At 46.0% G+C, this 72,089-nt stretch overlaps 1 pseudogene; it reads left to right on the top strand.

The window, feature by feature from the left end:
• The first annotated feature begins 49,467 nt into the window (after positions 1–49,467).
• LOC123057390 (uncharacterized) lies at positions 49,468–50,772 on the top strand (annotated as a pseudogene).
• Positions 50,773–72,089: the final 21,317 nt, after the last annotated feature.

The following is a 72,089-nucleotide window of genomic DNA, read 5'->3' as shown; positions in this document are numbered from 1 at the left end:
TTAGCGAGTTAAGAAAAGCGCGCGGCTGCTAAAGTTGTTGTAGCAGCTTATTGCTACTGCTAATGAAAATAAAATAAAATGAAAAACATATAGAGAAGTAAATGAAAATGGAAGGAATAAAAAAAGGAAAGAAAAAAAGAAAATGTGAAGGAAAATAAATGAAAAAGAAAAATAAAGGAGAAAGGCGTAGCAGCAGCGTGCTTTTAGGACATGTGCTATAGCTAACTTAGCAGTAGCGCGTTTAGTCAGCCAGCGCTATAGCTAAGTTAGCTATAACTAATGTAGCAGTAGCGCTTTTCCTGAAACGCGCTACTGCTATAATTGACCTAACCACATGGTTCTTTCTTCCCCAAGGCTACTTCCCCAAATCCCACTCGTCTGCTGTCGTCGCAGTCACCGCCCTGCATCGCCGCCGGCCGCCGCGCGCTCTCCCGTCACCCTCCGCACGCCCTCGACGCCGCCCCCGACCCCGTCCTCGACGCCACCCTACATCGCCGCCCTCCGCCGCGCGCCTGAGCCCCGACCCCGATCTCGACACCGCTTGCCCCTCCCTCAGTCGCTCCCTAACTCCGCCGACGCTCGAGGTGAGCACGCGTACACCTCCTCCTCCTCCTCCTCCCCTACCTTTGCCTAGCTAGGGTTCCTAGGGTTTATCAAATTTTAGAGTTCATCAAATTAGTTAGGGTTCATAAAATTAGATGCTAATTAGGGCAGTAGTTGTAGATGCTTAATTGTAAACTAGATGTTAATTATGGCAGTAGTTGTAGATGCTTAATTAGTTTTTAGGACAAATTCGTAGGGTTCATCAATGGGTGCTTAAGTAGTTGTAGATGCTTAAGTACATATGTAGGGTTCATCTAATAGGGCAGTAGTTGTAGATGCTTAATTAGTTTTTTTACTGTTTTTAGTAAGTGTTTAATAGAATTAGTAAGAAAATTAATAAAACTAGTTGACCTAGTTTATTTTTAGTAAGAACTAGTTGAAATTATAGAACTAGTTTATTTTTATTAAGAAAATTAATAGAACTAGTTGAACTAGCTTATTTTTAGTAAGAACTAGTTCAATTAATAGAACTAGAGTATTTTTAGTAAGAAAATTAATATAACTAGTTGAACTAGTTTATTTTTAGTAAGAACTAGTTTATTTTTAGTAAGAACTAGTTTATTTTTATTTGTAGTCAGTTTATTTTTAGTAAGACTAGTTGAATTAATAGAACTATTTGAAGATGTCACATTTGTTGTTATTTTTTTAGTTAAAGCAATTATTCCCGCATCGACGTCGACGATGCCTATCCCGCATCCTCGTCATCGACTTGGCGGAGGACACCTGGCTGATCAGATGGGTCATGTCCGGGACTAGGCTCCGCCGGGCTGGTATTGGAAGGGGCTACCTACCGGGAGGCACAACTTGGTGAGGAACCAGTCTGTCGTTGACCCGGACCTTCTTTGGTGGCGGTCACATGGGCTAGTGATGGTGCAGAGGCTTGAGGACTCTGCGGAGGTGGTACGTCACCGTTTCAACAAGGAGGACGCGCATGCCCGTCACTGCATGGTTGCGTTGGAGCGCAGGTTCTCCACGGATCTCACTGGAGCTATGATCGTGTGATGGTTCCTTCTCTTTGGGTGTCCACCGCCCGCGCCGATACCCGTCGTGCGCTAGGGTTTTAGTTGTATTAGTGATGTTATATGTATGATACTATTTGAGATGTATTAGTGATAATATTCGACGATGTATGGACGCAAGAGATGATTTACTTTTGCTTATTGAATGCATGCTAATTTGCATACTTATTTATTTTACAATTTGGTTTTGCTTATTGAATGTTCAAATTGGAGAAGTACTCCTATTTTGAATGCTCAAATTGGACCCCACTATGCAAGACGTATGCATTTGATTAGTTGATAGCTTATAGGGTTTTTGTTTTTGCAGAAATCTAGGAGTCCCTCCATCATCCCTGTCGTCGTCCCCGTCACCGACCCCCCCCCCCCACCTCGAGGTGAGACCAGCCAAATCTCCATGTCAAGATGAGTCCTATACGATATTTTGAAATGTTTTTGCTCATATTTTCAAACATTGAAATGCAATGACCATCAAGTTTGAATGCTCATATGATGTAGATAAAAACATGTATATCTAGTGTTGCTCAAATAAGATATGTTTGCAGGTTACACCTCTGAGTGGCCTATGTTTTGCCGGAGTGTTGATTAATTTCCGTTGCGGCAAATTTCAGGCGCTCGATATGTCCTTTTTTAGCAAAGGTCATGCCGGTTTTTTCCGTGAATTTTGGCATGACTTGTGCTAGAATATGTAAGAAATATCGAGTGGCGTGGATTTTCTAGAAAGTTAGTTAAACGATATTTTGGGTTGAATTTAAGTCCGTTGAGGCTCCACCATATGTGAGAGGACGAAGAATCTCGACTGTTGTCGTGGGGTCGTTTCTCCTTCTTCTCCTTGTGCTATACCATTGTTATGCACTCGGGGACGAAAGGAGGAGCGATCATCACCAACAGTGGAATGTATACACCACGTGAGCTGAGAGTTTTCAAGAAAAGACTCGGTAGATCGATAATCAACCCGTGATGTATAACAATGATCTAATTTAGTTTTGTAGTACATATATTTAATTGTAGAAGTTTAATCTTTGAATTATGAATATAGAAAATGTCGTACTCAGACGACGGAAGTCTCCCGGGGCAGTGCGACTGGTGCAACGACGACCGAGGTCAGTGTGACAGGCCTCACCTGGACGAAGTTTGGCGCGTCAGGATTAAGCTCCAGGAGACCTTCGATGTTGAAACGGTAGGCAACGACGACAAGTGTTTTTTTCGTAATTATGCACGACTTCAACTATTTCAATGTGTAATTTTCATCTTTTACAATTCAACTAGCTTATCCCATGCCATGCAAGATGTTATGTCTTGGAGAGGATGGGTTTTCAAGACCATGAAAGTTTCGAAACAAAGTAAATTCACCTAAGGACCCATCATGGTATGGATTTTGAAGTAAATCGGTACAATTCTCAAAGTGTAACCCATTTTGGTTGCACAAATTGGGAAGCACTTTGCGAGATGTATGGTTTTTATAAGGATATGATTGTCACCATGGATCTTGGTGATCCTTGCTACCTCTTGAGCACTGCGTTGGTTTTCCCTTGAAGAGGAAAGCGTGATGCAGCAAAGTAGCGTAAGTATTTCCCTCAGTTTTTGAGAATCAAGGTATCAATCCAGTTGGAGGCTACGCGCGAGTCCCTCGTACCTGCACAAAACAAATAAATCCTCACAACCAACGCGATAAGGGGTTGTCAATCCCTACACGGCCACATACGAGAGTTAGATCTGATAGATATGATAAGATAATATTTTTTGGTATTTTTATGATAAAGATGCAAAGTAAAATAAAATGCAATGAAAATAACTAAGTATTGGAAGATTAATATGATGAAAATAGACCCGGGGCCATAGGTTTCACTAGTGGCTTCTCTCAAGAGCATAGGTATTTTACCGTGGATGAGCGAATTACTGTTGAGCAATTGACAGAATTGAGCATAGTTATGAGAATGTCTAGGTATGATCATGTATATAGGCATCACGTTCGAGACAAGTAGACCGATGATACGTCTCTGTCGTATCTAATTTTCCAAACACTTTTGCCCTTGTTTTGGACTCTAACTTGTATGATTTGAATGGAACTAACCCGGACTGACGGTGTTTTCAGCAAAATTGCCATGGTGTTGTTTTATGTGCAGAAAACAAATATTCTCGGAATGACCTGAAACTCCACGGAACATCTTAGAAAAAAATAATAAAAAATCCTCGCCAAAGATGAAGACCAGGGGGCCCACACCCTGTCTATGAGGGTGGGGGCGCCCCCCCCTCTAGGGCGCGCCCCCTACCTCGTGGGCCCCCTAGATGCCCTCCGACGCCAACTCCAACTCTATATATTTGCTTTGGAGAGAAAAAAAACCAGAGAGAAGAAATCATCGCGTTTTACGATACAGAGCCGCCGCCAAGCCCTAAAACCTCTCGGGAGGGCTGATCTGGAGTCCGTTCGGGGCTCCGGAGAGGGGGATTCGTCCCCGTCGTCATCATCAACCATCCTCCATCACCAATTTCATGATGCTCACCGCCGTGCATGAGTAATTCCATCGTAGGCTTGCTGGACGGTGATGGGTTGGATGAGATTTATCATGTAATCGAGTTAGTTTTGTTAGGGTTTGATCCCTAGTATCCATTATGTTCTCAGATTGATATTGCTATGACTTTGCTATGCTTAATGCTTGTCATTAGGGCCCGAGTGCCATGATCTCAGATCTGAACCTATTATATTTTCATGAATATATGTTAGTTCTTGATCCTATCTTGCAATTCTATAGTCACCTACTATGTGTTATGATCCGGCAACCCCGAAGTGACAATAATCGGGACCATTCCCGGTGATGACCATGGTTTGAGGAGTTCATGTATTCACTATGTGCTAATGCTTTGTTCCGGTTCTCTATTAAAAGGAGGCCTTAATATCCCTTAATTTCCAATAGGACCCCGCTGCCACGGGAGGGTAGGACAAAAGATGTCATGCAAGTTCTTTTCCATAAGCATGTATGACTATATACGGAATACATGCCTACATTACATTGATGAATTGGAGCTAGTTCTGTGTCACCCTATGTTATGACTGTTACATGATGAACCGCATCCGGCATAATTATCCATCACTGATCTGGTGCCTATGAGTTTTCCATATACTAGTTTACGCTTATTTACTTTCCCGCTCATACTGTTACAATCACTATAAAATACCAAAAACATTACTTTTCCTGTCTTTACTTTTGTTGCCGCTACCACCACTATCATATTACTTTGCTACTAAACACTTTGCTGCAGATACTAAGTTTCCAGGTGTGGTTGAATTGACAACTCAGCTGCTAATACTTGAGAATATTCTTTGGCTCCCCTTGTGTCGAATCAATAAATTTGGGTTGAATACTCTACCCTCGAAAGCTGTTGCGATCCCCTATACTTGTGGGTTATCAATACAAATTTCTGGCGCCGTTGTCGGGGAGCATAGCTCTATTCTTTGAGTCACTTGGGATTTATATCTGCTGGACACTATGAAGAACTAAGGAGATCCAAAACCAAGATCTATCCCTCAACTACGAGGGGAGGTAAGGAACTGCCATCTAGCTCTGCACTTGATTCACCTTCTGTTATGAATAAGTTTGCGACACCTACACCACTTCTGCTATTCGTTCTTACATGTCGCATGTTATTGATGATGCCACTTCTCCTATGCATGATACTTATGATGAAACTGCTTCTATGCCTGATACTACTGTGCCCCTTGGTGAATTTCTTGATGAATAAATTGCTAGGGCTAGAGAAAAAGAAATTATTGAATCTGAATACGATGATGATAGTGATGATGAAAATATGCCTGTTATCCCTGAGGGCTATCTTTTTGATATGGAGTCTTCTGCCGCTATTTTAGCTTGCAAAGATAAATATGAGCTTAAGAGGTTATTAGTTAAATGGAACAAAGAATCACTTAGAGATAAAATGAAACCCGACCCTGCTTTTGCTACTTCACCTATTTGTATTCCGGATAAGGATTATGAATTCTTTGTTGATCCTGATATAATTACTTTGGTTGAATCTGATCCGTTTTATGGCTATGAATCTGAAACTGTTGTGGCATATCCTACAAGTCTTGGGCATGAGCGATCAGGTCATGGACGTGAAAGTGCGACAACACAAAGACAATTATTAATCATAATTATCTGGTGTGATAGCGACATGGCCGGAATAATTTATTATTGATAAGGCAAGGAGAGCATGTGGCCAGGAGAGGTCGCCATGCAGGTTAGATAGCTGATTTAACACGTCAAGTATGATAGCCAAAGGATGACCCGATTAGATTCTAATCGGTTTAGATTTTACAGTTTTATTCGTATACGCCAAGTACTTCCTTGTATACGTCAAAGTCCAGCGTGCCTTATATATAAGGTCACGGCCGATTGAAAAAGCCAACAATTGATCTATTAATACAAACATTACTTTTTCCACGTACATTTTTTTATCTATCGTTTTTCTCCGCCGAGCCCTAGCAGCCCTAGAGTTTGGTAATCTTTGTCGTTTTGCGTTGAAAAGCGGCCGGTTCTCCTCCACAAAAGCGAGGGATCTTTGTTGCTTTGCTCGGAAAGCAATCGTTCATCGTCACGAAAGCACGACAATTATCTTGGTGTTGCGCGGCGATTTCCCGTGCTAACACAATTGGCGACTCCGCTAGGGACGGAAAGAAGAAGAAGCACACGATGAGCACCGAGTCCAGGAACGGGAGCGACATCGACCCGGAGAGCGTCATCGCCGTCACACTCGATGATCTGTCTAAAGATGATTGGTGCGAGCTTGAACAAGAGCTTAAGAAAGAGATGGCTGAGCAACTAAAATTGAAGTTGACTGGATACTGCAAGACAAGGATCAGTGTCGCCAAGAAGGTACATGTGCTGAACCCTTCAGATTCGATCAACACCGAGGTAAAAAAGTCAACCGAAGAAATTTCCCATCTAATTAATATGTGCGTAGCTACCAAGTATGATTCTGATGTGAAAACTACGACACACACAATTACTCAATCATTAGCTAATAGAATTGAAGAATTTAAGGAGTAGCTTCACAAAGATCTTGAAAATATTTGACCTAGTCATGTTCGATCGTTAGTGCTGCAAATCAACGATGATTATTCTGAGAAAATACCGATTGAGAATAGTGGCTTCATTAACTTTCCTAGTAATAATCATAAACCTGGAGCATCGGCTAATAACATTGTGCAGCCCCAGGTTCCTTCAAATAGTGATCAAGGTGGCCGTAACTATGAGAGCAGTTCGGCTAATAATTTTATGCCTAGCGTAACTGCTCCTATTGTCTCAACTTTGGTTCCACAAAATCACAACAACAATAACCGAAGTGCTAGTTCTAATTCTAGTTTGCAACAACTTTTTTATCCAACTGTAGAATACAGTACACCACCGCCATTGACTGTCAGTACTGGGATTCCGTGCGGGCCGGTACCCGATTCATATTTTAATGGGTCTCCGTTGCAAGCATCACAAGCTCAAATTTCTTTGCCGGAGTTTCCATCACGTGCTAGCGTTCCATCTGCTCCACAAACTAATTCTCTACAGCTGAATGATAGTTTTAAGGATAAGATTGCTAGTATACTAAGAGAATTTGGTTTAGAACCTAAGAGTAAATCACGTGCATATCAAAAACCATACCCTAATTACTTCGATTCTACAGCTTATCCTCGCAATTTTAGAATTCCTGACTTTGTTGGGTTTACAGGGGAAGATGGTAGATCCACTTTCGAGCATATCGGACAATTTTTAGCCCAATGTTGTGCTATCGGCACATCGGATGTTTATAGGATTAAATTATTTCCGTTGTCTTTGTCCGGTATTGCATTTACTTGGTTTACATCGCTTTCTCCTAATTCTATTTCAACATGGGCACAATTGGAGCAAAAATTTCATGAGTACTTTTATAGTGGTGAAACAGAACTTCGGCTTTCAGATTTAACTATGGTTAGGCAGGAATATAATGAGCACGTTCCTGATTATATTAGGAGGTTTAGGGATGTAAAAAACTGATGTTTCAGTTTGACCATAGCCGAAAAGGATTTAGTCGATCTTGCCTTTTCGGGTCTTCTCGCTCATATTAAGGATAAACTAGAAGGGCAAGAATTTTTAGATGTTAATCAAGTTTTGCAGAAGGCTTTGGCACAAGAAAACCGGACTAAGGGGATTAAACAATATAGCCGGTTTGAAGATAATATTGATAATGAGGAGTATAATCATGTAGGTAATGCCTTTGATTATGATAGTAATTCGGCTAGTAAAGTTAACGTTAATATATGTGTAGCCGAATGGATTCCAGCACCAAAGTCAAAACCCTTTGCATGTTCTGCTTTGAAACCCACACCTGCTAGAAGAGATGAAACTAAATACACTTTTGATGTTAGTAAGTGTGATAGAATTTTTGATATGTTACTGCAGAATAAATTACTTAGAGTGAGAGAGGGTCATTTAATTCCACCTACAGAAGAGTTGGGTAGGAGAGCTTATTGCAAGTGGCACAATTCTTTCTCTCATGTTACTAATGATTGTAACATGTTTCGTCAACAGGTGCAATCTGCCATTAATGAAGGACGATTGACGTTTACAGACAGTTCTAAGATGAAGCTCGATAGTGATGCTTTTCCTATCAATGTGGTCGAACTTGAGAGTAAGAAGATGCTTATTCGGTCGGATCAGACCGAATCCGCTAGAAAGAAAAATGTTGTTGATGATAATGCTTCTCCAAGGATGATCAAACAAAAAAAATCCAGAAGTAGGAGTTTGGGAAGTCAATGGAAGAAGGAAACAAGCTCCAAGACCAAAGCCGTCAGTTAGCATGTTGTTGGAAAAGTACACCTCACGCAAGACCAACAATGTGTTTAACCGGCTTGGAGGTAATAAATGTCTTAGATCTCCTTCTGGACTTGGCGGTCATGAGCAATGGCAAAGAGATTTATATGACCAACAACCCAATATTGCAATGGAGCCGACATGTTGGGGTTGTGCACCTCCTATGTACCCACAATTTCCTACATGGGGTTTTAATCCGTGGGCGCCATATCCTACAGGGCCAGTTTATTTTCCCTCAGAATGGGTTCCGCCGAGGCCTATGTTCAGATCAAACATGCATGAGAAAAAGGCCTGGTTCGGTGAGGCGGCTAGATCACATGATACAATTGTTGTCCAAAGGAAACGGTCATCGGTACACAATGCAGATGGCGAAGTTCATATAGGTGGTCAAAAGTTTAAGTGGGTGCCGATCAGTCGTATAGGTGATGCAAAAGCACATGATGAAACTGAGCGTGGCTGCACCAAGATTAGTGCAATAAAAGACAATAGTTTACAAGATGATTTGCAGCCTAGTGTGGAAACACGTGTAGACAAGAAATTTGTACGTACTAGTGAGTTGGTTGATGCATCCGCTAATGAATTTACTAGAGACGATGGGAAAATTGAAGCCATAGGTATAGAGGAGAATAGTGATGGTGTGAAGTTGCAGCAAACCGGCCGATGTAATCAGTTTGGAAAGGAAACTAAATTTGGACAGAGCACACATGCACGGTCAGAAGAATTCGTTATATCCTCATGTACTAATCAAAGGTCTAAATCGGCAATCTCATATGCTGATTTATTCATGGGAGGTTGTGGCCCAGGAGTGTCCAGAAATTTCAAGTCTAGCACTGATTGGGATTTAAGCACTGTACGCGGCCTGAAATTTAAAGCTAGTAATGCACATGATCAGCAGAGATGTGTTTCGGCCAGAGATAAATTATTTGCCATAAAAGCAGAAGTACGTCAGCACAGGCCGAGAGACTCGGGGGGCAACAGAATTAAGTCAGCTGCACCAGAGACTAGACCAAGACATCGGTGGTGTCCAACGGGACTCACACACACTCAGAAACGGCATGTCGAGCGACTACGAGCATTTGAAATGAAGCAAGAGATAGCCAGGAAGAAGCCATTGTTCGATCCAGAAAAATCAATGCTGCAGAAGACGACATGGAGGGAGAAGCGCATTGTGAAGGAGAAGTTGCCAAAGGCTCCCAATGGAAAATATTAAAAAAAACTACTATTCTAGCATGACCAAGCAGGCTTGAGGTAATGTGGCCGGTATATTATTCCAAGTATCGCCCTAAGCAAATTTGGCCGACATATTATTTCAAATATCGCCCAAAAGAAAAATAATTGCCCAATGTGCTCTTTGGACATTGAGCACTTATATAGCCGGTAAAGTTATCGACATCATTCTGAGGTATTATAATATTGTTTTTGGTCAATGCAATTGTACCAAAAACAGGGGCGCATGTGTTCATGATATAATTTGGCTGCTAGGTATTTTATGGGCAGATTAATTTAAATGACTATGGTTACATTATTGGCTGACACAACTATTTTGCACTTGCTATTTAGTTTAAAATGCAGGCTTGGATCATAGTACAATATATATGCTGAAGAGGCATATCAGGCTAACAAAGCTATTTACTCCGGACAAATATATGAAGTTTTGCCTGGATTAGGGGCTAGCCGGGACAAGTCTTGGGCATGAGCGATTAGGTCATGGACGTGCAACAACACAAAGAGAATTATTAATCATAATTATCTGGTGTGATAGCGACATGGCCAGAATAATTTATTATTGATAAGGCAAGGAGAGCATATGGTCAGGAGAGGTCGCCATGCAGGTTAGATGGCTGATTTAACACGTCAGGTATGGTAGCCCAAAGGATGACCTAATTAGATTCTAATCGGTTTAGATTTTACAGTTTTATTTGTATACGCCAAGTACTTCCTTGTATAAGTCAAAGTCCAGCGTGCCTTATATATAAGGTCACGCCTGATTGGAAAAGCCAACAATCAATCTATCAATACAAACATTACTTTTTCCACGTAGATCTTTTTATCTATCGTTTTTCTCCGCCGAGCCCTAGCAGCCCTAGAGTTTGGTAATCTTTGCCGTTTTGCACTGAAAAGCGGCCGGTTCTCCTCCACGAAAGCGAGGGATCTTTGTTGCTTTGCTCGGAATGCAATCGTTCATCGCCACGAAAGCACGACAATTATCTTGGTGTTGCGCGGCAATTTCCCGTGCTAACAGGACGCAGACGGCTTGCGCATTGGTAACGCTGAGAGAGCACGAGCAGGGACGCGGCCCCGCTGTACTCCAACCGCTGGCTATAGTGGCGCAGGCGTCAATCCTAAGCATCTCGCCGGCTGGCTATGGTGGCTCAGGCGTCAATCTAAAGCATCTCGCCGGCGGCCCGGCGCCACAAGATGCAGTGAGCGGGAGCAACAACAGCTGGTGGACGGTGGTGCTCGACCGACTCGGCGAGTTGGAGCCGAAATCTCGCGGGAGTGAGGGTGCCGAGATACTGATCAGTGCATGTATTCATTTTGGAGGAAGCATAGTAAGATCTTCTGTAATTTAGCTCGCTCCTGATCTGATTCCGTCTGCTGTTGCTAGCAGACATGGAACACTTGCAGCATTTTTTTAAGTCAAGTTTTGCTTAGATCCCCCGTGTTTCTTGCTAGCTAGCTCCATAAGCACTTCTTCTTTTTGAACATTAACTTGACTGAGATTTTGTTAAGAAATGCCCGTCTATGTTAATAATCAGAATTGCCTACATCAAGCAGCGTCCTTTCTGAATTCCGTGACATCAAGCAGACAATATTATTCATCATACGGGGATAGAAAATGGTATTGATTTCGAATGACATTTTCACAAGCACCGGTAGGCAATTATACCCCCCCCCCCCCCCCCCCCCCCCCCTATTTTTGTAGAGCACGGGAGGCTAAATAATGTGTCATTTTGTTGCATTAAACCATATCGTGCCAAAACTCTGGGAAACTGATGCCGCATTAGCCAATTTAATAGCTAAATGCTACATAATGTGGCTGCTTCCATTTTCTGTCACAGTTATATATGAAAAGCACAATTCATTTGTATTTTTTACATTGCAGTGTACCTAGCAAGGGAGTTGATTCTTGGGTGTTTTTATTTGCACTTTTTGCAGCCAATTCCCTCCTGTCGATGTTGATAGAAGCACGTGCTGAGTACAGGTTGTGTGATACCGAGGAAGATTCTGAGCTAATATGTAGGGATAATCGGTCAGCAAATCAGGTTCCAGCAAACAATACTCGTTTCTGAAAGTTCTTCTAGCATACTATACCCTGCTGAAATAGACAATGTTATTGGTTCTTAAGTTCGATTGCTTGTTTTGTAATAGTGTGGCTGATCTTTAGGATTGTGGTTGTGATTGCTCGTGGCGTAAATCCCATATACTAAGTTAGCTCATCCGTCCTTCGAATCACCTAATCTCTTACACTAAAGTTGCCTAAGTTAGCATCTGCTTTTCTTTAGTAGGCAACATATTTAAGGGTAGGGGGCAGGTAAGAGCATCCCTAGCGGACCCCTTAAAACGTGCCGACCCGCACAATAGCCACCCATTTAATGTTTCGGGCAAAAACAAGTGCCCCGATCAGACACCGTATCAGCCCGTGACCTGTAAAAAAAATTATGGGAGTCCGACCCGAGCTTGACCCCTATCGGAACACAGAAAATACACGAACCAAGTCGCCAAAACTAACACGGGGGACAAACTCGCCTACCCCCTCTCCCCTCGTGACCTAGGTTGCCAACCCCGACGAACCAAGTCACCCAAAACCACGAAAGCACCCAACCCGAATCGCCTAATGTTGGTGTCAAAACCGGCCGATCTCGGGTAGGGGGTCCCGAACTGTGCGTTTGAGGATCAAAGGTAATAGGAGACAAAGGGGAAGTGATGTTTACCCAGGTTGGGGCCCTACAAATGGAGGTAATACTCTACTTCTGCTTGATTGATTTTGATGAGTATAGTGGTTACAAGAGTTTGTCTACCTCGAGATCGTAATGGCTAAACCCTAAATGTCTAGCCTATATGAATTTTGATAGCCTCTATGGACTAAACCCTCCGGTTTATATAGACACCGGAGGGGCCTAGGGTTGTACAGGGTCAGTTCATAGAGAAAGGAAAGCACACATCCGGACGCCAATCGTGCCATCCACGCAAAGAAGAGTCCCATCTGAACACGGGGGAAGGCCTTCTACCTTGTATTTTCACGGCCCATCAGTCCGGCCCATGTCACATAGCCCGGACACCCGAGGACCCCATAATCCAGTACTCCGTCACCTAACACGCGGGACAAACTCGCCTACCCCCTCTCCCTTGGTGACCAAGGTTGCCGACCCCGACGATCCAAGTTTCCCGAAACCGACGAAGCATCCAACCCGAATAGCCTTACACATGAAGCAGCAGTGCATTTTTTTCCTTTCGAAACACGGAAATTGGCAGCCACAAATAATAAGAGTGAGATCAGTTAGAAGCACCTTGATACTCTTTGACCTTGGCCATCTAAATATTCCAAATAGATGTAAGACCAGCCTGCTTTTCTTGAAGCATGACACATGACAAAATCATCCTGTGTAATGAGAAATGTGACTGGCTTCATCTTAAGTAGGCAATAATATATCTGAAAGGCATGTACTTGGCACCAAAATTCAGCACATATGTTTTTAATTTTTTACTTTCTGTTTACATTGATGCGGAATTGGACGAGGAGCTTCAGTAATAAAAAAATGGTTACCGTAATTTCCACTGAAGCTTATTGCAGAAACTTCAGTTTTTTTGTTGGTGAAAGTTAACATTGAAAAACATAATTCCCTGAATTCTACCTTGTATAGCTCTATCATCACAACAAGAATTTCAGTAGAGAGATGATTACTAAGGGAAACTTCTTTTTCCACTATTTCTCATACACATATAGCTACAAAACATTGATTTTGGGGAACTTGGCACCAGGGACATACAGTTCAACAATCATAACTTTACTACTCTGCAACGTGTGATCAAAGGGGAACTCACCTAGCACAACCAGCATGTCAACGTTGTTTAATTCATCTCGTCTTGAGACCACTCAAGATTGCACATATGCTCATATCCAAGTGCGCTACTCTCTGAACCTGCATGTGAACCACCATTAAATAGGCAAGACTAATATTTCAGATAGGAGAGTGTCCAATGGAGAAAATTAAGAAACCCGATAATGTCGGGTTGTAAAGAATTCCAGTGATAATGTCGGGTTTTAAAGGATTCCAGTGACAACAACAGAGAATACGTGATGGCGTGCTTTGACTAATGCGATGAAATTGAGTTTCAGTTTGCTATGGATGTCTCATGGATGGGTTTGTCCGAGAGGGACTGAATATAGAGGAGGCGGTAAATGAAGTCGCTGCAGGCGACGATGCCGAAGCCGATGTGCAGCTCCATGTAGAATAGGACGACCAGCAGGCGGCTGCAGCGGGGCACTGGGCAGAAGTGGAGATGGTGTGATGGCACGGCGGCGCAGAGGATGCGGCAAGGCGGAGGCAAGGGCGGGGAGGAACGGAGGAAGGATGGGGTCGGACGGCGGCAGGAGCACGCTACTCCATCTCCTCTGTTGCGCCATCGGGTATTACTCAAACGGGTTTAAACCCGTGAAACATGTCGGGTTTAATAATGTACCCACAAGCCGCCCCGTGAGGGATAGAAAGTCGTCCATCCCCATCTCCTAATAAAGTAAAAACCCGCGGGGACGCAGGTTTCGGGGCCCCATTGCCATCTTGAGTCGGGCTGCCGTGCGGTGCGCGCAACTCCAGCAGCGGCCGAGGCGAGGGCGACGCGGCAAGGTGTCGAGCGAGGAGGCCGGCGGTGCAAGGTCGACGAACATACAAAGGAAAACGAGCAGTCTTGCCTGGCAACTAGCGTGACTCACGGCCCCTGACGCTTCGCGTTCGCTAATCGATCGGTGATAGCTAGCTAGCTATCTGATGGGCCTGGCCCATCTTATTTCTATTTTTTTTATTTTTTTACCTATTTTTTGCTGGACTGTATATATCTCTATTTCTAATGTTTCAATTGGTAGTTTTTATTCCGAGTTTATTGTTGTCCCACCATTTTCGTCCGGTTTTTTCGCTGGTTTGTTTCATCCTCCCCCACGCACTAAAAAAACCTACGCTCCTCTCGATCCCCTCGACAAACGATCGCTGCAGACGCACGAGATAGGCGAGGTGCAATCTCGCCGTCGCGGATCTTACAGTAGGGCGCACGAGAACTTCGCCGCCGACCTCACAGGGCGCACGAGATCACAGCCGGCGACCTCACAGGGGAGGGGCGATCTAGCCGCCGCTGACCTCACGGGGGAGGGGCAATCTCGCCGCCGCGGACCTCACAGGGAAGACGCCGCCGCCAATTCAACTGCTCTCTCAATCCAATCCCTCCTCAATCATTTTCCTACATCGTGATTGTGGGATGACGCAGCCGCCGCCGCCATCGCTCCAGCCTCTGCCGTCCTACATCTTGCCCCTCTCCAACCTCAGAGACCTCCGCCACTGCCGCCATCTCGGAACCCCAGTTTAGGGCAGGACAGGACTCAGGGAGGGTGTGGCCATGGACGATGCTGCCGCCGTCGCGGAACCCTAGGGAAGGGCGTGGTCGCGTTGCGGGCAGCGTGAGCGGCCGTGCGTGAGTGCGTCTCCCTCGTCAGGCTGTCCTTGGCAGGAACTCGGGACCTCCTCACGGGGGAGGGGCGATCTCGCTGCCGCGGACCTCACAGGGAAGACGCCGCCGCCAATTCAACTGCTCTCTCGATCCAATCCCTCCTCAATCATTTTCCTACATCGTGATTGTGGGATGACGCAGCCGCCGCCGCCATTGCTCCAGCCTCTGCCGTCCTACATCTTGCCCCTCTCCAACCTCAGAGACCTCCGCCACTGCCGCCATCTCGGAACCCCAGTTTAGGGCAGGACAGGACTCAGGGAGGGTGTGGCCATGGACGACGCTGCCGCCGTCGCGGAACCCTAGGGAAGGGCGTGGTCGCGTTGCGGGCAGCGCGAGCGGCCGTGCGTGAGTGTGTCTCCCTCGTCAGGCTGTCCTTGGCAGGAACTCGGGACCTCCTCCTGACAGAGCCAAGGCCCTCCGAGGTCCAGGTCGCTGTGCGGCGTGCACCGTGAGCCCTCAACTAGCGCATGTGGCCACTGCATCAGGTAACAACCTCCACCACAACTCCACAAGCCCCATCGCAAGTTTGTTTTTTCTGTCATGTGCTCAAGACTGAAGGAATTCTGTTGTATTTAGGGCATGTACGGTTGTGCCAGTAAAGCTATTTGATATTTGCCACTATAGAACTACTATCAGCCTTTTCATGTCCCTGCAAAAGGGGTTTGCATTATGTATGTTCTTGTTGTACATTAATGAGAATAGCAAGAACAGCAGAGGAATCGATGGCAAAAATAAGGAGCGACATTCTTCTTATTTCAAAGAAAGGCATCAAGTAGATTCATGTGAGTTTTTGGAACTAAAGCATCATACAACGTATGATGATCTAATTATATTCACAAGTAATTTCTTTATGAACAGGTAGAATGACTGTGGGAAGATTATCTTTTGAGGTAGCATGCCAACCTTATTCACATACTTTTGTGCTAAGAAGTTTGCATTAATGGTATATTTTCCATATACTTTTTAGAGCCGCTCCTCTCCCCTCCCTGGCCAGAGAAATCCCCACATCCCCAAGCTCGACAGGCTTGCCAGACGACTGATTCAGGTCCTCGCCATGGCCACTCACATAGCCCGTGCGTCTCGTAGGCTGCCGACGTCACCAACCGTCGCGCGCCGCCGGTCTGCCTAGCCCACTGCCAGCTGCGGGCGGCCGGCTGGGTCGAACTCCATGCATGTTCCATGCCGGTCAAACGAGACCGCCCTCCACGCCGGGACTCCGACACGTCGGCCTGCCCGTCCCTTGCTCCACGTCCCGGCCTGCACGTCCCCTGCTCCGGACGTTCGCACCAAACTCCACAACTTCTCGGCAATCTGACCACGGGCAGACGCATTTTCTTTAGGTTCGCACAACTTCCCTGTCGTCAATCAATGGACCTGCATTTGAATGAAAACAACTGTATTTAGTTGGCCATTGTACAATATTTGGTTTTGGTCATATTAATGCAGGGGAATTCAGATTACAGTACTGTGTAATCATAGTTGTAGCAGCACAGAGCAGAGCCTCTCCGATCGGTAAGGAAAATTCAGGAAGCACATCACACCATTTCTTACCTAGCCTACTGCATTGTTGTTGCTTCAGCAATCACGCTGGTGCATCGATCCTCCTAGCACATATATAAATTAAATTGTGTATAGATACGAACTGCTTGAGCAATCACGCTGGATTTTCATGACCACCTTCTGCCCTTCTCCAGTAATATTTGTCAGATCCTTGGCATGATCTATGTACTAGGTATTAGAACTGTAAGTATAACATTGTCTGATGATGTCCTATACATGTGAATTGCAGTTTGTAAACATTCATTTGACGAAGAAATCATGGGATTTAGTTATATCTATTTTCTCATATTGATTCTTCATGCTATAAATCCATAGAAGAAACAAAGCAGATTGATTAAATACCACTATAAGCAGTTTTTCCCAAATCCTGTTACAAGTTACAACTAAGTGAGCCTGACATTTTGCAGCAAAGAATAATCAAGAAATTTGCAGCATAATATATAGAAAAAATTAGAGAGGAGAGAAAAATGGAAAGAACTTTCTCAAAAAAAAATGTAGGTGAACCCAATAGGAGAAGTTCAATTTCAGCCAGAACATTAATTATATAACCTTTATGCATTCAGAAAAATATGGATGTGAAGAGAACACCTTAAATTAGTTAGGCGATACACGTTTACTCGAGTGCTCTGAAAGCTACACTAACCTGGCAGAATATGACCACAATTCAGGTATTGTGAAAATGTTTAAATAATTGAGTATATCTTTTTCTACACGGAACGGTGGTTCTCACTGGATTTTCTTTCACTTTTATCAGTAGTTTCGTGAGGCCTGTGGTGGCCAAGGTTTGAAGACTGAGTTTTCAAACCGAATCTGATGTCCAGTCTACATTTCACGGTGACAACAACGTTCTACTTCTACTGCAGCAGGTTATTTTATTTTTTGTTCATCGTTTGTGCATGTGTTCTAAAAGTTACTCCAATCTTGGTTTTGTATCTCTGTAATCTGTATATAAATATTGGCTTTGTTTTTGGAGGACGAGATGACTGCTCCTGCTGGGTATAACACTCTTGGTCGTATTCTGGCGCCGCTGGCCAGAGAAGCCAAAAGGAGGCACGACTAGCTCCGTCTTCTCGCAGTGATGATGGCCTTCCTCTAAAAAGTTTGATGTCTCAACCGCCACACACGCTGGGGAAAGCTAGTCTGAGCCTGAGAAACCGTATCGCTTGGTACAGGGATTTGTTGGCTAATGACTTTGAGTTGAATACTGCTTGGTTGCACACTTGCAGTATATTATGTCCATCAGTAATCTCCCCGGCCTACTCTCTCTTCACGTCAATGCTCCTGTGCTCCGACCCTCCCGACCCCTCCAGCAAGCAGTAGAGTCTCTCTGGTTCGAGCTCCACCGGGCCGCCGCCGGATGTTCGTTGGGCGGAGCACAACGCTGGGTTTGAAATCCACCATGATGCTACTGATGAGGCTCTCCTTCTCCTTTGTCCATCAGTTATCAGACAACCGTGTATGAGGCGTCCACCGTCGTACACGCATTTGATCATGCTGATGCCCCTGGCTGTGGGTTGGCTTCTGTTGGGATGCTCCGAGGTGAGGCCAACTCTTGAACTTGCCGAGACGTCTTTACCTTAAATTACAATTTCTTATTATGATCTTGAACGAATACTAAGGCTTGCATCTTTTATAAAGCTTGCCAGTTACTGTGTAGTTTCGGTTAACATGAAAGTCACGCGTGGTGAATCTCTTTTCCTGTCCACAGATTTCACGGATCCATTATGACGAAATAGCCCCCCCCCCCCCCCCCCCCCCCGCTTTATTTCACGAATCCATTACCGCCTACAGAACAACATCCTGGCCCTCCTAGATTGAGTGATTCTCTTTATTTTTCTATATCTCAACTGTTACATGCATTGTTTATATTCGCCGGTCTGCACCCCCGCGTCTCCTCACGTTAATGTGGCTACTGGCCACGGGACTGACGAGGAAGTCGTGGTGGAGGGGTGGTGCTGGCTGTAGCCTAGCAGGATATCATAAGCTCTCCCGTGTTCTTTTGTGTATGAATCAGATTTAGTGGTTCTTGATTTTATAGGCATGCATCGATCTTGCTCCTGTTCTGTATGTAGGATACAATTAAATTTTTACAGGATGTTCTGCAGATTTTTAGAACACTGATGGCATATCTTGGCTTGGAATGTTGCTGGGTCGATGAAGGTCATGCAACGTGGCAGGTGAGTGCTCCTCTCCCCTTTCCCTCTATGCTAAAAATTAGTTCCAATTTCCGTGCAAGTTCGCCAATTTAGATATAGAGGTAAAGGTTCTGTACGAGGTTAGTTAGCAGGGTCTTGTTGGTGACTACTTGTACTCAAGTTGGACAACATATGCAATGTCGAATTCAGCGAGATATCATGACTCGATTTAACTTTCATTCCAAAGTTAAGATCGTAATTTGATTGATATTTTGCATCTTTTATATATATAGATTGATAACATTTAATGATGTTATAGGATGTATAATGATTAGAAAAAGAGAGATCACTTGTTTTATGGATCGAAACTGATACTTGCTCATGATGGCATCTCAAGGAATTCTAAATTCCAAATACAGGTGTACATGTGTCCACTTCGAAGCTGTTAGAATTAATCTTGACATGTGTTGCATACATGCAAGTGTGCACGTCACGTTACTATTAGGTCGTCAGGATTTTTTTTAGAGAAGGAGGATGACCCCCGGCCTCTGCATCTGAAAGATGCATGCGGCCACTTTATTGATTATTCTCGAGGACCTTACAAAGTATTACAACAATATGCCTGAAACTGCCATCTTGGCATCATATGCCACTACTCCTATCCATATGATGAAGGGGCATTTGCTGGGCCAAATACCCAGTCCACTCACCTAAGCCTATCACCAAAAGCCAGAAGCCCCAACCGAGCCACATACCGGGTCTGGGGCATAAACTGGTCTGACGCACTCACATGTGTCGTCGCCGCCATATTCCACTGGTCCGTCTTCATAGCAGATATTGAGGCTTCTACCTTTGTCAGGCCACTCTGCCATCGACGCCACCATGACGCCAGACAGCAACCTCCTCCTGTGCCAGTCCATCACCGCGCATCGGGCGCTGAGTCTCCACTGCACCACGCCGCTGAGATCCGCCGTCATCAATGTGTAGGATGAAGCACCGCTCCACCAAAAAAGCCGCCCACTGGTTCCTCGATCCCGTGTATGCCTCCAAGAATGACGCCCCCAAGGAGGAAACGACACCAACGCGTCGCCGTCATCTGATCAACTGATCTAGGGTTTCCCCCGGAGGTAGCGGATAGAGGTCTGGAGTTTCTTCACGGCGATGCCTTCAAGAAGGTAATGACACAAAAGAGTGCCGCCAACGCCGGTCTTGGCATCAAGCCGAGAACTAGGTTTTCACCTGGATCCGCTCGAGAAACCTCCATCAAGTATCGTGTGCACGGATCGCCGCCAATCTAAGCTGCCGCACATTGAGCAGGTCGCACCGGCCAGATCAGATCTGTCCGGAGGGCAAACCACACATGGCGCCGACCCAACCACCAGGCCCTCCATGCCGCCACCGCCGAACCGAGGTCAGATGGTCCATCGCCGCCGACCCAGCCGCCGCCGCCGAACGCAGCCAAGACCGCTGCCCGAAGCAGGGTCGTCAGGATTTGTTAAGTGGCCGAGTGATTTAGCCAAGGAGTCAGCATACATGCATAAGTTGTTAGCCGGTGATCCACTCCTAGAGAGATTCTAGGAGAGAGATAGGGTCATGCGTGACTTAGTTGGGATGTCGCCAAGTGATTCGGTCAAGTAGATTAGCATGCAGCTGCATGTAGCTAGGTGAGTGCATGGATCAGTTGAGTTAGTGGCGTAGTGCAAGGGTGTGTTTGTGTACTGGACGTTGGCCGGCCGAGTTATCCACTGTGTGGAGCGATTCCAGGAGGTGGACGTGCGTAGTGGGCTGTCTAAGTCTTCGTATATATGTACTTGCTTTGATTAATGAAAATGAGGCCGAGAGGGCTGAAGGAAAAGATGTAGCACTTGTGGCTGCCAGGTAAGAGTGCCTCTGGGCAAAGCTTATGTGCTCTTCTTGGTGAAGTGTGTGTGTACTTTTAGAAATTTAGGGTTTGCGGTCTACCCCTAATTCCTCTGCGCTTATCCGTGGTGCCGCTCACAATTCGCATCTCTGAGGCTAGGGTGTAGGGACCTTCTTATACTGTCTTTCCAAAGAATCCATCTCTTATACAGATAAGATTCCTAGTCTTTTCAACTAGTTTTCCGTGATAGACTCCAGACCAAATTACCAACCACGATCAAATTTGTCTGTTAACGGATTCTACCCATTGTGTCCCCGAAGCACGCGCTTATGAGCAACGCGTCATAATAGAGTGTAAATTTCTCTAATTATGTAGATCAACATTAGGGTTGTAATCTAACTATATGATCTAGCTCCTTCCGATTATCACTGTACCCGGGTAGTCTTTCCAATATATATATCATATTGTATTCCACTGATAATCGACCAGCTTCCTTAAGCATATAACTTAAGTACGTTCCAACAAGTGATAATTCCATGATAATCATGTAAAGTAATTCCATGCATAAATACATGTATAATTCCATAATGAGGTATTCCGAATATTAGTAATTCCTAGTAATTTGAATATAGTTGCAGGACACATAATTCCAACATGTACGTCTGTGTTTTCTGCGTAGTGTGTGTTCTTGTGTGAGACAAGAGAAGGAGAGAGAGAGAGTTGTGCGAGGCAGCTCGAGGAAGAAGAAGAGCGGCACTACGAGGAGGCGGCGCCAACAATTGGCATCAGAGCCTTGTTGATCCGTAGCGGGGACGACGGTGCCGGCGGCTATGGTGACCGGCGTAGCAGTGGCGGAGGCAATAGCTGTGGCAACGGCGATGGCGGCGCGGCCGACTCCATGTGAGGTGGAGGATGGCGGCGCGAGGTGGAGGTTGTCGGTGGCGCGATGTCCCTGGTGGCTGGTTGCGGTGCGATGCCGCAAGATGATGATGGTGTGGTGGTCGGCGTCGCGGGGACGTCATCCACGACAACATGGTCTATGGTGACCTGCGCTATGACGGCGTCGTCTGTGGCGCGGCGGACTCCATGTGAGATGGAGGCCGACGGCGCCATGCGGTGCCTCTAGGTGGAGATGGTAGCACGAAGCTGCCGTAAGAAGACATCGGTGCAATGCCGTTGAGAGGAGATGATGGTGGCGCGATGCCATGATCTCAAGGAGAGTCGGTGTGATGCCGACGGCGGTGGTGCGATGTCATCGTCATCATGGCAAGTTGGTGCAAAGCCAACAAAAGTTGTGATGTGATGCGGCGACAAGACGGCGTGGTGACCGCTGCTGCGATGGTATGGTCAAGGCCATGATGGTGATGTTGAGTTCGATGCTGCGATGGCGTCATCAACGACACGGTGCGCGTGATCGGCGCTATGACGGCATCCATGAAGGCGAGATGGAGTGGATCTTGACGCCGCGAAGGTGTCATCCGTGACAACTTTGGTGAGCCACCATGTCAAGATTAGGAGGGAAAAATGTTAGAATTAATCTTGACATGTGTTGCATACATGCAAGTGTGCTCTTCATGTTACTATTAGGTCGTCAGGATTTGTTAAGTGGCCGAGTGATTTGGCCAAGGTAGTCAGCATGCATGCATAAGTTGTTAGCCGGTGATCCACTCCTAGAGAGATTCTAGGAGAGAGATAGGGTCATGCGTGACTTAGTTGGGATGTTGCCGAGTGATTCGGTCAAGTAGATTAGCATGCAGCTGCATGTAGCTAGGTGAGTGCATGGATCAGTTGAGTTAGTGGCGTGGTCCAAGGGTGTGTTTGTGTACTGGACGTTGGCCGGCCGAGTTATCCACTGTGTGGAGCGATTCCAGAAGGTGGACGTGTGTAGTGGGCCAGATTAATGAAAATGAGGCCGAGAGGGCTGAAGGAAAAGATGTAGCACTTGTGGCTGCCAAGTAAGAGTGCCTCTGGGCAAAGCTTGTGTGCTCTTCTTGGTGAAGTGTGTGTGTACGTCTGTGTTTTCTGCGTAGTGTGTGTTCTTGTGTGAGACGAGAGAAGGAGAGAGAGAGAGGTGTGCGAGACAGCTCGAGGAAGAAGAAAGAGCGGCGCTGCGAGGAGGCGGCGCCAACAGAAGCTGCTTGAGTTGTTCAAGACAAAAACCAAGTCTATATATGATGGACTGCACTGCTATTTTTTTTATGTGTGCGCCTGCTCCGTGCTCTTTTGTTCCCAGCAGGCTGTTGTGTTGATCTGTGGGGATTTGTTTTTACCTCTGCCATTGGTTTGCTCTGTAAGACGCAGGTGTTCCTGGTACTTTTCTTTTATAAGAATAAAAAAGCTGGGCTGTCATAGACTTTTTTGAGGAAGCGTTGATCGTTAAACTACTAAAATGTCTTCTGTAGGTTTTGCTTACTCGTGGCTGTATGTTGGCTTCGTGCTGGCGAGCTATAGTTCTCCTGTCACAAATCATGGAGACATTCATCCTCACAGATTTCTGCTCCTGCTATGTGAAAAGGTAAATTCCATGGAACGAACCCCCTGAATAAAGTGATGTCCATTTCGAACTATTTGGTTAAAGGATATTCCAAGAATTCCCACTCTCGCAAGAAAACAACTTGGATCACCTATGATAAGATGTTTTGGTGTTAAGTTTCTCCTCTTTTATGGACCAAGAAGATGAATTATTTTGGCAACATCAACTGCATTTGTACTGACAACAAAAATATTGTTACTTGGATGGTCTTATATTTAGAGGTACACTATTATCTCTGCACTTTATTGTTACTACTTGAAAGCTCCATAACATCCATGCGTAGATGCACTTCCAGTCGTTTTATGGTTGGCATTAAAGTTAACCTTTAAACTGAACTTGCATGTCAATACGTCATCTTAATTTTTTAGTAGAAATTCTCACTGCGCCGTTTGAACTCCACGTCAAGAATGGAACTATGAGTATTTAAAGCCCCGCTTGATGAGAAACTGTCAAATAATTGTTAATCTTAAATTGTAGACAAGATACCGAGCCAATCATTCTATAGCTTTGATAATTTATCTCCTTTAGATTGATATTCCAGAACATCTTCTGCAACATAGTATTTTTGGATGAAATCCCTTTATCATAGTTATTTAAGAGTACCGTCCACTTGTCGAGTGTGTGAGCACCCAAGGAATGTTTAGTGCTTTGTCCATTGTTCACTTGACTGCATGATCTATTACTCCCACTGATCCATATTAGTTGTCGCTGAAACGGATGTATCTTGATGTATATCAATGCTAGATACATCTGTTTGAGAAAAGTAGTATGGATCGGAGGGAGTATCAATTTTATACAATGCTCTAAGACCACTCGGCTGAATAAGTTCCATTTCATCATTTTTCTGTTTATGTACCTGTTTATTCATGTTGATGATCTGCACAGAGAAAAATGCATGACAACCTCCATCTTGATTGCGTGATCTCGTTCAATTTTATTTTCCAGACTATAGGTAGATATTTGAGCCAATTTGGTAATAAGAAAGTTAAAACCTGAGAAGTGATAAGACAGTATCGTTTGTGTCTTCATGAACTTTACTTTTATGTTTTCATGACTTTTGTTCCTGTCCAAATATTACACGGTCGCATAATTCTTTCCTAACTTGCAGATGCTATCCAAGCCACATTATCCTTCCCTGACATGCAGATGCTATCTAAGCATTTGTGTTCTAACAGAGATAAATAACTTTTTTCATTAAATCAATAAGAGCAGCACAAAGTCTAGGTCCCTGTCTCGGTGACAGACGGAAGGAGGGGAAGGAGAGCAGATGTTGTGGTCATATATTTTGATGTAACACATGGAAAGTAGTGTATGCCCATTGAAATATGTCGACGATATGTATACACGTCTCAACAAAAGCACCATTTAACCATTATGACAGATGTTTCTATGATTGTTAGCTGACAGAGCATTTGTTGTGATGTTGCTAGAAGCGTCGTGTATAGCAAAGGCAGAACCCGTTGTAGTACAGAGCAGAGTTAGTGACATTCAAGTCCATTGTTGCATGTGTGGTTATTACCAAATGATGTACTTCTCATTTTCTTATTAAAGTGTGGCTTTTATTGCAAAAAAAGCTTGTGGCAAAGCTGAGGAGATGGATTGCATGGGGGAAGAGAAGATGTATTCATAAATCAAATTTTGTAAGAAAAGTAGCCTGTATATACTCTCTGTGTGATTTAATTTTGACCAGCAAATTTAATTGATAATATACGTGTTATGTGTCATAAAATTATACCACCTCAAATTTGAATGCAGTCATGGATGTTGTCTTAATAGTAGTCATGATTTTGTCTAACAGTAATATCTAATGATATTTGTTGCAAGAAATCATAAGCTGCAAGCGACATGTTGTGAATTAAAATGATTTTTATTAACGTATTAAATTTGTTGTCCCATGACAACGCACGGGCATTCAGATGTATCTAGATGACAACGTTATTTCCGCTTGGTATTCCAACGAGTATAGACTGGTAAATTTATATATTTCATTATCATAACATTCAAAATACATGCATTTTTTATCACTATATTCAAGATGAAATTAATTTAGGAAATGGCTGGGATGTGTCCGGCTATTTTACTTTTTATTTTATGCTCTGGTGGGATGGTAAAGAATTGTTCGTCCGGTTTCTACTGTGAGTACTCTCTATTACATATTTTAAGACATTTGACGTGAAGTATTTGTGCTAACTACATATCTCTACTCCTAATAGAACAATTGGTAGTCTTGCTTCCAGGTTTTTTTTGTCCCACCTCTCATGGTTTTTTTTGGTACCTTCTCCCACCTTCGCTGGTTTTTTTCGTAGATTTTTTTCGTCCCTGTTTGACACTAGAAAAATATCTAAGACTCCGCGAGAAGGGAAGGGGAGCGTATTTCTCTCTTGCGCCGGGCAAAGAAGAAAAGAAAATTTGCGGGCGTGCCAGTGTACTGTAGTATACAAAGAAATGGATACGGGAAACGAGTATTTCATTAATCTCATTGGAGAAACAAAATTACAAGATCCCGTAAACAAAAAAGTGCACTTCGTGGCCAACTAGCGCGGCCAGCCTGATTGTGGCGACTGCGGTCTCCTGGTTCACGGGGCCTCGGAAGGCTCCCGGTTAATTACACCCGCGGGTTGCTCCGTGGGATACCTTCGATTAAGCCATGTGGTCGTCTTCGTCGTCTTCGCTTCGCGTCCTCCATGCACGATGATGGTGATGTGTGTGTGGGCAGCGGCAGAGCCCGTGTCCTCATCGGTACACACGCCGCAAGTGGCGTGGCCTTAGCGGTGGCAGCACCCGGCCTCGCCGTCGTGCCTCGTCGGTCTTGGCGGCGTTGGAGTAGTTGGTGTTGGGGTAGCATGGGTCACGCTCGGCTTAGACTTCTTGACGACCTGTTACTTCATCGGGGTGTTCAAGGGGCTACACCTTGCGGGTGTAACGGTTTGGGGAGACCGGCGTTAGTGTAAAAACTAACGCGCGCTCACATGGGCGTGGCCGGGGTGGTTGGCACCTCATCTCGGCTAGACGCCGAGTATTCGGCGGTCCGCCAAGACAAAGGGGGGCCGCCTCACGAGGCTGTGCAAAGGTAGCGTTGTAGAGGCCACGTCACGCTGGGCTGGTGCTACGCCAAGGGGTGACCTGTACGCTGGCCACGCCGTGGACCTGTACGTCGCTGCTCTGTACGCCACAGTGGGTGCACCTCTCGTAGGAGGGACCGGCCTTGGACAGCGCTGTTGCAAATTCCAGCTCGACGAAGGATCTGTACGCCATTGACCTATTCGTCGGGGACGCGTGCCTCGTAAAGGAAGAGCCGGTCTTAGACCCGTCCTCGCGGACATTGGTTCCACCAAGGACCTGTACGCCGTGAAGGGAAAGGCGAGTTTCAGGCTGCGTCGTCAGCGAGCTTCGGTTCCGCCACTTCGTCTCCTCCAAGAGCGTGATGCAAAACATGTACGCCGGTGTACCCTTTGCCATGAACCTATTCACCGTGGCCCTATTAGTCGCCTGTACACCATGAAGTGTTCACCGAGCGCCATGAAGGCCGCCATGGTAGGGCGCCGGGGCTAGCGGTTGGGCTGCGTTGTTGGAGAGCTCCGGTGCTCCCGAGTAATCTCCAGCCACGTGACACCTACAAGTGAAGGGCCTGGCGTAGACAACCCCCAACGATGTCGATTCAGTTTTCTGATACGGTGCAGTCGTCCTTGGCGGCGGCGACGACGCGATCACGTAAGCATCGTCTCCGGTGTCCGGCACATACTCTACGTGTAGTGCATGTATGCTGGATGGCAGAGAGAGATGCAAGAGAAACTGTAATTAGACCATCATCTCATCATCTGGAAAAATGAGCTTGGTGTTCATGTCGTCGAAGTCCTTGCCGCCCTTGCATGGATGGCCGCCGGTCTCCGTTGCGGCTGCGGTTCCTGCAAGATGTGTTCTGCCCCTGGTGTTTTGTGAATGGGTTTGCCATGTGTTGGATGGATGGGCGTGATGGCTAGCTGGTGCCTGGTGAATTGGATGGATGTAGCGCCGGCGACGAATGGATGTGGCGCTGGCGAGTCTTCTCTTAGGACGTGCGTGGTGAATGGATGGATCTCCTGATAGATGGATGTGTGCGTTGTGAAGGGCGGCAGCCTTGTGGCGTCCACGCCTGGGTGCCCCCTAGTGCGACGAAGTAGAGGACGGGGCTGCGTGATATTGAGCTCCGTGACGTCACCCTTCATGACGCCTACTTGATGAAGTTAATGAATGGCGTGTGATGGCGGGTTGCCATCTTGAACGGCATCCGTGTGTGACGAAGTAGACGATGGGCTGCATGATGTCGAGCTCCATGTCGTGTCGGTGTTGTTGCCGGCGCTTGCTTGACGAAGTCGTCGGCGGGCGGCGTCCAGGCAGGCTCCACTGCTTCGTCCTCTATGTCTCGATGAAGCGGGCGAAGTGCGTGACGGCGAACCATAGGTCTCCATCTCGAACGGCATCTCTTTGGTGTGACAAGGTAGACGACGGGCTGCATGATATTGAGCTCCGCGTCGCCATCTTCCATGGCGCCGGCTTGAGGACATCAATGGTGGGCGGCATTGTGGCGTGCTCCATGTCGTCGTCTTCCGCGGCACCATTTTTGATGAAGTGGATGTAAACGGCGTTGGTGACCTCGGTGCCGTCGACCTCCATGGCGCCGGCTCGACGACATCAACGGTGGGCGGCGGTGTGGCGTCGCTCCATGTCGTCTTTTACAGCGCCGCGGTAACGAAGTGGACGTGAGGGGTGATGGAGACCTTGGTGCCGTCGACCTTCATGTCATCGTCCTCCACCGCCACTGGTGGCTCCATCTCCGGCACGCCCTCCGATCTCCTCGTCGCTGCCACCAGGGGCGCGTCTCCGCCTTGTCTTCTCTGCTGATGTTTGTGCATGCCGGACTCCTCAGCCTTCCCGCTGTTCTTCTTGTGTAGCATCTGATAGATGAAAGGCATAGTAACAAATAGAGTTAGTCAGCAAGGCTTGGTCTTCTCCCGTTTGTTCATCTCCTCGGGCGCCTGCCGTGGGTAGATCGCCGCCGTGGCCGGCATCTCTTCCTCCTCAGCTTGCCATCGCTGCCACAATTTCTGGGGCGTTCCTTCTGGATCCCTCCCGGTGCCTCCTGGTGCGAGTCCTAATGGATGGATGTATGCCACCATCTTCAAGTCCGCTCGAGGGTGCCTGCTTGGGTTCCTGCCTACTACCCAGACGAGCCACGCAGGAGGAGCTGCTGCAAACCTCCATGCCCAGGTGCTGCTCCTGGACCCTTGTACGTATGTGTTTCTTCGGCTGATACACAAGTGAGATGAATATATTTATTGTTAGTTGACCTGAGAGATGGTACTCCATGTTGTATCTTGTCACACGCTCATCTGTAGGTCGGTCGCCACCAGCGTGTTCTGCTTGCTGCCCGTCCTCCTTGTCACTGGCGCAGCCACCGGCCGGACAGGCAAGGGTACGTGTGTGTGTGTGTGCGAGGGCGCCGGCGGTGGCCACGGTCTCGCATCTTGACGTGTGTTGCCACCATAGTGGCGAGCGCATCACTCCTTTGGCTTCCGTGATCTCCTTGCCGCACGTGCTGCCGCTGGAAAGGACCAGGTCGCGTGGGCTGCCCGACAAGCATGCTGCGTCGTGGTTTCCCTTCGACCCCTCAAGGCACATCGCTCATCTGCATGTCGACGCTGCCGCCATCGGGCGCGTCTTCTCTTCGTGCGTACCTCCTTCCCGCTGCTGCATCCTGCGTACGTGAGCTCCGCCCCTCCCTGAACCCTGGAAAAACAATGACAAAGAAAACACATCTACTAGGAGGAAGAGGATGATGAGGGCGTCGTGGCCACTGCCGACGCGCCGACCAAGATTGGGCAGTTTCCGAGTCGTCATTCCTGGCGCCGCCGCTTCTCCTCGTCTGATCGGCCTCGGCGCTGCCGCAGCACCTGTACATCTCCTCCGGCAAGATGCCAACTCTCATCGACGCTGCCGCAGGGGCGCGTCTCCTGGGTGTTTCTCCATCCTCCCACTCTGGCCGTCGTCCTCTCCCCGTGCGTGAACCCTTCTGCCGGTCGTGCTTTGTATCTGTATATACAGGAAGCAGGGTGGCTGGATGGATGGCGACGTGCAGCAAGGCCACGGCCGTTCGGCTGTTGCCGATTTTCTTGGACGGGATATGGACTGCAACTAATCCATCTACCTTCGCTGCTTATCCCTTCATTATTTTTCTTGGCGCATACTTCTGCAAAACCAAAACCCCACATACATACCAAATATCTTCTCCCGTGTATTGCTTACCCTTTTCTTTTTTTGGCTACGTAAATATGCGGGTATTCGGGGATGTATAAATACGCGTGGGCCAGGGTGCTGGTATAGACGTGGATTTGGCCTTCCAAAGTGTAAGCCTGCATGTATGTAAGACTACACCACCGAGTATCTAGTGCAAGTATACATTAGTTAGTAACATGAGCAAAACTCAAAGTGCATGCATGCACGTACAGCCGAATCGAGGATTGCCTATTGCGTATATGTATGTGCATGCACACCCGATCATAGATGTGTATAACTTGCACTGAAAAAGAAACTAAAATTAAACTTAGATTTTCTGAAAGCAGGAAGTGCAAAAACACGTCAAACAGTCCCCTCCCCACTTCATCGGTTTATTTTCACATCACCCTCTCACACAACAAAAGAAATCTGAACAGATCAGAACTTTCCATACTGACGTAAGTTATTTAGTAATGTAGAATCAATCACGAACAATCTCTAAAGATCAAATTTGAATTAATTAATCTTACCTTAAATCACTCAATCACACTAATTAGAAAACAAATATTTGATTTTCAGAAAAATCGCCCAATGACATTAACCTTACCTTGACTCACGGATGGTAATCAATCTCCAAACAAAGGAAACATGTGATAGCCTTGCTTATTAGGGATGATAGATTACTCATATCAATAAGGAATTCCTTCTTTGCTGGGAGCTCATTCGCACAAAACTTCAAAGTTAAGCGTGCTCAGCTTGGAGTAGTTTCAGGATGGGTGACCAACCGTAAAGTTGCTCCCCGATGCGCACGAGTGAGGACAAAGTGCGTAGAAAATACTAGTATTGATCTGTGGGGCCAGTCTAGATCTCGCCAGGAGTAACGACCACCGGCGGGTGTGTTCGGGGCGTTACAAGGTGGTATCAGAACCGACCCTCGCGGTTACACGGATGTTTGCTGATAGATGCGCGGTCATGTTGTGCATGACGTTTGTGAACCGTCGTGGCACATGGCATGGCACATTTGCCGGACTCGAAGCACAGACGTATGTGCCAAGAGGGAACGTTCCTGTGGCCCAACGAGGACGTCGATTCCTCTGAGTGGGGCTGTATGTGATAGCCTGGCTTATTAGGGATGATAGACTACTCATATCAATAAGGAATTCCTTCTTTTCTGGGAGCCCATTCGGACAAAACTTGAAAGTTAAGCGAGCTCAGCTTGGAGTAGTTTCAGGATGGTGACCGACCGGGAAGTTTCTCCCGGGTGCGCACGAGTGAGGACAAAGTGCGCAGAAAAGACTAGTATTGATCTGTGGGGCCAGTCTAGATCCCGCCAGGAGTAACGACCACTGGCGGGTGTGTCCGGGGCGTTACAAAACAATACATTGATGGAGCAGTAAATAAACTCCCTTTCTTATGACATGTATATGATCTTACCTTCCCTCTCCGTTGTCGAGCGTTCTTGATTCTCAAAGCCGATGCTTGGGCTGCATCACTGGGTCGCGACGGTGCCGGAGGACGAGGATGGCAAGGCCGGGCACCGCGGCACCGCGTTGGCCGCGGCCGGTGAAGGGGACGAAGAAGGGCGGCTTCCCTGGCCGTGGCCGTGGCCGTGGCCATGGGAGTTGGTGCGTGGAAGCGGCACTTGAAGGACCCGGACGCACTTGGAAGCGGGCCCGTGGCCCGCGCCGGACGCTGCCGACGCCGACCCTAGCCACCTCCTCCACGTATTCTAGGAGCTGTGGCTGACCGATTTACATGAAATTAATTCCCTCAGTTGTGGTGGCAAATATAATACACATAATTCATATTGTTATGCAGTAGCGCGCGTGTGTGTGAAATAGATGGATTATGGTCCCGTACCCAATAAGATGGATATGTGTGTGTGTTAGAGAGAGAGAGAGACGGAGAGGAGGAGAGAGAGTGAGGAAGAGCGAGGAAGAGTGTGTGTGTGAGGATTTGATGGTAAAAAAAATCACCAATGTCACTTGATATGTATGAGAATATTAATATTGAACTCTTAAAGTTAATATGGGCCCGTTGCAACGCACGGACGTTCTTCTAGTATATATATATATACTCCATCATGGGGCCCCCTCTCGCCTGGGCCCTAGGTTGTCGCTCCAGCGGCCATTCTCCAGGGTGATTAGCCAAAAATCTCATCGTTATTAAGCGAAAACTACTCTGTCCGTTCCAAAATAGATGTCCTAACTTTACCAAAGTTAGTACAAAGTTGGGTCATCTATTTTGAAATGGAGGGGGGAGGGGGGGGGGGTCATGCATGTTTAAACTTGTGTCCACGTATCAATGCCATATTTGATACTCCCTCCGTTCCTAAATATAAGTTTTTTTTAGAGATTTGAATATGAACTATATACGAATGAATGTAAATATAGTGCAGATTCATTCATTTTGCTCCGTATGTAGTCTATATTAGAATTTCTAAAAAGACTTATATTTAGAAACGAAGGGAGTACTTAACACATATACAATGACGACAAAATTGCGTCGAACAAATACCCCCTCACCGAGTTGAGTTCAAGCGCGAAGCGAACCGGACTCGGATCGGTGAAAGCTCCTGGTTCGGAAATGGGGGCACAAGAGGATAACCATGCAGCCGTACAAAGATGAATTCCAGTACCGTACGTCACTTCAACGTGAATATATATACTTTTATTTTTTGCAATATCCGCTGAGCGGTTGTTTTGAATGCATCTTCAAGTCACGGCTGCTCTTGACCCAGTTTGTTATCTCCCTGGAGAATCAGAACAAACATGATCTCTGGCAACCGGTTTAGATCTTCCAAGGGCCTATATAACCCACATCCCCGTGGGACATCTACACATCGCCGCTCATAGTCGAGAGCAGCCGCCTCTCCAACTCAAGCAGTCGGTCTCGAGGAATTTCTCAGGTCGATGCTCGTGGAGCAGCCGTTTCTTCAACTCGTAGAGAAGGTACAACTCCTTCTCCTGTAACCCTGTTAACTTCTTTGCTCGAATTAGATGCAATTAACCTATGATGTATGCACGTGCAGACATATAAGTTATAGATCTGTTTAGTAGCACGGTTAGACGCATGGGTACTTCTGATTTTTTCTTCACATGGCTTCAGTTGTAGCATGGTAACCCTTTTTATGAGAACGTATCATAGATCCCTTGCAGTAGCACGGTCATGCATGCATACTGCTTTTCCCTAAGCGTAGATTGGATTCGTAGCAGGCCTCATGTGTGTGCATACTGATGTACACATATTTTTCAGCATAAATCACAGATCAGTTTCAGTAGCATCGCTCGTCCGCCTGTATACCGACCTCCTTTTTTTTAGGAATAGACCATATATTTCTTCCAGTAGCGCGCTTGGCCAGCATGCACACTCATATATATTTTCTTAGCATATATCATATCAGTTGCCGTAGCATGCTGCCCTGCCTGCGTACTCTTTTTTCTTAAGAGTAAGCTCGATTGTAGCAGGCTTCAAGTGCTTGCGTACTGATGCACTTTTTTTTTTAAACTCAGGTCAAAGCTTGACATGGGGCGCAGCAACCCTACGGCTCCCAAGAAGCAGGCGCTCAGGAAAAGACCAACTCCAACCCGAAGCTGAAGATCCACATCCCGGCAGTGTTAGGGTCCTCTCAGGCGTCCGGCAGCGGGAGTAGCCGTCAGGCAGGTCGCAACATCGGGCGCGGCGACGGGTCATCCAGGGACTCATCTCCCCTGTCATGGCCTGCGCCCGGTGCTGAGAAGTTCAACAAGGTGGTGTACCGCCGGTCACCATCACCACGGCCATGTAGTCCTTGATAAAGCCAAGAGCTCATCATCCGCACCGACGAGCTCGCGCGTTGGGGTCGTCTCAGCCACCTCTGGGCATGAGAAGAAACGCCCAGCTGACAAGGATGCAAACCCAGAAGGAGGTCACGCTCACCACTTGGAGGTACCCTTCGAGCACATTTTTTTACATACGTGTTTTTTATATAGATGGAGCGTTTGGATAACGCTTCCGTAATTTATTTTTTGTGGATAATGCACTTGGAAGGGATGTATTTCAGCGAACCTCGTCGACGAGGTCAAAGAACTTCATATTATGGCTGAAAAGCATTTTAAGGCATTGGTGTCCCATGGACCAACGCTCTCGCTTGATATGATCCCGCCGGTGACCGACGGCAAACCGGGGGAGAAGTACCACTTCCACCTGCCGACCTCGAACCCCGTGTCTGAGAGGCACGCGAGGATCATCTGCATGGACTTAGAAGCCATCCAACTTCACCTCACCCAGAACCCTCCTGCACCGTATCACCTTCACCACTTCATGAACTCCTTCGGGGCCTTCATCAGCAATCTCCGGCTCGACGAGTAAGGCTGCTACATCAACATGACGTCGCTATCTTCATCAAACCCCCTCCTAGGGACGATGCCGACTGCCTCGACACGTTGCCTGACTACATCGACATGACGTCGTAGTCTTCATCTGGCGAGGATTTCATCTACATTGATGCCACTTGTGACATTCCAAATTTTCAATTTGGAATGTTATACATAGGTCATTCATGCGTATCCTATTTTGTTACATTTCGTTTCGCGATCCTCGAAATTGTAAGCAGCTCAAGGACCCTCGGAGAGAGTTGGGGATTTCACGTTTTTCATATTTGACTTTTATCAAATATCGAAACAAGGATCACATTGGTTTATTTATTTTTATCTCCAAAATATTTCATATAGAAAAATATAAGAGAGGAGATAAAATGACTTCTCCAAAACAAATGAAATATTGGAGGAAAAGTATTAAAATCAGAGTATATATTTTTATTGGGTTTCTATTGGAATTTTATTTGAATTGGAAAATAAGGTGCATTTTTTCAAAATTCCATTTTAGGCCAAGAAAATGTTCACCCTGTTCTAAATATTTTATTTAGACGGTGAAAATTTGTTTTGTTATTTTTAGATTTTTTATTTTTCTCAGATTTTATTTCGGCGGAATATGTTGTTTCTTGAAAACTCCCGCGGGACCGCACTGGGCTGAGGCCCAGCCGGCCCAGCCGCGCGCCTTCCCGCTACGGCTCGGGAGAGGACTCCCGAGCAGCGCCGCCGCCAGGACGTGTCCGTCCCGGACAGGCCGCCACCGCTGCCCTCCCCTCTTTATAAGCCGCCACCCCGCCCCCACTTCGCCACCCCACCCCGCCACCGCAGCCCGCAGCAGCAGCGGCCGTCGCCTAGCGCCGCCGCCGCCCAGCACGCCGCCCAGCGGGCCGCCCGCCTCGCCGCTGCACCACCTGCGCCACCCCGCCGTCGCCCCGCTCGCCGGAAGCCGCCGGAGCCGCGCCCGACTTCGCAAATCTCGCCGTTCGGTTTTTTTCCAGTTTAGGTAAAAACCGTCGGTTTTTTTAAAACTAGTTATGTTTGTTTTGATCGGTTCGTTGGCTTTCCCGGTTTAGTTTATTTAGCAGACGTTCGTTCGTACGTTCGTTTTAACGAACGGTTTTCGCCCATTAGTCACAGACAACGAACGTTCCATCGTTAGCCTATTCGTCTGTTTTTCTTTTTCTCGGGTTTTTCATGATTATTTTTTATCGCGATTTCTGATCCGATTTTCGTTTTAGTTTATCTTTTCGCTCGTTTATCGGAATCAGGCGATTCAAGCGCCTAGATCTTCTACCCGAAATCCTCTTTCTATTTAACCAGCTTGAGCAAGATTTTGGTATTGTAAAATTTGACTTAGTTCAGATTAGTAATCAGATCTTGTTTCTTTCGCAGTTTGAGTTTCGTTGCTCCGTTTGTTGTGATTCTTTTTGCAAACCGGAGTTCTTAAGTTGAACTTTTTGGTTAGTTCTTCTTATTCGAATTTTACCCGTGCATCTTTGATTGATTGCTTATGTATGCTATGGTTTGTTTGCGATAGAATTCCTAGAGTGCGAAGCGTGCTACTACGAGTCCCTAGGTTTTGCGGATCGTGAGCAAGTCAAGTAACACATTGATCATACTCTTTTCATACCCAGCTTTTATGCTTAGTTCCAATCCTCAAATATTGCATGATTAGGATGTGATTAAATTGTGGGTTTAGGAATTAGTTGATGAGGTAGAACCTATTGCCTTCTTTTGTTATCAAACCTTGGGAGTTACTTCTACGTTATGCTTATATTGCCATGCTATGCTCATAGACGTGGATTGGGTTCGAGTGTATCCATGACAGATGTGAGATTGTTAATTAATGGTTCAACTTAAGGTGGCAACTTTAATACACATCTGGGTGGATTGCTTGTTTGGGCAACTGGAGAATCCAGTGTTGTCCTAGGATATCTTGGAGTACCCGTGTGTTTTTCCTACGATCCGCCACCCAGGCTCAAAGGGATCTTAAGATTATTCATGCTAGAAACATCCGTGTGCATCCACAAGCCATTATGGGCTCTGGCATAGTTTGAGTAAGTTATGTGACCTCTTTTAGTGGTGGGCTAGCAGATGTAGAGGGAAAGTAGGTGTAACTGTCCACCTAGAGTAAAGAGTTAATGCTTACAAAAGACTGTGTCTCGGTCATCCGTTTCTCAACATCATGTAGTGCGAGAAATCCACCGGAGGAGATCGAGACTTGTGGGCAAAAGTGCGCAATCCTCTGCAGAGTGTACAATCTAATCATGGTTAGTCGTGTCCCCGGTTATGGACATCTTTAGTATCTAGTATTTGGATTATCCTATTGTATCTCATCACTCTAATTTAATTTGTTGGGTTAATGAATTACTTTAATTGGGATTTAGTTGGAGGAACCTTCTCAATGATGTTTCAACTACCATGATAGTTAAAATAAAACTTATTCCTTTGTTGTAGGGAAAAATTGGCTTTTCGCAAAAACCTTATAACCATAGAGCCTCCACCAGCCATATATGAATATAGTGATAGCATTATTCTATTCATTGCTATACTGTGTTACATTGCCAGCATATTCCATGTGCTGACCCATTTTCAGGCTGCAACGTATCCTGTTGCAGACTTTTCAGACGAGGAGTAAGGCTCGCTAGATCGTTGTCGTGCATCTCAGCTATGCTGTTGGAGTTGATGGACTCACTTTATCTTCCAAGACTTCTGCTGTTATCGTATTAGATGGCCTTAAGCCATATTTATTGTAATAAGTTCTCTTTTGAAGACATTTGATGTAATAAGTGTGTGATTGCTAATCTGTTATAAATCCTTCGAGTACTGTGTGTGTCAGCATTACTGATCCAGGGATGACACTGAAGCACAGAGACTTGACAGTTTGAGGTCGGGTCGCTACAAGATGGTATCAGAGCACACGCTGAGTGTAGGACACGACCACTAAATTAAAGCCCTAGATCACTACTCTCTTCTCATTCCTGACTCCTCTCCATTTTCTACTCTTTAGTTTGGCGGACCGAAGGAACAAGTTTGCATAACCGGATGAAGAAGTACCTTTTGGACGACACTTGAAGGAAGTCACTAAGTACCTAAACATTGGAATACCAAGCTTCACCGGGACTTACAATGCCACTTTACCAGAAGAGGAGCGCTGGTTGATTCAAGTTCAAGTTCCAGGAAGGACATTAACTCCAGTCACTGAGCCCATAGAGTTTTCCTTTGATGCACCAACCTTGAGTCTAGGAAAGAGTATGGCAGCCGACGTCACCATGGGACGCATTGGAGAAGTTTACCACAAGGATCTTAAGGATACTATCTACCAGATTTGTTGGCGCCGAGATGAGCAATGGGAGATGATCAGCACCAGGAAGGATAGATCGATCGCAGCTTTCATCCAGGAGTTAAACCAGGCATGATAGATCTGAAGAAGGCAATGACAAGGATCACAGAGCTGGAGGAAGAACTCAAGACTACTCGCGCAGATTATGAGGAGGAAATCGTCTTACTAGTGGAGAAGAATGACGATCTGACAAGGAAGCTGGGAGTATTCATGGGAGACCCCGCGCCAGGAGGAGAAGATGACGATTCCACTTGCCCGGAGAACTACATCATCATCGACGACATCGACTCGGACCCCGACGATAGCGATGATGACTATGTTGATGAAGCTGGAGCGGTTATTATGGAGTCTTCTACCGTTCAATTTTTCTAGTCGACCACCATATTAGTAGTATTATTTCACCATGTATATAGTATAGTCCGAGCACTTTTGTAACGATAGTTCTAGACCAATTTTATGCCCTTGCTTGATTAATTGAGTGATATGTTTGTGTTTGTCTCATGTGCATATGGGTAGTGTTTTCTCACTAGACCTCATTCTATTCTAGTTCTATTCCATCTAAACCCTCAGATGCCTCCGAGACGTGACCCCAGATTTACCTTTCCACCGGAGCTCACTCAGTTGATCCAGCAACAGAATACCTTGATGCAGTTGTTACCTTTCCATGTCTCAACTGGAGCTATGAGCATGAAGAAGCGTGAGTTTCACAACTTACGCCAAGGAAACCGTACTGTGGGGCAGTACATGGATGAGTTTAGTAAGCTTTCTCGTTATGCCCCTGATGATGTAGCCACAGATGCTGTCGGGGAATTGTCACGGCAGATGTCCTAGCAAAAGGACTTAGTCGTAGGGCCATTGCAACAAGGAAGCTTAAAGGGGTTAATCGGGACAAAGGACACGAGAGGTTTTATAATAGTTCGGCCCCTTATGATGGAGGTAAAAGCCTACGTCTAGTTGGGTTGGAATTGCTGGGGTTTCGATGACCAGGGAGCGAATATGCTTTTCATGGCTTCGAGTTGTTGTTTCTTGCCCTAAGCCGCCGCCGGGTCGTCCCCTTATATACATGGGTTGACGCCTGGCAGCCTACAGAGTCCAGGCCGGTTCATAAAACGTGTCCGGCTCGGTGACTTCTTTACATGCCTTTCTTTACAAGTCTTTCCTTACACACGGCGATTTACAATATTGGGCCTTAAGCCGCCTCTGGGCTTAGTCCTTCTACAAGTCATAATAACTATCGCCTTGAATATTACTGGGCTCCTTTTGTAACCCGCCGTTGGGGTTGGACCGGCCCATCCAGTGCGGGTCTTTACCTGTTAGCTATATTCCCAACATTAGGCCCCAGGTTGACTTTGAACATTGTTCTTTGTCAATCTTCAATACTTAACTGAAAACCATTTCCCTCTCTTCGTAGAAAACTCTGTAACCCGCCATGACATCATCTTCTGAAAAAGACGAAAAACTGCTCTGACGTCATCCTCAACGGATCTTTTTTTAATGTCTTCCGAGAATCGAGGCGTCTGTTTAGCTAGATATTCAATACTCGGGTCTTCCTCGATTTTTGCACCTGCCTGTTTGCTTACCCCCTTATAAATAGGCATGGCCTGGTCTTTCTCATCCTTCCTTCTTATTCGTCTCCTTCCTCTCGCAACCTCCGCCGCTGCTTGAGCTCCACCGCCGTCAGAGAGCACCTCACCTCCGTCGACCTTGGCCGCTGCATCAACCGGAATCGGTCCAAAGAACGGTGGCGACTCTCCGCGGAAGATTTTGTGGCTGTAAGTGTTCTCTTCTTGCTCCTCAGATCTGCATTAGGGGTTTCTAGGTTTCTGCGTGTTCTTCGTAGTTCATCACAGTTTCTTCGTAGTTCTTCCACTGCAGCCTCTTCTTGATCCAAAAAGAGATATTTACTTGTGTGGTTGTTGTTTTGTGCCTGTTCTTGATACCAGTAGATCCCTTTTCCCGGTATAAAGACCTCATTAGGACTCACAAACTCCTCTGTGCTAGACTTTTAGGTCTAGAATATTTTCCATTTTGAACAACCATTTGATCTAGAATAATATCAAGCAATTAGGAAACTTGTTTGTCTCAACACTTAGCCGAATCTGTTTCTAGCATTTCTCAAATATCTGTAGTCATGGCGGCTTATTGCGCCGGCTTACTTTTCCTTATATGACATTAGCCCTTACTTAAGCCGCCATTACTCCTTTGTACCATCATCATTTAACTTCACCATTATCATTGAATTGAACCAGCATGTTACTTTCTTTTCAGTTCATCTTTTGAACATCATGCGTCAAAAGCACCGACTGTCTGCAACTGGGTTCCCTCGGATAATTTGAAGGAATTCTTCTCCATAGGATTTTTGCCAGGGAAAAATGTTATGTCTTACCGTGCACCTGGCCCGGTCGAGGAACAGCCTAACCCAAAAGACGGTGAAGTTATTGTGTTCTCTGACCACATGAATCGAGGTTTTTCACCACCCGGCTCAAAGTTCTTCAGAGACGTTCTTCATTTTTTCAAACTCCACCCTCAAGATCTTGGTCCCAATTCCATATCCAATATCTACTACTTGCAAGTTCTCTGTGAAGTAAATCTTCAAGAAGAACCGACTATGGAACTCTTTAGAGAGTATTTTTATTGGAACCGCCAGAACGAGTGCACCAATGGCCCTAGCTTGGAACATGGAGACATCTCAATTCAGCGCTGACATGGCGCCGTCTTTCCCCTAATAGTCTTGCCGAGTCATCCCAAAGACTGGAATCAGACCTGGTTCAATTGTCGAGACACTCCACCAGCCAATGAGAAACCACTGCCGGGTTATCGCGTGGAGCGTCTCAATTCCAAGTTTGCGCTCCCTGACAAGCTCACTGCCACTGAACGCAAGAAGCTTATTCCATCAATTAAAAGGATTAACAGCTTATTGGGGAATGGCTTAACCAGGGTTGACTTGACTCGTTGCTGGGTCTCATGGCGGGTCATCCCTCTAAGCCGTCGATCCAAATTAATGTATGAATATGGTGGGGGCCCAATTGACTCTCTTCGTCACAGCTCCGTTCAACTTACTGAAGAAGATATTGTTGCAATGTCAACTCTTCTGGTGAACGGAAAATATGAAGATTGCAGTAAAGTCGGGTTAAACCCCTTCTGCAAACTTAACCCGGCACCTGAGGTAAGAACCCCCTGACCTTTTTTCTCTTTGTATTTTGCTCAGCAGTTTTAAATACTTGCATGACCTTTTATCTTGTTTACTTGTTTATAGGCCAAATCTGACTTCTGGAAAGCCAAATACGATCATGAAGCCACCAAGAAGGCTAGAGCCACCGCCATAACCGCCAAAAAGACGACCCAGAGGTCCAAGAAGAAAAAGATCACGGCTGAGGACCTGCTAAAGCTCGATGATTCTGAGTCGAAGGTAGCCCTTGATTCCCTTAGCCAGTTTTTTAATAACCTTGATTCCAATTTTTTAATAGGCTTAGAAGAGGTAATTATTTCCTCCAACTCAGACCATTTGCCAAGATAGAAACTTCGACTGGTAGCTCGGAAAGTAAGGTTCTCGCACCCTTTGGCTTATTTGGACCCTCATTTTCTTTTGAAAAAGCAGCAACAAGAGAGCCGTCGTCAAGCCCGTAACGATGATGAGCCGCCTTCTGTTGTACAACAAACTCCTCAAAAACGCCAAAATGAGGTCTCTTTTATATCCCTCTTTTGCTTTCATTAATGAATCTATTCTCTTGTATTACTGACGTTATTTGCCCTTTGAAGGAGGTTTCTCGCTCTTCTGGCGACTCATCTCAGACACAATTTCCGGCCTTCAAGACTGCCCCTGGGTAAGGAAACAATCATCTTTCTTCTATGTCTTTAAAAATTGCACCATTGCACTAACTATCTCATAAAATCTTTCTTAGTGGCCAAGCCAAGTCCAAGAAGGCGAAAGTGGTTAAACCGGTGGAAGACCCGTCAGTTCTTGCACCTAAACCGGCTATGCCAACTTCTCCCCCTCAAACTGAAGCGCCAGAAGATCTGGCTGTGACGGCTCAATCGGACCCTCCTGAACCGTCAGCTGATGAGACCACTCTCAACCCGGCTATAACTGAACCATCCAGTTCAGCTAACCCATCGACAACCTCTGACACTGACGTCTTGATTACTGGTAGCCGGTTTGTTGAGCTAGGGAACCCCACCGTATTATCTCGACACACTGCTAAACAAGAAGCTTTAGAAAAGCAGAAGGTGCGCTTTGATGTCTCCCATTACACCCATCTCAATGTCAATGATGTGTTGTCCAGCTATCTCAATCGTGTGCACTCCAGCCGTGACTCGGAAATCGAGATGGTCAAGCAATTGCAGCTAAAGTATGAGGTATACTCTTCCGTCTTACTTATATTCTGCCAGCCCCCAAGTCTTTAGATTATGGAAAACCTGAATGATCTGTAGACTTACGATATAGGCTAAAGCTTTACCTTTTGATTTTTCTGACGTCCAACATATTAGTATAAACTTCACCTGTAGCCCCCAAGGACCGGCTCAATTTATCATAAATGAACCGGTACTTAACTTCATAGCTGTCTTTTGCCAGTCCAATAAATATTGTAATCTGGTTTTAATCTTCAAACACTTTCTGAATATCATGCATTAGCCCCCAAGTGTCAAGTGTTATTACTTTGTAAAACACTTGGGACTTTGAAACAGATAAAAATCATAAAAGGTTGTTTTGGCAGACATTAACCCCAAGTGTCAAGTGGTATTGCGGTGCAAAGTACTTGAGACTTGGATCTTTATAACTTTGTGTTTAAACCTTGAAACACATGTATATGTTTTGCAGAATGCCCTATCTGAATTGGGCTCCCAATTAACTGATGCAAAGACCCGGTTGGCGGATCAAGAGGCAGCAATCAAGACTGCTGATTCGAAACTCCAATTGAGTCTTTTATGAAACAGAAAAATTGAAGACCATTTTGACGGTAAAGAAGAAATCATGGGCCGAGGAAAAGACGCTGCTAACACAACATGCTGAAAAAGCTAAATCGGCTCTTGAGGAGGTTACCACCGAGCTCTCTGGCTTACGTAATCGGTTGTCCCAAATGGTCTCTGCCATCTTTGGTAAGCTACCTGTGTTTAATCACTTACATCTTCTTTTTGACCCGGACTATGAGTTGCCTGCTGAGACTTTGTACAAAAAACACTTCACAGGTCCACGAAGCAAAAATCTAAGCCAAGACAGTGTGATCAAACTGAAGGCGGTTTATACTTTGGTGGAGCAATTGTACACTGGCGCTCAATGAGCACTTGCCATCATCTCTCCTGCCAACCAAGGACCCAATCGGTTGAGCGATGTCTTGAAGAAGCTGTCAATATTACCCGCCAGGTTTCAAGAGGTCAAATGATCCTATGCCAGAGCCGGAGCCCTGACTGCCCTGAGCCGTTCCAAAGCCTGGGTGCCAGATCTAGACCCGGCGGATGTAGCGAGGGGGTACCCGGCCGTGAAGGAAGAAGGAACTCCATTTGAACAAGATGACTTCTGCGAGAGGAGAGTTCGACCTCAAGCGACTATTCTTGGAGATGAAACCAATATTGACAAATATCAGCCAGTTTTGATTTGGAAAATAAGAAGATGGCGACTCCCTCTTATAAGGTGACAGATTTGATCCCGCCAGTTCGTCAACATACTTTTGCTCGGGAAATTGATCCGGCCGGCCTGATTGACGATGAAGCAGAGTTCATTGCCCTGAATGGCTTTGACTAGTCTAATCCTGGCTTCCAATCAGCAGAAGGAGGTGAACCGGCGAGGGAAGAGGCATAACCATCTTGTGGGCTCTATGAAGCCTTGTAATAGATTTAGCTTGAAGACAACTGCATATTTTGCCTATGCCATCGTGCATAGATGCTATGTGTGACTCGTTTCTCCGATGCATATATGTCACGTCTATGGTTGCCTCAAGTTGCCGCTTTAGCTTGGCAAATTCGTCAGTCCGGCTTGCCACCGGACACTTCGCCACCTACGTATGAAGGCGGCATATTAGACCTGGGATTATGATCCTCTGCGCGCCGTCACTTTTGACAACGCACAGAGTCTCAGGGGCTACTATCTACACAGGGCGCATCTTATTTACGCGCAAATGTCCAAAAAGGGTACCTTATTTTGCGTACCTCAAAACCTGTCAGCAAACTCCTGACGGCCTCGTGCAATCCGCTCTCCATGGATGAAATCCTCTGAATCACCGTACCCATCAATGCACGGTGCTCCTCTGAGATAGATGCTCGCCCTAGCAGATCCTTCAGCTCCTCCGACCGCGCACCAGAAGGCACCGGACTCTTCCGATGGCCCTTTTCGAAGGCTGGACGCGGAGGGCTTTGGGGGGCCATATGACTACCTTTTGGCCCTGCTGGATTCGGAGAAACCCTCCGCTACGATACCTCAGGGTCGCCCGCGTCGCAAGGCGGTACGGCAGGGGGAGGCGTTCCGCTCTCCATCATCTTCGGAAGAAGATCCCTCGAAGACGAGCTCTGCCGAGAAGGGCTAAAGTCCGAGCTACAAGGTAAATTTCGATTACTTTTCTCAGATATAAAGCAAGGATTTCTCTCGTTTCTTAAAAAGAAAACTCCTCTCTACTTACGGCTCGGTGGAGGGCTGATCCCCTTGAGGGCATAATTCGGCCGAAGTATCCCCCATCACAGGACCCTCTGGCGAAGATTTCTTCCCCCGCTTTGAGGCAATGGTCTCCGGGTCTTCAGAGGCGGTCCTCTTCTTCCCCCGAGGAGAGGAATTTTTGATTCCTCCCTTCCGGACAAACTCCTTCGAGGAGGCTGTAGCTTCCTTGTCCCCTCCCTCGCTTTCCTTTGAAGGCACAACCACCAACATCCTGACTAGCACGAGACCCGGCGTGGTCTCGGGGAGGGGGGCCGAACACCTGATTATCTTTGCTTTTGCTATCCACTCCTGTTTAAAGGACAACTCTTTTAGGGGCAATCTTATGATAAATATACGGATAGCGAGTTCGGGCACAAGGATACTTACTTGAGTATCCGGACGATTGCAGCTCAGACCTGCGTACTCCGTAGAAACCAGACACACTACTTGTGGTCCGAAGAACAATTTGTACATATCCACAGGCGTCATGCCAAGAAAATGTTGGAGAACTCGTGGTCCCTCCGGGTTGAACTCCCACAGGCGAAGGGGTCGACATTTGTAGGGCAGAACTCGGCGAATTAACATAACCTGGGTCACCACGACCAGACTGATGACTCTTTCTAGGAGATCTTGGATGCGGCCCTGCAACAGGGGCACGTCCTTTGCCGGCCCCCAGTCCAGCCCCTTATTGACCCATGACGCCAGTCGTGGCGGGGGACCCGAGCGGAAAGCAGGCAGCGCCACCCACTTGGTGCTCCTGGGAGCTGTGATATAAAACCACTCTTGTTGCCATAAGCTGGACTCCCCTTGAAAAAAGCCCTCTGGCCATGGAGCACCAGAATTCTTGCTTATAAAAGCACCTCCGCACTCCGCGTGTCGTCCCTTGATCATCTTCGGCTCTACTTTGAAGGTCTTGAGCCATAGTCCGAAGTGAGGAGTAATACGGAGGAAGGCTTCACACACGACGATGAATGAGGAAAGATGGAGGATGGACTCTGGAGCTAAGTCGTGAAATTCCAGCCCATAATAAAACATGAGCCCCCTCACGAAGGGATCCGTCAGGAAGCCAAGCCCCCGAAGGAAGTGTGACATGAAAACCGCACTCTCACCAGGTTTGGGAGTGGGAATGGCCTGCCCTTGAGCAGGCAGCCTATGCGAGATTTCGCCGGTCAAGAACCTGGCCTCTCTCAACTTCAGCATGTCCTCCTCCATGACGGAGGAGGGCATCCATCGGCCTCGAAGATCGGAACTGGACATTGCCGAAGGTTCAAAGCGCCTGAAATCTGGAGCCTTGGGTGTTGGAACTCGATGCGAAGGGCGAACTCGTTTGAGATTGAAAGAAAGGAGTAAGGCCTTGGTCTCTTTATAAGAGGTTGAATACCAAGGGCCCTCCCCGTGACCGTTTGGGACTCGCCTTTGATCGAGAAAACATACCAACGGGTAAGGTTGGGTTACCCACGCCCGTATTGATGAGAATCCCGGAATAAGGGGACATGATCTCTGCTTTGACAAGACGTGCCAAGGAAACCGCCTCGCAAAACGCGCTGAGGTGGGAGAGTAAAACGATTCGAATAAAGACTTGGCCGTGGTGTGATGTCACGCTACGAAATACATCAGCAGATTAGATTTGTGTAAATATTATTCTCTCTATGGCAATATGTGGAAATTTATTTTGCAGAGTCGGACACTACCTTTGTGTTCAAAATCTTCTATGAAGTATTTGGAGGAGGAACCCGCATTGCAATGCCGAAGACAATCTGCGCGACGGACTCGTCGTCATTGAAGCCTGGTTCAGGGGCTACTGAGGGAGTCCTGGATTAGGGGGTGTCCGGATAGCCGGACCATACCTTCGGCCGGACTCCTGGACTATGAAGATACAACATTGAAGACTTCGTCCCGTGTCCGGAAGGGACTTTTCTTTGCGTGGAAGGCAAGCTTGGCGATACGGATATGTAGATCTCCGACCATTGTAACCGACTCTGTGTAACCCTAGCCCTCTCCGGTGTCTATACAAACCGGAGGGTTTTAGTCCGTAGGACGAACAACAATCATACCATAGGCTAGCTTCTAGGGTTTAGCCTCCTTGATCTCGTGGTAGATCTACTCTTGTACTACCCATATCATCAATATTAATCAAGCAGGACGTAGGGTTTTACCTCCATCAAGAGGGCCCGAACCTGGGTAAAACATTGTGTCCCCTGCCTCCTGTTACCATCCGCCTAGACGCACAGTTCGGGACCCCCTACCCGAGATCCGCCGGTTTTGACACCGACACCGTCGGTAAAGGATTTTGTTCGTGTGGAATCGTCAGCCTGTCATTTGATTCACCGTTCCCTACATTTGAAGTAATCAAGATAAATTTAACATAACCTTAAACAAATGGATCCAAAACATCCCGTCACATAACAATTGATAAATTGGGTTTGGGTTACTATCACTCCAGCAACCCATAATCAACAACCTGATTACACAATTCCTTCCCCTAGGCCTCAATATGGTGAAGTGTCATGCAATCGACGTTCTGATAACACCAGTAGAGGAATAACAACACATCATATAATAGAAACATTAAATGGTATCTACTAAGACTTTTCGTGTGTCCTCACGAACTAATGGATCAACTCACAAGACATCATGTGGATAATGATCAGTAGGTATGAATATATGAAGAACAATCTGACATAACAATCTTTCACAAATAATTCTCCTATGCATCAACTACGAACATGTAATCAACACATAATATACTCACATGTACCAATATGAACTTTGATACAAAGACTAAGCAAGAGGGATGATCTAGGGTTCAAAGATCAGATGGTGCTGGTGAAGATGTTGATGGAGAAGATGATCCTGATGATGAATAGAGTGTTGGTGATACCAATGATGAACATGGAAGTTTCTCCGGTAGAGTCACTCCTCCATGCTCATCATCGGCCTCCTTCTCCACCTCTCCCTTCATGGTCATGGCTTAAAAATGCCGAACTGAAGCATGGGCCGCTGCCTCTGGCGATTGTCCATAGCCACTATGCGAGGTACCGACTGATGTGTTGCTGCAATAGGATGTTGGCAGCCAAGCGGCAAATTGGGAGAGGGGTGGGGGTGGGATAATGCAGCTATGGTCACCCTGGGCAGGGAATGACACCTCAACAAAAGAGATGCTGGGACGCCATCCGATGATGCGGCAGCTTGTAGATGGGATGTGGGGGCTGGCTTGCAGGGATGCTACGACAATGACCGCCATAGTAGCTGGCTGGAGGGTGTGGTGTTGGAGTGGGAGGGGATGGTGAGCTGCTGCTTGATGTGAAAGGTGTTTCTGTGGCAACAACCCATGTTTTAACAACGTTTTATTTTTGTCTTAGTTTTTTAGGGACCTACGGGAGATAGAGGAGGGGAGCTGGGACGAAGCGTTTGACTATTAAAATAGGCGACATGACTCGGAATGGACGCCTCTGCTACTTGTGAGCTGCGTTGGGATTTCCTCAAAGAGGATATGACGATGAAGTACAGTAGAGATAAGTATTTCCCTCTTTTATGAAACAAAGCTTATCAATCCAGTAGGAGAACCAAGCAACAATATGTAAACAACACATGCACACAAACAACAAATTCATGCAATCCAACGCGTAGAGGGGTTTTCAATCCCTCAACGGTTAGGATCAAGATAAATTGTATAGTATTTGATATATAGATTGAACAAAAATACAAAATAGAATACATAAAAGGAAATTACAACAAGGTATTTTTAGTTTTAAAATATGATAAAAGATAGACCCGGGGGCATATTTTAACAAGGGGCTTCTCTCGAGAAAATAACATATGGTGGGTAAACAAATTACTGTTGGGCAATTGATTGAAAAGCAAATAATTATATTCATATCCAAGGAAATGATCATACATAGACATCACATCCAAAATTAGTAGATTGACTCATGCCTGCATCTACTACTATTACTCCACACATCGACCGCTATCCAACATGCATCTAGTGTATTATGTTCCTGGAAAAATAGAGTAATGCATTACGCAACATGACCTGATGTAGACTAGATAAACACATGTAGGAATAAATCCCATTTTTTACCCTTTTTGTCATTAGGATGGAGCACTTCAAGATCGAACCCGTTACAAAGCACTTCTTCCCATGGCAAGATAAATCAATTTAGTTGGCCAAACCAAACCAATAAATCGGAGAAGAAATACAAAGCTTTATTAATCATGCATAAAAGAGTTTAGAGAAAACTCAAATAATATTCATGGATAGATCTGATCATAAACTCACAATTCATCGGATCCCAGCAAAAACACCGCCAAAAGTCATTACAACAAATAGATCTCCAAGAACACCAAGGAGAACATTGTATTGGGAATCAAAACGAGGGAAGAAGTCATCTAGGTACTAACTAGGATCCATAGGTCTGTGGTAAACTATTGATGCATCATCGAAGGGACATCAAGGGTGATGAAGAACCCCTTCATGATTGTTTCTCCCTCCGGCAGAGTGCCAGAAAGGGTCCCCGGATGGGATCTCTCGAGAACAAAGGCTTGCGGCAGTGAAAAAAGTATTTCGTAGACTCCCTGGTAGGTTTCCTGATTTTAGAGTATTTATATAGGCGGAGTCAGGTCAAATAGAGGCTCATGGGCCCCACTATATGCCAGGGGGCGCCCAAGGCCCCTTGCGCGCCCTGGTGCCTAGTGGGCCACTCCTTTGTCTTCTCGATCCTCCTCGAAGTTTCCAGGGTCTCTTATTGCCATAAAAATATCCAAAAAGTATCGTGACATTCAGACTTCGTTTGGTACTCATATACTGCAAAGTCAAAAAAGAAGAAAACACAACAATTGGTACTGGGCACTAAGTTAGTAGGTTAGTCCCAAAAAATGATATAAAGTTGCTTGTAAATGTATATAAAGCATCCAAGATTGATACTATAATAACATCGAGCAATAAAAAATTATAGATATGTTGGAGACGTAGCAGTCTCACATTGCATGACCGAGCGTGTCCGTTTTCACACATGGAGTGTTGGCCAAAATTTAAGTGTCCATGCCACTTTAGTGCTATAGGAAAAATATTTTAGTTGTTTGTTGGAAGCAAATCTGTGATTTCTGAGCAGCATTAATATTTTGTACAACCTTCGCTCCAAATTAGTTGATCTATATTTGTATAGATACAAATGTATCCAATACTTACACGTGTCTAGATACATCCTTACTTAGTAAAATCTAAGCCAGCTAATGCGGGACCGATGGAGTATATGTCTATTTTCAAGGAATCACGACTTACCAAAAACAACAACAAAAAGAGTAAGAAATCACTATTTACCAAGGAATTTTTTTTGAGTATTTTGCGTAATTTCTCAAAGCATTAATTAAATTCTATATTGATTTGGCGGAAGGAAATCATGACTTCTGGAAAAATTAATTAAATTATATATACAACTACTACTGCAATTTCTCCATGCATGTTTCCGTGGCTCAGTCAGACACTTTAAAAGATTTCCATCATAGGCCAGGACACTCAACTTCTACGTTTCTTTCTTTCTTTCTTTCTTCCTATCTTTGTCTGATTGAAAGCCCCTTGTTTTTCAATAAGAAATTCCCCAACCTCGCCAAAATTCTTGCCCCACCATGTTGTCATGCCAGGCCAGGGTAGACCTGCCACCGGAGCTTGTCTGCCGCATCGCGGACGGACTTGACGACCTCAAGTGCTATGCGGGTGCGCGGGGAACTTGCACAACATGGTGTTCCACGCTCACTCCGCCGTTGTCATCGCTGCTCGTGGACCACAGCGACGACCATGGCAAGCGCTGCATCACCACCGCCATAGAGCATCGTACCATTGTAGCCTCGATCCTCACGTGTCGCTCCTTCGGGCTCAAACCCGTCTCTTCATGGCAATCTCTGCTCTGCTGCATGCCGCTCCTTCAAGCTCACCACAATCTCCTCGGTTAGGACCTATCTTGGCTGTTGCGGCGGATGGCTCGCCCTCTCTGTCTGCATCAACGACAGTCATGGTCTCCTCAACCTTGTCCACCCAGTCATCGCCGCTGAGATCCTCCTGCCCCCGCTGATCTACGACAGCCGCTCATCTCCAAGATGGTCTTTGTACCCAACCCCACCACTAACGACTTGCTCGCCGCTGTGATATGTGACATCAATAGGCTTGCCTACATTACTGCTGGGGCCAGGAGGTGGGCCGTCCTCGACTCCATCCGCCTCGCCAAGGAAGACCAGATCGCCAACCTGCTCTACCACAGATATGGTATGGTTTACTGCCTCACTCGGTTTGGAGATGTCCACGTGCTCCGCCTGCCTCATCACCGCCGCAGGGAACTCTGTCATCCATGAGGGCCACACATTAGCACATCAGGTAGTGCATAACAAGCGGAACATCAAGATGACATGAGACAAATCTAAACGCACCAGCCACTATAGAGACACTATTGTCATATGTGGGAAGCAACCTACTGTTCGACGCCGCCACCAGATTCGCCCCGCCATATAATCCAATATCGACTTTCACTAGTGCTAATAACCTTGTGTTATGCGATGGTAGCATATACCAAATGTGGAGGAATGCAGCCTGCATGGTTAGTTTGCAGCTTCTAGGAGGGTGTCGTTCCCTTGTAGAACATGACAAAGTATTTGGTCTGAGGTATGACCCCCAGCGCCAACCATGTTGGGACATTGTGGCAAACTTAAGGGGACACTCAGTGTTTTTTTGGGAGGAACAATGCAGTGTCGATATATGCGGAAGGTGTTCCGGGACTCAAGGGTGATTGTGTGTAATAGATCGGTGGGAGAGGTAGGGATTGGGGCATGGTGTATGACATGAAAACTTGCATGTCAACGCCTTGCATTCCCCTCATGGATGATGTCATTCCGGGGTGTCCACAAAGCACAATCTGCTGGTACTTTATAAGCAATGAATGAAAGAAGAGTTTACCAGATCCAAGCAAGGGCCCATGCTTAATCTGGAAAAAAAGTGATGTGTCACTTGGGTAGCTTGACAACATAGTGAGAAGGACCACCAACCATATTGGTGGAAGTTATGTTGTACCGTCGTTAAAGGGTTTTGTTCGTGTTTTTTATACTACATTCGAAGTTTATTTAATTCATGTGGAATCGAAGGCCTATCATTTGATAAACCGTTCCCTACATTTGAAGTAATCAAGCTAAATTTAACTTAACATTAAACAATTGGATCCAAAAAGCCCTCACCGAACAATTGTTAAACTGGGGTTTGGTTTACTATCACTCCAGCAACCCATCATCAACAAACTGATTCCACAATTCCTTCCCCTAGGCCCAAATATGGTGCAGTGTCATGCGATTGATGTTCTCATAACACCACTAGAGGAAGAACAACACGACATATAATCAAAACATTGAATGGTAATCTACTTCACATGACAACTATCAATAAGACTTTTCGCATGTCCTCAAGAACTAATGGATCAACTCACAAGACATCATATGGATAACGATTAGTAGCTATGAATATATGAGGAACAATCTGAACATAACAATCTTTCACAAATAATTGTCCTATGCATCAACTAGAAGCGTGTAATCAGCACATAAAATAATCACAGGTACCAATATGAACTTTGACACAAAGATTGAGCAAGAGGGACGATCTAGGGTTCGAAGATGAGATGGTGCTGATAAAGATGTTGATGGAGAAGGTGATCCGGATGATGAATAGAGTGTTGGTGATCCCGATGATGAACATAAAAGTTTCTCCGGTAGAGTCGCTCCTCGATGCACGTCATCGGCCTCCTTCTCCACCTTTCCCTTCATGGTTGACGGTGTCCTGGACTAGGGGGTACTCACCACGTCGTCTCCCAACCAGCTGGATCGGGCCGAGGACCGCCATGGCGATTCACTAATTGGCCACTTTAGGCAGCGCATGTCGCATACAAGGAAGACTTCAGAAGACTTGGCGCTCAAGCCAAGGACTCTCCTAAAAACCCTAGTCCTCCGGTGTGTTATATAAAACGAGGCCAGGCTAGTCAATAGATCAACTTATATTCATTAGAACAATCTCGTGGTAGATACATGTACTCTGTACTATCCCCCCATATGAATACAATCAAAAGCAGGATGTAGGGTATTATCTCTTTGAGAGAGCCCGAACCTGGGTAAAACCTTGTGTCCATGTTTCCATCGCACCAAGACGCCTAGGTTAGGACCCCTACTACGAGATACGCCGAATATATAACCGACAATGGTTATGGCTTCAAAGCTGTGAACCGAAGCATGGGACACTGCCTCTGGCAATTGGACATAGCCACTCTGCGAGGTAACGATTGATGTGTTGCTACAATATGATGTTGGCAGCCAGGCGACAAAATGGGAGGGGTGGGGTGGGATAATGCAACTATGGTCACCCCGAACAGGGAATGACACCTCAGCTTGCTAGTACTATGGTCAATGTGTTCTAGGATAGGCACCTTGGTCACCCCGGGCTGGGACCAATGTTGCTATGAGTTGTGACCGACAGAAGAGATATTGGGATGCCACCCGTCGATGTTGCAGGTCGCAGATGGGATATAGGGGGCGGCTTGCAGGGATGCTACGACCACGACTGCCACAGTAGCTGGCTGGAGAGTGTGTTGTTGGAGCGAGAGGGGATGGCGAGCTGCTGCTAGATGTCAGAGGTGTTGCTATGGCGACAACCCGCGTTTTAAGAAGGTTTTTGCCGTCCTTAGTTTTTCAGCGAACTACGAGAGATAGAGGAGGGTAGCTGGGACGAAGCGTTTAACTACTAAAATAGCCCACATGACTCGGAATGGACGTCTCTGCTACTTGTGAGCTGCGTTGGGATTTCCTCAAAAAGGAGAGGATGATGCAGTACAGTAGAGATAAGTATTTCCCTCGGTTATGAAACCAAGCTTATCAATCCAGTAGGAGAACCAAGCAACACTATGTAGACGGCACCCGCACACAAACAACAAATACTTGCAACCCAACGCGTAGAGGGGTTGTCAATCCCACAACTGTTACGAGCAAGATAACTTGTATAGTTTTTGATAGATAGATTGAACAAAAATACAAAATAAAATACATAAAAAAATTGCAGCAAGGTATTTTTGGTTTTAATATATGATAAAAGATAGACCCGGGGGCCATAGTTTTCACAAGAGGCTTCTCTTGAGAAAAATAATATATGATTGGTAAACCAATTACTGTGGGGCAATCTATCTATCTATTATATTACTAAAACAATAGAAAACGTAGGGTTGAGAAGTAATAATAGGAAAATAGTAAAAAAGAACGGATGTGATATGCATGAAAGAAGTACCTATATGCATGTCTTCTTATCGCACACGTTTTCAGCCTAAAAGGGATGAGTCGGAGTAAAGAAAAAAAATTGCTATGCTCATGCGAGTGGCAAGCTGAAGTCCGGATCACTTACATATATGTGTCTTTGCTCATCTCATTGTTAAGCGCTAATGAAAGGTATTGCCTCCAGCCTAATTTGATATTTGTGGGCCAAGTACAAGTTTTTTTGGCTGGGTGGGCCAAGTACAAGATGAAGCCCAGAAAAAAAATGTACTTTTTTCAGTCTCCACTACAATTCGTGCTAACCAATGGATGCCAGCAGTTCCTAATCTATTTGTCTAAAAAAAGCAGTTCCTAATCTGCATTAACGAGCTACACCAATTTTGGATTGTCAAAAAAAAAGATACACCAATTTCGTACGCCAATTTCAGCAGGAAAGTAAAGGACCAACCTTAATTTGTGCACACGAGTGAAACAGATTCAACTTTTGGACATAAAAGATGGTAGCAAGCATAATGTTTTTTTCGACATTAGCCACGTGCATAGGGTCTAATTGTCAAGTAATTTAGTTATTAGGAGCATGTAGTGAGTGGAGCGACAAGAAAAAAATATGGCTGTGCAATTTTTGAAAATAATAGATGGAGATAATTTCCTTATGTGGATGGACCGGTGCTTACCTGATTCTTACTTGAACAAACCTCCTACTTATGATTAACCACCTCACAAGCATCTGCAACTACGAGAAAAGTATTATTTGGATCCAAGTCAGTCCCTTACGAAGTAGCAATAAACTAGGGTTTAAGCTTCTGTCACTCTCGCAACCCATCATCTAATAACTGCTCCACAATGCATTCCCTTAGGCCCAAGTATGTCGAAGTGTCATGTAGTCGACGTTCACATGACACCACTAAGGAAATCACTACATACATACATACATATCAAGTTCACATGATTACTTGCAACAAGATTTCTCCCGTGACCTCAAGAACCAAAGTAACTACTCAAAAATGACAATCAAGCTCATGATCTGAACATATAATCTTCCACCAACACTAGTAGATAAAGGGCCTTTAGTCCCGGTTCTGGAACCGGGACTAAAGGGTCGTTACTAAAGCCTCCCCTTTAGTCCCGGTTCTTATATGAACCGGGACTAAAGGCCCTCCACGTGGCCGCTGCCTAGAGGTCCACCTTTAGTCCCGGTTGGTAACACCAACCGGTACTAAAGGAAATTTTATGATCTTTTTTCAAAAAAAATTGAATTTTTTTTATTTTCAAATTTCTGAAATATTTTAACCTCTAGTCTCTAATCACCCCTCATCACTGCTCAATTCAACCTCTAATCTCTAATCACCCCTCATCATTCCAAATCATCTAACTTCCCGGACGGTCACCCATCCTCTCACTACTCTAGCCTGAGCACGCTTAACTTCCGGGTTCTATTCTCCCTCGTTTCCAAGTCTGCACTTGTTGTTTTCCTGACAATAGTAAGATGTCAATCCTATTAACCCTCAGGAATTTAGCTTGAGCATGAAGTCACACATTTCACTGTTTGAGTTTGAAACTATTGTTCTAAAAAACAATAATTATTTAGTAACACTAATATTTCTTGAATAAGTAGTTTGACCATAGTTTGACCACAGTTTGACCATAGCTTGACCAATGTTTGACCAGATTTGACCAAAATTCAAAAAAACTGAAATAATTATTTAGTAACACTAATATTTCTTGAATAAGTAGTTTGACCATTGTTGGACCATAGTTTGACCAGATTTGACCAAAATTCAAAAAAATGAAATAATTATTTAGTAACACTAATATTCTTGAATAATTATTTAGTAACACTAATATTTCTTGAATAAGTAGTTTGACCATAGTTTGACCAGATTTAACGAAAATACAAAAAAAATGAAATTTGAGCATAACTTTTTTTCCTTTTAGAATTTGAGGATTCTAAAAATTTGCAAACAGGCCGTAGGCTGTCAAAATCGGATGCGGATGTTCGTACTGAACATTTTGATATATTATACGTTTTTTCCGACATCGTATGCAATTACGTTTTCCCTGCACTTTTTGCAAAACATGTCCAAATTTAAGTTTTTAAATTTTCCTAACTAGTAGATGTAGTAATATAACTACCTCTCGAAGGATTTTATTTTTTGAAGTTTTTACCATTTTCTTTTGATTTTTTCAAAACAAAAAAGGCGATCCAGGGGGTAGAGTTTGACAATGGGACCTTTAGTCCCGGTTTGAGACACAAACCGGGACTAAAGGGCATCGCACCCTTTAGTCCCGGTTCGTGTCTCAAACCGGGACTAAAGGTCTAATCTTTAGTCATGATATTTAACTTACATTACTGTTTGAAAACCCAATAGTTCCCGTTGGTACGATTTGCGGGCTTACCGGGTGTGCCATGAATCTGACAGGGCGTCTCAAGGATTTTATCTAAGTTGGATGGCCCATTTTGTTGCCTTTGAAAGGTTTCTTCCGCTGACCGGACTTGGGACCGCTGAATCCGGCATTGACTACCGTATCGTCTGCGTCGCCGTCATTGTTGTTATTACGACGTTTGTTTTTATTGCGGCCAGGTTTACCGTTGCCGTCCCGCACCTCGGAGGTGCCAGGGTCACCTGAACTGTTGATTCTACGAGCCAACCAGCTGTCTTCACCCACATAGAAGCGGGTCATAAGTGCCGTTAAGGCAGCCATGGTCTTCAGCTTTTCCTGCCCAAGGTGCCGGGCGAGCCATTCGTCACGGACGTTGTGCTGAAAGGCCGCTAAGGCTTCGGCATCCGGACCGTCTTTTAGTTAAGAACCGATTCCTAAGCTTGTGAGCTGATTCGCCTGGCTGCTAAATTATGTGACTCAAGTCATCAGCATCCGGTGGCCGGACATAAGTGCCCTGAAAGTTAGCCCTAAAAGCATCTTCCAAGTCTTCCCAGGTTACAATGGAGTTTTCTGGGAGGCTATTTAGCTACTACTGTGCTGGTCCTTTTAGCTTTATAGGAACATATTTAATGGTGTGGAGATCATCTCCTCGAGCCATATGAAGGAGAAGGAAATCTTCAATCCAGACGGCCGGATCCGTCGTTCCATCGTATGGTTCGATATTTACGGGTTTAAACCCTTCCGGAAACTAATGTTCCATAACCTCATCAGCGAAGCACAGGGGGTGTTCGGGCCCCTCCGTATCTCGCAATGTCGTGGCGGAGATCATCTGACATCTGAGTTCTGTACTTTAAGTGTCCATGCCACTTTATTGCTATGTGAAAAATATTTAAGTTATTTGTTGGAAGAAAATTTGTGATTTTTGAACAACATTAATATTTTGTACAACCTTCACTGCAAATTAGATGATCTAGATTTGTTTAGATATAAATGTATCCAACACTTAAGTTTGTGTAGATACATCCTTATTTAGTAAAATCTGAGCCAGCAAACGCGAGACCGATGGAGTATATGTCTATTTTCAAGCAATCACAACTTACCAAAAACAACAAAAGAAAGAGTAAGAAATCATGATTTACAAAGGAAAAACATTTGAGTATTTTTAGCAATTTGTTGAAGCATTAATTAAATTCTATATTGAGTTGGCGGAAGGAAATCATGACTTCTCGAAGCATTAATTAAATTATATATACATATTTTACAGCAATTTATGCAAGCAATTTTCTACATGCACGTTTCCGTGGCTCAGTCAACGCTTTAAAAGATTTCCATCATAGGCCAGGGCACTCAACATCTCTGTTTATTTATTTATTTCTTCTTTGTGTGAGCAAAAGCCCCTCATTTTTCTTTAAGAAATTCCCTAACCTCGCCAAAATTCTTGCCCCTCCATGTTGTTGTGCCGTGCCTGGGCAGACCTGCCGCCGGAGCTTGTTTGCCGCATCGCCGACGGACTTGACGCCCTCAAGTGCTACGCGAGTGCGCGGGGAACTTACCTGACATGGCGTTTCGCGCTCATGCCACCATTCACGTCGCTGCTCGTGGACCATAGCGACGACCCCGCCAAGCGCTGCACCACCGCCGCAATCAAGCGTCGTACCACTGTAGCCTGGACCCTCACACATCAAGCTCACCAAAATCCCCTATGTTAGGACCTGTCTTGTCTACTGTGGCAGATGGCTTGCCCTCTTTGTCTACATCGACGACGGTCATAGTCTGCTTAGCCTTTTCCACCCCGTCATGGCCGTTGAGATCCTCCTACCCCCGCTGATCTACGATAGACGCCTCGTCTCCAAGATGCTCTTTGCACCCAACCCCACCACTAATTACTTATTGGCCGCCGTGATATGTGACATTAATAGGCTTCCTACATCGCCGCAGGGGCCGGGAGGTGGGCCGACCTCGACCCCATCCGCCTCGCCGATGGAGACCAGATCACTGACATCCTCTACAACAGAAATGGTATGGTCTACTGCCTCACTCAGTTTGGATATGTCCACATGCTCCGCCTGCTGTAGCGCTGCCGCAGGGAACCTGTCACATTCTTGAGGGCCACACATTAGCGCATCACGCAGTGCATAACAAGCGGATCATCTAGATGCACGGTACAGGTCTAGATCTAAAAGCGTCGACCACTATAGAGACACTGTTGTCATCTGTGGGAAGCAACTTACTGTTTGACGTGGCCACCAATTTGACCCCACCAAATAATACAATCTCGGCTTTCACTAGCGCTAATAACCTTGTGTTCTAGGATTGTAACATATACCAAATCTGGAGGAATGCAGCCTCCACGGTTAGTATGCAGCTGCCAGGAGTGGGTCATTGTCATATCGAACATGAAAAAAAAATATTTGTTCTGAGTTATGACCCCAGCGCCGACCATGTTGGGACATTCTAACTGACTTAATGGGACACTAAGTGTTTGTTGGGAGGAACAGGGCAGTGTCGATATATGCAGAAGGAGTTCCAGGACTCAGGGGTGATTGTGTGTACTGGATCGCTGGGAGAGGTAGTGATGGGGGCATGGTCTGTGACATCAAAACTGGCAGGTCAATACCTTGCATTCCCCTCATGGATGGAAAAATTCCGGGGTTTCCACAAAGCACAATTTGCTGGTACATTCTAAGTGGTGAATGAAAGAAGAGTTTACCCGACCTGAGCAAAGGCCCATGCTTAATCTGGAAAAAAGTGATGCATCACTAGGGCAGCCTGGTGGCATAGTGATAAGGACCATGAACCACATTGGCGGAAGTGATGTTGTACCGTCGATAAAGGGTTTGGTTCATGTTTTTTGTATACTACATTCGAAGTTTATTTAATTCATTTGGAAATGTCGGCCTATCATTTGATTCACCGTTCCCTACATTTGAAGTAAAGAAGATAAATTTAACATAACATTAAACGATTGGAACCCAAACAACCTCTCACATAACAGTTGATAAACTGGGGTTTGGGTTACTATTACTCTAGCAACCCATAATCAACAAACTGATTCCACAATTCCTTCTTCTAGGCATCAATACCGTGAAGTGTCTTGCAATCGACGTTCTCTTAACACCACTAGAGGAAGAACAACACAAAATATAATCGAAACATTGAATAGTTATCTACTTCGCATGACTACTACCAATAAGGCTTTTCGCATGTCCTCAATAAATAATGTATAATAATCAGTAGGTATGAATATATGAAGAACAATCTGAAAATAACAATTTTTCACAAATAATTCTCCGATGCATCAACTACAAATGTGTAATCAACACATAAAATACTCACAGAATATGAACTTTGATACAAATATTGAGCAAGAGGGATGATCTAGGGTTTGAAGATTACATGGTGCTGGTGAAGATATTGATGGAGAAGATGATCCCAATGATGAATAGATTGTTGGTGATCCTGATGATGAACATGAAAGTTTCTCCGGTGGAGTCGCTCCTCCATGCTCGTCGTCAGTCTCCTTCGCCACACCGAGCGTTGGCAAAAATTTAAGTGTCCATGCACTTTAGTGCTATGTGAAAAATATTGAAGTTGTTTGTTGGAAGCAAATATGTGATTTCTAAACAACATTAACATTTTGTACAACCTTCGCTACAAATTAGTTGATCTAGATTTGTTTAGATACAAATGTGTCCAACACTTAAACATGTCTAGAAACATCCTTATTTAGTAAAATCTGAGCCAGCTAACACGAGACTGATGGAGTATATGTCTATTTTCAAGCAATCACGACTTACAAAAAACAACAAAAGAAAGACTAAGAAATCACGATTTACCAAGGAAAAACATTAGAGTATTTTTAGTAATTTGTTGAAGCATTAATTAAGTTCTATATTGATTTGGCGGAAGGAAATCATGACTTCTCGAAGCATTAATTAAATTATATATACAGCTCTTACCGCAATTTCTGCAAGTAATTTTCAGCATGCACGTTTTCGTGGCTCAGTCAACGCTTTAAAAGATTTCCATCATAGGCCTAGGCACTCAGCTTCTCTGTTTATTTTTTTCTTTCTTTCTTTGTGTGAGAAAAAGCCCCTCATTTTTATTAAGAAATTCCCTAACCTCGCCAAGATTCTTACCCCGCCATGTTGTCGTGCCGTGCCTGGGCAAACCTGCCGCCGAACTTGATGACCCCAAGTGCTACACGAGTGCGCGGGGAACTTACCTGAGATGGCGTTTCATGCTCATGCCACCATTCTCGTCGCTGCTCAGGGACCACAGCGACGACCCCGCCAAGTGCTGCACCGCCGCCGCCATCAAGCGTTGTACCACTGTAGCCTTGACCCTCACGCATCAAGATCACCACAATCCCCTGTGTTAGAACCTGTCTTGGCTACTGCGGCGGATGGCTTGCCCTTGTTGTCTGCATAGACGACGGTCATAGTCTGCTCAGCCTCTTTGTCATGGCCGCTAAGATCCTCCTGCCCCCGCTAATCTACGATAGGCGCCTCGTCTCCAAGATTGTGTTTGCAACCAACCCCACCACTAATGACTTATTGGCCGCTGTGATATGTGACATCAATGGGCTTGCCAACATCGCCGCAGGGGCAGGGAGGTGGGCCGTCCTCGACCCCATCAGCCTCGCCGATTGTGACACCCCAAAATTTTACCCTTGATTTATTGATTAAAAATTTTGCCAGGAAATTTAAACCTCTATTTTCTGGATTTTTCTTTTGATTCCAGAGCCATTCTTTACCTTATTATTATGGCGCTTTTACCTCAAGTAAAAAACTTTCCAAATGTATTATTGGACTTGTTTCTCCCCTCAAGAAAAACATTTCTATTATCAGTGGATTTATTTGCATAATTATTCCTTTCTGAGCCTTATTCCTTAAAATGATTTTTCTTAAGTTTCAGGACCCAATTTGCACCGCAACCTTTTGATATATTTATCTAAAATTCCAACCAAAATTTGGAGATGTCATGTGATGTTTTTAAATCACTTTTATGCAAAAATATATTTCATTCTTTGATATTTTGAGCTCTACACCAAGTTTTCAAATCTGGTCCAGTGTGCAATTTTGCACTACAACCCATTTAAATACTTCTTTAAAATTTCCACCAAAATTATGGGATGTTTATAGGAGTGTTTTATTCAACTCTATGCAAAAACCATTGGATGTTTCTTTGAAAGATTTGAGTGAATCAACCCTCATTTTCCTTCTGGCCCAGTTGGGTGTTTTTCTACTGGCCAACTCTAATTTATCTTGCTCTACTAACCCATGCGCTTTTCCTAATTATAGCCCATCCTACAACACCCTTAAGCGTCCAGGAGAGTGGACCCATTTGGAGGATTTTAAGTGGCATGCAATGAGGCATATGTTCTTTCTGTCCAAAAACTGGAAGTTTTTGCCAAAGCTTTGCACTAACAAGTTTCTGGGTTTGGGTTCCAAATGACCTTGCACCATCTCCCTTCATTCTAAAGAGACACTGATCTGGAAAGTTTGGCCACCCCCCAAGAAGTTGCCTAGATGCCATTAGCATTTTTGTCAAACACCTGGTGTGCATGGCCAGTTTTGGACATGATTTTTGTCTGTTGCACTGTGACCTTGCACCTCTGGGCATAACCAACATGTCCACTAATCTTCTAGGGGACCCTAGCCTAGACCTGCTAATCCCCAGCTCCACCCAAGCCGCCTAGCATGCTCTGGCATTTCGCAGAATGCTTGGCGTGCACGCTCTGGGCGTGCCCAGACCGCACGTTTTGCACGCGTGCGCACCGAGCCGCTGCGTCCCGCTGCCGATGCCCCGCGCTCGTTCTGGCCCTTCCCCTCTCCCGTCGACGCCCCGACCCCTCCCGCGTCGCAGAGCTGCCCCTGGAGCTCCACAGCTCCGCCGTTAGGTCAGCCACGGCGGCTAGCGGGCGGCCACAGCAACCTCTGCCGTGGACAGCGCCACCCGAGCCTCCTCTGCTAGCCAGCTGCCCTCGTGAGCAGTCCATCCTCATCCGCTCGCCCTCCCGACCCATCTAGCCTCCACCACGTCGCCCTGACCGCTACAGAGCGGCGGTTCGCCGGCGAACTTATCCACGGCCGCGGAACCACCATGGCTACGCTATATAAGGGCCCCCCTTGAGCTCATCCAAGCCTGCAGGCAGCCTCAGACCATCCCACTGGTACTCGTACAACCCGCAATCGACGGCGGGAGGCCATCTTCCTCGTCTCCGGCCAGCTCGGCCGCCATTGCGCTCCGGTGCCATGCATCGCCAACAGAGCCTCCCCCACCCTTCCAACACCACCGCTCGACTCCCCTTGACCCTGCGGAGCTACCCAGCATCTCAAACACGGTCGGGAGCCACGGCCTCCCAGAGCCCCAAACCCACCCGAAGCTTCCTCCGCCGCGGGGCTCACCACCGGTGACTCCCTTCGCCCCCACCACCCTACAGACCACCAGGAGGACCGCCCCGGGGTGGCGGATGCATCCCGACCCTCCGGAGCCCGCGGGAAACCACCGTTCGCCGGCGTTGATCGCCGGAGCCTTGCCTCTGTTCGGCCAGAGGAAGAAGGAGGCGGGGGCGACTGTTCGAACCTGACTAGTGGGCCCCCTGGACCCACTGTCAGTGACCAGCCCCGCCACCACGTTCTTTAAGTGAAAGCGCAACGCCCCAGAGTACGTCTCCCCTGCTAAGAAAGCGTGTTCTATATTGAAACATTTTCCTTTTTCTGTTTTATTTTAAAAACACAATTGGACTAAACATTGACTGGCTATAACTTTTTAAATATAAATCCAAATGACTTGATTCTTTTTCTGTTGTTTCCCAAATATTGTCTAGTTTATTTTCATATTTATTTCAAAATTTTCCAAACAAGTCTTTTGTACTGTTTTTAAAGTATGTGTTATTTGAATATTTTCAAAAATAGGAGTTTGAAGAAGGAGAAAACTTTCAAAAGTTTTGGAATGCACCCTGCCTCTCCACAACTTGAAGGCAAGGATTCTGAACCCAGGCATAATATTTCGTGGGTTGTTTGATACGGTTATAACACCACCTCGACATGAAGCATAAGTTATTTTTATGTGACGATGTGATCATAAGCTTTGAGTGCATAATGAAAATTCTTGCTGTTGGAAATGGATATGCTTGTGATAGCAATCACCCTCATATGCCTCTCATGCCTACCGGGAAGGATCCGGGAATGTCTTTGTCTTGGGTAGACACGAGCTTGTCCCTTGTCGAGACGGTTATGACCGATGGGGCAGGGGGAGGTATGATGAGTGGTGGTGGTGTCTGATGGATGTGAAATATATTTCTTGAGCTAACCATGCAGGAAATACTTAAACCTCCTGAGTCGACCGTAGATCGAGTCTTGTTCCAGTAACCCCCATACTTGTTTCGTGCTGCCACATGTCCCTGACGTAGGTGGGATACGGTTCAGTAAGTTGTCAACCCCTGTCTTAGCACACACCGTACAGAGAGGCCATGGTGGAAGATACCGGCTGCATCCGGTAGGCATGCCACCTGGTCTGGGGGCATGGGTGTTTCCGGTTGGGACCGAGAGGGGGGCACCCCTTAGAGCGCGCGATAGAAATTTGATCCCATGCTACGCGAGGTTGTAGCCTCCCCACTTAGAGTTTTTCTTAACAGGTGTCGTGGGTGATTCCAGACACGAGTAAAGTTAAGCTGGTGTGTGCAAGTCCGACGTGTTTTCGACTAAAAACCGTAGACGGAATTAGTTTCGATGGACTAAAGAAATCCATTACTCATGGGTAAAGAGTACACCCTCTGTAGAGATATTATACCTATTCGAATAGCCGTGTCCATGGTTAAGGACTAAAGTCTGGGATGGGTCATGTGTCGGTCTTAGTGTCGGTCTTCGAAGGAAAAACTACCGAACCAGAGCATTAGTTATGATCTGTGACATATGATGATTATGATTATTGTTATTGTGGACTAATCATTTCTATTATTTGAAATTTATGAGTATCCCTGGGACGGTTCTACCTCCTGGATATTCACTGTGATTATTCTTATATAAGCCCTTTATGTGGTGTCGCTCAGACGCCCGACTGTGGCATGCTTGTCATTTCATTTGCTTATAAGCCCTTTATGCGGTGTTGCTCATACGCCCGACTGTGGCATGTTTGTCATTTCATTTACTTATAAGCCCTTTATGTGGTGTCGCTCATACGCCCGACTGTGGCATGTTTGTCATTTCATCTACTTATAAGCCCTTTATGTGGTGTCGCTTAGACGCCCGACTGAGGCATACTTTATATTGTTAGCCTTTCGAGGCGTCGCTTCAGACACCCGATCGGTGCATTCTATTTCTACTCGCTGATTGCATATTCATATGTGACATGATTAACCTCCTTGCATGCATCATGAGCTTCATTCATGACTGACGAAGTAATCATAGAATATTTCAAAGCATGATTATCAGTGGCTATATTATACCTGTGTTCTTAATGTTTGCGAGTACATTCAAAGTGCTCACTGACTTGTCCCTGGCTATTGTCTTGGCCAGATTTCTTGCGTGGAGAGGAGCGTTGTGATGACAGCCCTGGAACCTACGCAATGATGATAGCAGCCTCACAAAGATAGGAGTTATCCTGGTCAGCTGTTCCTGTGGAAAATGGAGTCCCATAGACGCTGATGATCCGCAAACCGCTTCCGCCATCAACCACTAGAAACCAATTGTTGAACCCATAGGCCAGAATGGTCTTGTACTACATATTTTGTATTTTGCTTGGAGTTTCTATAACAAGTTGGTGTCTCATCAGCTAACAGTAGTCCTGGGGCTGGTGAGCACAAGGGCCGCATTTGGGAAATTAATATCCCGAAAAAACCGGTCCTGACAAACTTGGTATCAGAGCCAGGCTGACCATTGGCTAATCCTATCTTAGCCAGGTCGAAAAACCTAGGTAAACCAACCCATCAGACCTTAACCAAACCCCGGCCAAGCTTCTCGTGTAAGATAGCCTCACAGTGACCTGATACCTTTTGGTAGTCGGTGCCCAACCTATCAGCCTAGCCTGTCGGTCACACGCCAGTGACCGGCCCCTGAATAGTCTTTTTCGGAAGCGTGCGAAGGAAGACTCCATCCCATTTTTCTATAAAAGGGCACGCTAGCCTCAACCCAGCCCAGCACAACCTCTAACCCCAAACAAAGCTAAAATGTCAGGACCCATTGTTCACGATGAGACCACAACAACCAACCTTGGAGGTTTTGTGACCGTGCTAGCAAACCTCACCCGCCGTGCCTTTGCATTAGAAGAGCCCCCAGAATATGTTGTGTACCAAGGGTCCATGAGCGGTGAGAGCCGTCAATTTTGGGCCACTCTGCACATCTATGGTAGGGGTCTATCGCCAGAACGCCCCTACAGGTTCACCGGAAGGACAACTTCCTTTGAGCCACAAGCCATCCAACTAGCTGCTCGAGAAGCTATAGTTCAACTCCGGCACTTGTCGCCCAGAGTTAACTGTCGCTCATTCTACTACTACCCCAGCCGTGACGGGTATGGTAGGCCACCCCAGGTTGCCAACAGAGATCACGAGACGGATCCTGCATTATTGCATCTGGTGCGCTATGTAAGTGCACTAGAGGGACTGTTCAATCAAATCACCCTTGATCTGATCGCAGCTCGTGTAGAACTGATCTGCCGAGCCCCAGCGAGAAGAGAAGATGAGCCCGACGCCGACAACCCAGTCGTGCTGTTCGGACCATCGATCGAGACCTTGAGGTCAGCCCCAGCCATCAACCAAGGTGCTTTGATGACCCCAGAAGTGCTTTGTCGCCTTTTGGGAACACACTCCAACGGGATTGTGGCCAACAATCCCCGCGATGGTCATCATCGCTACCCCGACCCTACAGTTCCTCAACCCCCTCCAGCTAACCCCGACGGTGAGGCCAATGGAGAAGCCTCGACATCCACAAGGCACGTCCGCTTAGATATAAACGAGGTGGACTAAGTCACTCGAATAGTACCGAGTCTCAGTATGTCCACACCCTGTAATTGTGTGATCTTGTATCGCCACAATGTTGTCTTCATGTGCATCCCTATTTTAAATAGCAGTTGTATGTGGAGGTACAGTTGCATTTTTAATCCCGGGCGTACAGTAACACGTCACTTTTGTGAGATGTGTGTATCTGTGGCTTGGACCCCGACCTCATGAGAGCAGAACCAGCAAACTAGTGCCCCTCCCCACAGTAATTAACCCAGCCCAGTTGCTATATAAGGGCCACCTCGTGATCTTGCCGAGTACCCCTCATCTTGTGCGCAACCCTCACAACCATTTCTTGCCATGCCGAGCCCTAGCATTTATCTGAGAACCCCAGATGCAACATCGGGTAGTTTTGTTAAAATATTATGGGACTTTACCTGCAGTACCATGGGTTCTACCCAGCCACCCCAGTATGAGCTGCTCAAGTCGAGGATCACCTCATCCACCTCAAAATATTCGGCAGTAGTACACATCCCTCCCGTAAACTCAAACCAATACCCCACGGAAGTCTCCTTCCTGGGGAAATCTATGCCAACCCCGCAAATGGCCATAGAAGCTGCTGCACATGAAGCACTTGTTCGCCTTCGATTCACGGTACCTTATGCCAGCGAACGAGGGTATAACTACTTCCCGAATCGAGCAGCACCCAGAGGAGTGACATCTTTTCCCGGTGGACGAATTGAGAGAGACCCAGAACTGGCCAACCTTGTCCAGTATGTCATCGCTGAGGAGCGTTTGACCCAGTGAGTAATGGGTTATCTCCAAAGCCTCGCTGATTTAAATCCTCATATCGCCATCGGCAGACCACTAAGGCCCGACCAGGAGAGACACATTCATCGTCTGGTCAATCCGCTTCCCCCGATAGAAGAAGAGTGCACCCCTGTACCAGAGATGTTTTCTCGGGACCCCGTCCAGTTGCCGTTTTAATTCTAGACGTTACTACTATGTTTACTATTGCAACATTTATTTTTGTGTTGTAACTTATGCGTGGTACCTTGAGTTTGTGCGACGAGTCAATTATTTGGTTTCAATTATTATGAGTAGTTTTGCTGCTGTAAATTTTTGATTAACTAATTTTCACTCGCGAAAAATCCCAAAGTGAGATTTCTCTTCCCCTGAGTTACTGCAACATATATCTCCTCACGACAAAGATTTCATTCACGCAGCACCACGGCAGTAGACTCACAACCACAACCACTCGAACACATGCACTGCTTGCAAAACCACGTAACCGTGTTGCATCTCACTGATCACCCCCCTAACACACCACAGTCTCGAAAGGAGAAATTTCTGGGTAAATTATTCGGACACAGTTGCCCACAAGCACACTAACAGCGGTTAGCACCTGACACCGCACCTAATCCTCCTGCTCACCGCCGCTGCGAAGAGCCATCACTCGAGCAGCAGCGTCACCTCGATCATCGAGGATCATCAAGCACAGTAGCACGGAGAGCCCCAGCAATGCCGCCAGCCCTCCGCACATCAGGATCACGTACCAATCTGGCATCGCCTCCGCCATTAAAACCTTGTCTCCAGCTTCTGTAAACGGAAATGGAGGAGGAAGAAGGGGAAGGAGAAGTGAGGCCAAGTGTGAGGAAGAAGAGAGAAGCACCTCGGCCGTTTTATAGCTCGAGCTCGGTGTACGGTGGGCGAAGTCCACCAGCGCCGCTCGTCGCCCGATCACCGGTGTTCTGAGGCGAATCCGCGAGCAGTGTTGACAGCACGCTGGCCCGCAAGGTGAGTGCACGCTGCACCGGCAGCTAGCACGCCGCGCACTACCGCGGTACGGCCTAGATGCCCTACGCGCTAAACGTCGCCGGTGGAGAAAGCGCGGGAAAGCGCGCGGGAGAGAGGAAGAAGAGAGAACCGGAGGAAGAAGAAGAGACTGATAGTACACCCCGAGTCCACCTGTCAGCCAGTGAGAGCACTGTGCTCTCGGGCTCGACCAGCGTATTTTAAATTTAGAACTTATTCTAAATTTACTGTATCCAACGTATAAATCTCTCATTTTCCCCCTAACCATAGATTTTTTCCATGCAGCGCCAGTGTTCCACACTCTGGTTTTACACCACTTATTGCCCTCTCATTGTAGCCACATTTTATTGCACATATTTTCTTAAAACAGCTTTTAACAAATCTTGAGGATGAGATTTTTCTTAAGGGGGTAGTGTTGTGACACCCCAAAATTTTACCCTTGATTTCTTGATTAAAAATTTTGCAAGGAAATTTAAACCTTTATTTTCTGGATTTTTCTTTTGATTTCAAAGCCATTCTTTACCTTATTATTATGGTGTTTTTACCTCAAGTGAAAAACTTTCCAAATGTATTATTGGACTTGTCTCTCCCCTCAAGAAAAACATTTCTATTATCAGTGGATTTATTTGCATAATTATTCCTTTCTGAGCCTTATTCCTTAAAATGATTTTTCTTAAGTTTCAGGACCCAATTTGCACTGAAACCTTTTGATATATTTATCTAAAATTCCAACCAAAATTTGGAGATGTCATGTGATGTTTTTAAATCACTTCTATGCAAAAATATATTTCATTCTTTGGATATTTTGAGGTCTACACCAAGTTTTCAAATCTGGTCCAGTGGGCAATTTTGCACTACAACCCATTTAAATATTTCTTTAAAATTTCCACCAAAATTATGGGATGTTAATAGGAGTATTTTATTCAACTCTATGCAAAAACCCATTGATGTTCTTTGAAAGATTTGAGTGAATCAACCTCATTTTCATTCTGGCCCAGTTGGGTGTTCTCTACTGCAACCCTAATTTATCTTGCTCTAGTAACCATGAGCTTTTTCCTAATTATAGCCCATCCTACAAAACCTTTAAGTCCAGGAGAGTGGACCCATTGGAGGATTTTAAGTGCATGCAATGAGGCATTGTTCTTTCTGTCCAAAACTGAAGTTTTGCAAAGCTTGCACTAACAAGTTTCTGGTTTTGTCCAAATGACCTTGCCATCCTCTCCTTCATCTAAAGAGACACTGATTTGGAAAGTTTGGCCACCCCAAGAGTTGCCTAGATGCCATTAGCATTTTGTCAAACACCTGGTGTGCATGGCCAGTTTTGACATGATTTTTGTCTTTGCACTGTGACCTTGCACCTCTGGGCAAACCAACATGTCCACTAATCTCCTAGGGGACCCTAGCCTAGACCTGCTAATCCCCAGCTCCACCCAAGCCGCCTAGCATGCTCTGGCATTTCGCCAAACGCTTGGCGTGCATGCTCTGGGCGCGCCTAGAGCGCACGTTTTGCACGCGTGCGCACCGAGCCGCCGCATCCCACTGCCGATGCCCCGCGCTCGTTCTGGCCCTTCTCCTCTCCTGGTCGACGCCCCGACCCCTCCCGCGTCGCAGAGCTGCCCCTAGAGCTCCACAGCTCCGCCGTCAGGTCATCCACGGCGGCTAGCGGGCGGCCACAGCAACCTCTGCCGTGGACAGCGCCACCCGAGCCTCCTCTGCTAGCCAGCTGCCCTCGTGAGCATTCCATCCTCATCCGCTCGCCCTCCCGACCCATCTAGCCTCCACCACGTCGCCCTGACCGCTACAGAGCGGCGGTTCGCCGGCGACCTTATCCACGGCCGCGGAACCGCCATGGCTACGCTATATAAGGGCCCCCCCGAGCTCATCCAAGCCTGCAGGCAGCCTCAGACCATCCCACTGGTACTCGTACAACCCGCAATCGACGGCGGGAGGCCATCTTCCTCGTCTCCGGCCAGCTCGGCCGCCATTGCGCTCCGGTGCCATGCATCGCCAGCAGAGCCTCCCCCACCTTCCAACACCACCGCTCGACTCCCCTTGACCCTGTGGAGCTGCCCAGCATCTCAAACACAGTCAGGAGCCATAGCATCCCAGAGCCCCAAACCCACCCGAAGCTTCCTTCACCGCAGGGCTCACCGCTGGCGAATCCCTTCGCCCCCACCACCCTAGAGACCACCGGGAGGACCGCCCCGGGGTGGCGGATCCATCCCGACCCTCCGGAGCCCGCGGGAAGCTACCGCTCGCCGGCGTTGATCGCCAGAGCCTCGCCTCTGTTCGGCTAGAAGAAGAAGGAGGCGGGGGCGACTGGTCAAACCTGACCAGGAGCCCAGAGTACGTATCCCCTGCTAAGAAAGCATATTCTGTATTGAAACGTTTTCCTTTTTCTGTTTTATTTTAAAAACAGAATTTGACTAAACTTTGACTGGCTATAACTTTTTAAATATAAATACAAATGACTTTATTCTTTTTCAGTTGTTTCCCAAATATTGTCTAGTTTATTTTCATATTTATTTCAAAATTTTCCAAACAACTTTTTTGTACTGTTTTTAAAGTATGTGTTATTTGAATATTTTCAAAAATAGGAGTTTGAAGAAGGAGAAAACTTTCAAAAGTTTTGGAATGCACCCTGCCTCTCCACAACTTGAAGGCAAGCATTCTGAACCCTGGCATAATATTTCGTGGGTTGTTTGATACGGTTGTAACACCACCTCGACATGAAGCATTAGTTATTTTTATGTGACGATGTGATCATACGCTTTGAGTGCATAATGAAAATTCTTGCTGTTGGAAATGGATATGCTTGTGATAGCAATCACCCTCATATGCCTCTCATGCCTACCGGGAAGGATCCGGGAAAGTCTCTGTCTTGGGTAGACACGAGCTTGTCCCTCGTCGAGACGGTTATGACCGGTGGGACAGGGGGAGGTATGATGAGTGGTGGTGGTGTCTGATGGATGTGAAATATAATTCTTGAGCTAACCATGCATGAAATACTTAAACCTCCTGAGTCGACTGTAGATCGAGTCTTGTTCCAGTAACCCCCATACTTGTTTCGTGCTGCCACTTGTCCCTGCCGTAGGTGGGGTACGGTTCAGTAAGTTGTCAACACCTGTCTTAGCACACACCGTATAGAGAGGCCATGGTGGAAGATACCGGCTGCATCCGGTTGGCATGCCACCAGGTCCGGGGGCATGGGTGTTTCCGGTTGGGACCGAGAGGGGGCACCCCTTAGAGCGCGCGATAGAAATTTGATCCCATGCTACGCGAGGTTGTAGCCTCCCCACATAGAGTTTTGCTTAACAGGTGTCGTGGGTGATTCCAGACAAGAGTAAAGTTAAGCTAGTGTGTGCAAGTCAGGCGTGTTTTCGACTAAAATACCATAGACGGAATTAGTTCCGATGGACTAAAGAAATCCGTTACTCGTGGGTAAAGAGTGCACCCTCTGCAGAGATATTATACCTATTCGAATAGCAATGTCCATGGTTAAGGACTACAGTCTGCGATGGGTCAAGTGTCGGTCTTAGTGTCGGTCTTTGGAGGAAAAACTACTGAACCAGAACATTAGTTATGATCTGTGACATATGATGATTATGATTATTATTATTGTGGACTAATCATTTTTATTATTTGAAATTTATGAGTATCCCTGGGACGGTTCTACCTCCTGGATATTCACTGTGATTATTCTTATATAAGCCCTTTATATGGTATCGCTCAGACGCCCGACTGTGGCATGCTTGTCATTTCATTTGCTTATAAGCCCTTTATGCGGTGTCGCTCAGACGCCCGACTGTGGCATGTTTGTCATTTCATTTACTTATAAGCCCTTTATGTGGTGTCGCTCAGACGCCCGACTGTGGCATGTTTGTCATTTCATCTACTTATAAGCCCTTTATGTGGTGTCGCTTAGATGCCCGACTGAGGCATACTTTATATTGTTATCCTTTCAAGGCGTCGCTTCAGACACCCGATCGGTGCATTCTATTTCTACTCGCTGATTGCATATTCATATATGACATGATTAACCTGCTTGCATGCATCATGAGCTTCATTCATGACTGACGAAGTAATCATAGAATATTTCAAAGCATGATTATTAGTGGCTATATTATACACGTGTTCTTAATGTTTGCGAGTACATTCAAAGTACTCACTGGCTTGTCCCTGGCTATTGTCTTGGCCAGATTTCTTGTGTGGAGAGGAGCGTTGTGATGACAGCCCCGGAACCTACGCAATGATGATAGCAGCCTCGCGAAGATAGGAGTTATCCTGGTCAGCTGTTCCTGTGGAAAATGGAGTCCCATAGATGCTGATGATCCGCAAACCGCTTTCGCCATCAACCACTAGAAACCAATTGTTTTAGCCATAGGCCAGAATGGTCTTGTACTACATATTTTGTATTTTGCTTGGAGTTTCTGTAACAAGTTGGTGTCTCATACAGCTAGTAGTAATCCTGGGGCTGGTGAGCACAAGGGCCGCTTTTGGGAAATTAATATCCCGAAAAAACCAGTCCTGACACCGATGGAGACCAGATCACTGACCTCCTCTACCACAGAAATGGTATGGTCTACTGCCTCACTCGGTTTGGAGATGTCCACAAGCTCCGCCTGCTGTAGCGCCGCCATAGGGAACCTGTCATTCTGGAGGGCCACACATTAGCACATCATATAGTGCATAACAAGCGGATCATCTAGATGCACGGGACGACACCAGATCTAAAAGTGCCGACCACTATAGAGACATTGTTTTCATCTGTGGGAAGCAACTTACTGTTCGACTTGGTCACCGGTTTCGCCCCGCCATATAA

This window comes from Triticum aestivum, chromosome 3A (genome assembly GCF_018294505.1).
Source record: "Triticum aestivum cultivar Chinese Spring chromosome 3A, IWGSC CS RefSeq v2.1, whole genome shotgun sequence".
Lineage (NCBI taxonomy): Eukaryota > Viridiplantae > Streptophyta > Magnoliopsida > Poales > Poaceae > Triticum > Triticum aestivum.
The sequence above is the reverse complement of the archived record's forward strand: the minus strand, read 5'-3'. Positions and strand labels throughout refer to the sequence as shown.